Consider the following 70,499-nt stretch of genomic DNA (forward strand, 5'->3'; position numbering starts at 1 on the left):
ATGTTCTATTAATTTTATCGTCCGTTGCAACGCACAGGCATTTGTACATATATACCCCTCACCCCCACCCCTCGGTCGATCTCCTCTCCCCCATGATCTCCTCGCCGCCACCACCACCCACTCCGGCCGGTTTCGGTGAGCTTCGGCCGCGCGCAACACGCCCCCAAGCTCCTCAAGCTCTCTCTCCTCTCCATCCAGATCCGTGCCGTCAATGACCGGACCGTCCTCCCGCGCATAGATGCTCTAATAGTAGAGATTTGACACCTCCAACCAGACATACCTTTAGTCAACAAATGGTCCAGAAGGATTTAGTGTGACAATTAGTAATAGAATAGAGCACCGATCGATGAATATAAATTTATAAATTACAGATAGATAATTGAATGTATGGACGGATGAAAGAATGAATCAATAAAGCAACAAAACTTTATCTACAAACCTAATTTGACCCTCCGGATTAGGACCAGGCATATACTGAATGAGGCCCTGCTCACTCTTATACCAAAAAAGCCCGACGCCGCCGCGCTCTCGGACTACCGCCCGATCAGCTTGATCCACCTATTCGCCAAGGTGCTTTCTCTCCGCCTTGTGCCAAAGCTCTGTGACATGATCTCCACCAACCAGAGCGCGTTCATCGCGGGCCGATGCATCCACGACAACTTTTTGCTGGTCCAGCAGACCGCCCGGCAGCTCCACAACCTCAAGCAACCACGCGTCATGCTCAAGCTCGACATTGCCCGCGCGTTCGACTCCGTTTCGTGGGCTTTCCTCCTCGACACACTCCGCCACCTCGGCTTTGGCCGACGTTGGTGCGAATTGGTGTGCATCCTGCTCGGCACGGCTAGCACACACGTCCTCGTCAACGGCATCCCAGGCCCCCCATCCTTCATCGATGCGGCTTCCGCTAGGGCGACCCTCTGTCCCCCATGCTTTTCGTCATGGCCATCGACACCCTCAACAACCTGCTTTGTCGTGTCGTGGCCGACGGTGTGATTCAACGGCTCACCTCGCGACAGATGACTTCGAGCATCTCTCTCTACGCCGATGACGTCGTCATCTTCTGCCGGCCGGACCTCCAGGACCTGTCCGCCGTCCGCCGTTTTCTCGACATCTTTGGGGCGGCCTCGGGGATGTATACCAACTTCGCCAAGTGTGCAGCCTCGCCCATTCGATGCTCGCCAGACGACCGCGCCGCGATCACCTCCGGCTTTGCCTGCCCGTTAATAGAGTTTCCGACGACATACCTCGGATTGCCTCTGTCCATCCGCGAGACCAGCGCCAACGCCCTACAACCACTCCTCGACAAGCTCGAGCGCAGACTATCGCCATGGTGGGCGTCCATGATGTCACGTGGTGACCGGCTAGCCCTGTGCAGGCACGTGCTCTCTGCAATGCCAGTGCACATTCTGCTCATACTCGCCCTCAGCAGCTCCATCCTCAAGCAGGTTAATCGCCTACTCCGCAACTTCCTCTGGTACGGTCGCAAGGACGCAAGCAGCGACCATTGCCTCATCAGTTGGCATCGGGTCTGCCGGCCAATCTCCCTGGGCGTCTAGGCACTTCCCTCCGCACCAGATGGCTCTGGCTACAGAAGACAGACACCTCGCAACCCTGGCAGCACCTGCATCTCCCGCACTGCCCCGACGTCCAAGCCATCTTCAGGATTTCGACCTCCTGGACCATCGGCAACGGGCGGACCTGCAAATTTTGGGAGGACCACTGGCTTGATGGTCAGTCCATCGTCGAGATCGCGCCACTTGTCTATGCCAAGGTTCCTAAACGACGACACAAGATGACGCTCTCCATGCGCGACGGCCTTTTCAACCGTGCTTGGGTCACGGACATCCAGGGTGCCCTGGGCATTGAGATGGTGCTCTAGTACGTCTCCCTCTGGCGGCGCCTACGACGGGTCACCGTCTCCGACACTCCGGACACGCTATCCTGGCGATGGTCTAGCTCCGGCTGCTACAGCGCGCGGACTTGCTACCAAGCCATGTTCTCTGGATCCATCGAGGACCCCCACTGGCGCATCACTTGGCGATCATGGGCGCCGTTACGCATCAAATTCTTCATCTGGCTGGCCCTGCTCGGGCGGTGCTGGACAGCCGACCGCCTCGCGTGCCATGATCTACCCCACGAGCCCGCTTGTCGTCTCTGCGATCAGGAGCCAGAGACGATGCAGCACCTTCTCGCGGGCTGCTCCTTCTCCCGCCAGATATGGCATGAGGTGCTCTCCTGGTGTCGCTCCACCGCCTCCATCCCAGCCCAAGACGGCGAGTTCATCACCTGGTTGACCTCGGCCCTTGCTGCCACTCCTCGCAGCCTTCGACGCGGGCTCGCCTCCATCGCCATCCTCACGGCATGGTGGCTATGGAAGCACCGCAATGGATGTGTCTTCAACGGCGACCACCCCTTTGTGAACCGCGCCTTCAACGACATTCGTGAGGAAGCGAGACTCTGGGCACGCGCGGGCGCCTCAGGATTGGCGCTAATCCTGCCAGAGACGTAGCCTAGGTCCGTAGTGGTAGGCGCTAATCCTGCCACAGTGGGAGTAACTTCAGCAGTAACTTCAAGTCCAACTCAGCAAATTTGTCTACGTGGCAATGAGTTAATGAAGAGAGAGGTAGTTCTAGTAACTTAGCTAGTTACTGTAACATCACATGTCCCAATGCAGTATGAGTTTAGAATCTAATAAATGGAGTTTTGCATGACACCACACCTATGTTACTACCCACTATGAAGGTAGTAATATAGTCTAGGAATATGTGTATGTTACTAGTGTATGTTACTCTCCATTGTGGCTAGTTAGAGCATCAAGAACCTCGGACATCAAATCCGGGCACTCAAACGCCCGCGGGCGGGCCACGCCCGTGGACAATGGCCGGTCACATCTTAAATTTACTCATCTGCATCCAGATATCTCATATTTGAAATATTAAATTCATAAAAAACATGCAAATGAGGAAATCTACGTAGATCAACCTATACTACCCTAATCCTCGTCGGAGATGTCCACTATCTTGGTGCCCGGCTTCAGGTACATGGGCGGCAGCCGCAACTCCGGCTGCACCGCCTCGTCATCTAACTCCACTTCCATGTCAAGTTCGCCGAAAAGCGCGTCGGTCGATGCCCGTTCCTACCAGATGAACTGTCGATTGGCCTCGATATAGGGCTCGTCCAGAATGGACTCCAGGATGGCCTGCTGCTCCACCATCTTCGCTGTTTGGGCAACCGCGAATTCCACCATGGCCTCCTCCATGCTGAACCCTGCAGCCGGCGCCAGCTCATTCTCCGGCTGCTCTGCCTTGTCCTCCTCCGGATCTGCCACTTCCGTCAAAACTGAATGTTGCTCCGACTCTGGCGAGTCCGGAGGCAAGCCAGGTGCGATGAGGCAACGCGCCTCATCCAAATCTCTTCCTCGATCTGGAAGCGGCACTCCAGCGTTAGCATAGGGTAGGTGGTTTTCTTATGTCGGGCCATGTCAGATGGCGAGGAAAAGAGGAAGGTAGAGACGGAGAGAAATGTGCCCGGGCTGACAGTGCGAAAAGGAAGAGGTCGTGGATGGGGTTCGGGACGTCGGCCAGCTTAAATAGCCAGACTTTGGCCTCGGGCGGCAAGCCGGGGCAACGCCACGCGGCATTCGCAACCCCACCGGAGGAGACGCCCATCGGACACTATTGGGTCTCCAGACAATTCCGTGTAAGATCCCATCATCAGTCCGACGTGGTAGATGCGCCCAGACCTCCTTATGTTCGCCCCATATTTGGGTTAAATATGAGGGATACCGGTTAGCCCTGATTGGTCTGCAAACCCTAAAAAAATCATATTGGTCTACATATGTTGGTACAAGATCGTAAAATGGAACATGCAGGCCATCTTTTAATTGATCCCGAATCTATTTATTTTGAGGGGAGATCCCGAATTCTTAGTCGTGTGCATTCACGATTTGGACGAACTGAGTAGCCGCACACACACACGCATGCATGCATTTCTGTGCTTCAACTTTTGTCTTTTTTTTTTAGCATCAGTACAGACACAAGCGCTCATATACACGCGCATACACTCATCCCTATGAACGCACACACGCACACCCTATCCATATGACCACCTCCGAGAGACTGAACCGGCATATCATTTTGAGATTTACGAAGTCACCGTAAGCGCCTCGTCGTCGACGGGAACGTTTCCTCCCACTGAAAGCGCATCGCCGGAAATCCTGAAATAAATCCAGGAATAATGCGAGCACCAGGATTTGAATCCTGGTGGGTTGGGGATACCACTGTCCACCTAACCAACTCAACCACAGGTTGATTCGCGCTTCAACCTTTGTCTTTGTTTGTGTGATGTGGACGCATGTGTATGTGCATTTATTTAGGTTTTCAAATTTTTAAAAGGACATCTTTCAGGTCAAGCGCCGGAGTTCAGATCCGTTTTCACTGTTGGAATTGTCGCAATCAAAATTTTAAAACTAGATCCCGCATGGATATGATTCGATAAAAAAAAATTGATGCCAATTTTGATGCTATATAATGCAACTCTATTAAACATGGTGCAACTTTCAAAACCAATTTTGAAACCCATGCAACTTCCTACGAGGTTGCAACCTAGCAACCTTTACAACCAACTTTTTATGATGTGCAACTAGTCCGCCACCGCAGTCAACTACCAAGCAAAAGCCCGTGATTTGCAACGGGAGTATAGAAAAATATATATAATGCCGCAATATGGTTTTGTATGAAATGACAGGTGCGAAAAAATGTGCAAGACTAAGCTTCAGAGGCTCGCTGCTCTAAACTTATAAGGATGATGCTAACAAAATAATAAAAAAACGACACGCAACTTTTACTTAGGAACGACATTTTGATGACCTCGTCAAGGTAATGCCAAAGTTGGCAACATTTGATTCACGTGCACATATGCTACAGATTTGGTCTGTGGCCAACGAAACAATCAAATGGAAGACAATCTCTAGATTGTTGACGGTATCTAGATTAGCATATTGGTGTGAGTAATTGGAAAAAAAATTACCGAGCTCTACATAGGCTTGGGGCGGTCGGTATATATTGAATGACGAGATTCGTCATTCATATGATTTGCAATTTTCTTTCGTTGAATGGATTCTAATCATTACAGGTGCTTCGTATGGAGCAAATGTCACTTGCCATGAATAGTAGTTTGCCCGATCGAGAAACTGGATTGTAGGACATGGGACACTGAGACTTGGAATCAATATACCATCACATAATTGTGCAGTCACATAACAACAACATAATCCTCGCATCAGCATGACTTTTTTTTGCGGGAGAAAAGGAGATTCTCATTATTCACGGAGGCTTCTCAGCCAGTGCCAAGTTTACAACAAAATCTAATCCCGAACGTAACCATACTGCAGTACGGGGAGTGCTACGGCCATACGCGGCAAGTTCGTGACTAACTTTATTCTGCGACCGACAACGGCGAGTAAAAGAAATCTCCCTATCCTCAGTTGAGGCCAGATTCTAAATCTCCTTAACCAACATGCGATGTATCAATCGATCCTCGGAGTGTGCTGTGATCAGTGACACCGCCTCCGCGCTATCAAGCTCGACCAAAATGGGTAGCATCGTACGATGGAGGGCCAGCTCCAGCCCCTCCCGACACGCCACTAGCTCAGCGTCCAACGCGTTATCACATATACGGATTTCCCAACAAGCGCTATAGATGATATCACCATGTGCATCCCGTAGGATCATACCACCTCCTGCCATACCTGTGGACGGAATGAAGCTTCCACAGCAGCATGACTTGGAACCAAAAATATCTCATAGGTATTCGGCATTCGCAAGTCCCAGGAAAGACATGTGTACATTTAAGCATGCTGAACTATTTATACAACATAGAGAAAAGCATCACTTGATGTTCTACATCGATTGTTGGAAGAGAGTACATGACAGGAGCATAAATTCCAACCACAAGACAGCAGTAGCGCCGGACACAAAAGCAATTGAAGAGACTCTCAAACAAACGATTTAGAAGGACCCTGCAAACGTCCCATTCTCCCTCTGCTTGTTCCACTTATCAACCTGATTCGGTGAGACCAAAAAAAAGTTGATGATACTGAAGAAAACAAGGTAATGTTGCTACTGTTAACAGTAGAAGTTCCATGAACTTGCTTGCTTTTGAATCAAAGAGAGGTGATAGATATGGTGAATATATGTGTCCGGCTGAGAACAAAAAGAATGACTCGAACAAGCATAGTGAATATATGCGTCTCAGAAAACAAGGTTCAACATTGTTGTAGCTGTATAATAAATGAAGCCATTGCCAGTTTCCCAAATGGAAGCAATATAAAGATTTTGATGCGCCTTTTATTTTTTATTTTTGAGATTTACAAACTACATTCATTTCATTAGGTCAATTCATTGGCAAGGGAAGTAACATGTTTACGCTTGTTGAATCCTAATTATTCTACATTGTACTTGTACCAATTCAATAAACATACAACTAGAATCTAGAAAGCAATAAAATCATCATATCATTTCACGAAGAAACTTCCAGACCAAACAATTTTTTCGTGGAAGAGAAAAACTCATGACAAAGTCTAATGAGCAAACAATTTCTCACCACGGTTCTAAAATATAAAAGACAAACTCAAATGAATTAGCATTGAACCTAAAAAGGTTCCAGGTCAGTACTATTGTGAAATGATCCTGAAAAAATGGTTGACAAGAAACAAAACTGTCCATTGCTCCAATGGCTGAGAAGAAGCTATAGCTTAAATAATGGTTGACAAGAAACAACAGTTCAGCTAGAAAGGAATGGGCCATGGAAGAAACATGTATCATGCATTTTCTGAAAGATTGAATAAGGGTATAGTGTCCATCTTTCAAATTCTTAAGGACCTAGAGTCATAAGAGGATTACTGATCTGGAACAACAAACAATTTACTGACCTAGAGTCATACGTAGCTTACCTTAGATACGTTGAGGCAACTCAGCCATTTTGCTCCGAAGAAACACGGTAGCGTTCTCTTCATCTTCGGCGGCAGAATTGAGAAAAATCTCACTGTTCTCGGCACTTTTGAAGACTTTGTAGGCAGCGGCTCTTTCATCGCGTTGGATGCTTTCTCGCTTGTGCAGAACAACAATGCACTTGCTGATGGAGAACTCTTGGGCATTTGTTGACCCTGCCAACAGAGCAGACTCCTTCGCTTGCTTCCGTTTGATCTCCACATATCGTGCCATCACTTCCACCATTGGTTGTGTTGAACTTCTAGCAGGGTAGTCCTGAGCTCGGAGCACAAAGCATCGAAAGATGAACAAGAGTCATATGGAGATATGATCGACAAGTTTGCCTACCGATTGAAGTTCACATCATCAGTGATGTCCACGTCAATTGCTATGTTCACATCATCAGTGATGTCCACACCCTGGGAAATTATGTCTTCAAAATGGGCCTTGACAGGACTCAATTGACTGAGAAAACGACTAATAACAAGTCAAATTTGCACCAACTATTGGATGAGCATCGAAGGGCCTTCTTCTTCTTCCTCATGTTTCTCTTCTTCCTTTGTCCACCGTCGAAGCCAGCCCAAGCCGAACTGAACGCCTCCGTCGCCCACGGTGCTCCCGCTGCAGCCTTACCGCCCCAGCCTTCCCTCACTGCCACCCACCGCTGTGCTAACCCCACCCCTGTGCATCTCTCTAAACCCGTGCACCACCAGATTTCCCCAGCAAACCTGCACACACACACACCCCACCTCCCTTGGCGCAAACCCTGAAACGTCTGCTGACACGCCAGCGTCTACCACTCATTCCTGGATGAGGCCTTGTCGCCTGTTTTCTTCTCTCACACATTGACCGACACAAATTTAAAAATAAGGCAACTTACATCTAGCTAAACTGCTTCAAGTTTTGCTCTTTAAAAAAAATTGCACAGGATCCTAACTCAGTGGCACCTCGTTGCCGGCCCTTGCCTCCACAGGGTAGCAACAGCCGCAGCCAATACAATATGCTGCACTACCCATTCTGCATGCTAAGTGTCATCGTCCTGACATCAAACGGTGTACACCCTGTATAGCTGGGTGCCAAACTGCCGACGCACCGCTGAGCCGTGGGTTCGTCGGGTACGTGAATGGATCGTCCTGACGGTGAATCATGACTACGTTCCACGGGCCGAATTCTAGTCTCAAAGCTGCTTACCAAAGTACTCTCCGAATACATCCAGAGCACACAGAATCACAATGCTCCGACCAGGGCGCATTGTTTGGAGTACATAACCACAACCGTGTGTAATGGTTCACCACCAGATTTTGTACAGGAAAAACAACGCAGGGTATTCAACACCCCTTTGTTCGCAGCGCAACCTTTCAGCCAAAAAAGGGCACGGTAATGGGAGGTTTGGTTGGATCATCGCCTCGGAACTGGCACTTGACTCACCTATTTCCTAACATATACAAAAAAAATTGCAGCTCTCATTCGCTGCGCACCGAGTTGTACTTGTCGGCAAGTGAAGGGGTGGCTGTTATCTTGTTCATCAGATTCTTGAACTTCATGCTGTAGTCGCTGCCACTGCAGATCAAAGCCGAGACCAAACAAACTGGTTAGGTCATGCCTACTAAAGCAATGTTATTTTGACGAGCATAAAAGGAGGCTACGGCCACCAGTGGATTGGCTATACTGCAGTCTGCTTTAGTAACTATGAACAAGTAACAAAAAGGATGGCAGAGAGTTCAAAGCCTGATCTAAACCAGAATCAGCCGTCAGCTAGTAGGGCAGAATCAAGCCTTACCTGATGCGGCTTAGAGCAGCAATTGCTCGAAGAGCACTGCGGATCATGTCTTCGTTGCGATCAATCTCCTGCTTCACTGCATCACCCTTGGGTCTGTGGACGATTGTTTTCTCAAGAGGTTCAACTAATGAGTCCAAAACTGAAACAGTATCATAATAGTAAATGTTAGAAAAGGCAGTCACAACATATGAAACATCACTTTGAAGATCCTTTATTTATAGCAAACCTGCAAGAACAGCAGAAGGACACTTGTCTGCTAGCTTTGAGAGAATTAGATGGCAGGGCATTTTTACGTCATAATGATCTGCAATAAGCAGGACAGTACGAACAACTGGTTAGCATGTTCTACACAAAATACACATTCAACAAGATTATGATAATATAGGTGATATACCATCTTAGGATTCAGAAAGGAACAAAAAGAGAAACACGTAATAACAGATAATGTGGACAATTTATCCTGAAGAAAAACTGAAAGCCATGCTATAGATATAAAGTATCTTGTCAAAACAATAAAGGTACGTTCAGTATCACCGGTTCTATGCAGTCCAGGCCTATATCGCTACACAGATATTGAGACGAAGACTATGTTTGGCTGATGCCCCATACAGCCCTGTCAAACATGGGCAAAAATTGGCTTGCCATTTTCTGGCCAAGGAAACCTGGCCAATTATTTGGCAAGAATCTTTGAGAGGAATGGGTGAGGGCACTAAGGGCTGTTTGGATTGCTTCCCTCGGCTACCCGTCCAAAATATTGGTCATTGACCACGCTTGTGAGGCCATTTGGATGAGCGCCAATGTTTTGGTGCGCCCAGCCCACCTTAATTCTTCTAGTCTACATCTAAGCCAAATTGTTGTCGAGGCTCCGCGGCGAAATCGCCTGCCAATTATTTGGCGTGCCCTCAATTGGCAAGGATGGCTCTGGCAAAAACCAAACAGCCCCTCATAGCCAAAAAAATTGGCACCAAACCAAGCGAGAGGAAAAATATTAAGGTCTACCAATTTCTTGGCAGGCCTAATCCAGGCACCAACCAAACACACTAAAAATACCATGATGAAATATATAATGTCTTAAACTGTACTTACCACCTAAGCCAGATAAGAGGAAAGGAACGATGAAGGACGATGGATTCAATTGATCAAGACAACTATCCAGCAATGTGTCCACACATTCAAAGGCAGCTTTCCTAAGTTCAAGCCCATCATCAACGACGTGCTTGAAAGGCCCTAGATCAACTGTCCTGATCAATTCTTGCTGCAAAGAAGGAAACCGTTACTTCCTAGCTGTAAATTATATGTAACGTCCCCAGAGGCCAGACCATAAGTACTGATAAGAAATCAGCAAAAAAATAGGAAATGATACCTTCACAACAGTCTGGTCATACAAAAGAGGCAGTAATTCAGGAAGAAGACCTTTGATCAAATTTGGCTTGTTGTGGGCAGCAGTACTCAACGCCAGGACGGCTGCACGTCTCACATGCTGCAAAGTGCAAGCAACAAATGCAATTGTCATCTCCACATAATTATTTGCAAACATTAGTTTTAAGGATGTAAATACTATTTCAAGTAAAATTACCCTGTCACTGTCTTTAATTAGCATAAGGAAAGTAGAAATCTCAGAGTACATGATTGCATCTATCTTTCCAGGCCGTTCAACGATTGAATATTTTATAGCAATGGCAACTGTAGCCCTTGTGTTTGCTGCTGGGCTACATGTACGTTCCTACAAAATTATATGAAATGTCACATTAGATCTCATATCATAAAGTAAATGAAACATTGGGATGTAACTTTGCTGATGTCCACACTCCGCACCTTCAGAGCAGGGATTAATTTGTTAGGTTCAATCAGTGCAATTTTCCCTAAACACTCAGCAACCACATTCCGAACTCCTTCCTCCTCACTTTCGCAGTGATTAAAGAGCAACGCCAATATCTTCACAATGTTTGAGTCCTGCAGCTCACTCTGGCCAGTATGATCAACAGACTGCCGTGCAATTACCTGATAGATATTGCATAAGAGCACAAATTAAACAGCAGGCTTATGGGAGGTACTTTTTACAAAAATAATTCCATTATAAACCTACCTCTTTCAGTGAATGAAGCAAAAGATACTGCTTCTTCTGTTGATTGTCAATCTGATCCAAGATAAATGGCAAATACTTGGATAGATTGCCAACAGCAATGTTTCCAAGAGCATACGATGCTGCAGACTTTATCTCCTCAAAAGGTGACTGGAATGACTCAATGACAATGTTCTCAATTTGAACATGATTGCTGAGGTCCTTCCTTCTTCCAATTTCTCCCAAACATAACAAGGCCATGTGTTGTTTAGCCTGGAAAACACATTAGAATTAGAAGCAATTAAAAATGACCAAGAGAAGGGTAATAATATATCTTCGAGTCAAACATAAGTATGCAGTCAACCAATAGCAAATAATATTGATTTGCAGATGCCTACATGACAAAGCACTAACCCTACCATCAAGACATTACAATTTGCCTAATTACAGCTCAAAGTTTTAAGATGATTAGACTAGGGCACAAAGAGTAGCACACACGTAAACTATTAGAACAGTGGACCACATATGAAACAAACAGAGAACTTGTAGTATCCCAATTTCACAATGCTACAAGATAGACGATGTCCATGAATGCTGTGTTTTAGCTAACGTAAATGAATAAAGGCATGTTATGTCAAAGATCACAAGTATGACATGATATAAATGCGCAAATATGGTGAACAGAAGGCATGCATGGTCAGGAAAAGCCTTACAGAATTAGTTGAACTGTCATCATTTAGAATGCCTTTAAGCATTTCAACAGTTGATGCACATTTCTGATCACCAGCTGCTAAGCATAGCACAGCAACACACTGTGCAATAGAGGATAGTGCCTGCTTGGAAAGACTGCCTGACTGCGATGGCTTGGCAGTTGAAATAAGGGAGTCCAACAAAGTTTCAAAGCTTGTATTTGCAGACTGGACCAGTGAAGCAAAAAACTTCTGTAGTGCCTGCAATAGAAACGATGTCATCTGTCGGTAGGAAAATAAGAAGAAATCTGGTATTTATATTTAGATATGAAAATATATACCTGTAGTGCTTGTCCTTGCAACAGAGCACTCCTGATCAAAACAAGGGCCTGGGGCAAAACCTTATGTCTCACAGCTAAACCAACATTTTTAATGGATCTTCTGTCAACCATTATTGTGCAACACAGTTCCAATGCAAGAGCAGCCATATGCAAATCAATGTCACTGCCACAATAAATAATCCAACATCAGTCTTCCTGGTAGGCGGAAAATGGAGATTTGTTGAAGAAAGCTAAGCGAGGATAAAACCTTATGAGAGTAGAAAGTTCAGCTATTATCGTTTCATAAGAGGACGAGCCAATTTGACCACCATATGTGACAACCAAAGAATTTAGGGTCCCCAATGTTGCCTGCCTGAGGGCTCTGTTGGCCTGTTGAAAGGGGGCAGCAAAAGAAATTAGTCTTCAATCCTGATGCTCTGTTAAACATACATGTTTTTTCAAGTTTCAAAATCAAAACAAACAATGTGTATAATGCATATTTACCTTTCGAAGGAAAGCTGTGAGCTCAGAAACAACATGGTCCAGGACACATGACAGATCAATCCGAAGAGGTGAATTTGCAATCACCGCAAATGCCTGTAAAGGAATGAAAATTTTGAAAATGCAACAGAACCAAGAAAAGGAGTGAATCTGCGTACAATCAACTAGTACAGGAAAACAGAGAATAAACAAAACTGTCTGAAAACACCACCAGTGGGCATTAAGCAAATGATGACAGAGTGTACAACTACAACTGTAGACAAGACCCACACAAATAGATTGGTATACTATGGATAATGTACTAAAGCTATCTTTAAATCAATGAACCCACCACAAAAGCATCTCTATCCCAAGCAACTCAGCAAGATGCACTGATCAAAACATTTACATTTGTTTTTCTACCATTGACTAGAACACTGAAAGTTCAACTCAACATTTACCATCATGTCGCTATTAGTTTTGGTTCTGAAGGTGTGGTTGACTGCTTACCTTGACAGCTGTAAGTCGTGTTATTTCATTGCCCATCCTATCAACAAGTATGGGAAGGCATGACGGTAATTCACTCTGAAGACCATCACCAAAAGTAGCGATCACAAGGCTCATGCAAGATATGGCACACTCTTTAACTTCCTGGCAAAACAGAATCACATGAGAGAGAGAGAGAGAGAGAGAGGTAAGTAGAGAGTGATCTAAACCTGATCTTGATCTTGATTCACCAAGCGGCCCAATATAGCTTTATAGATTGGACTAATATATGGCCTGAAATCTATGGAACGTGCCTGTGTAACAGCAGAATGAGAATTTAAAATACCACCATACTGGGTGCTTATAACATCAGCACATGGAGTATAAGGCTGACCTCAAAGTTTGGACGGAGGACTCGGACGAGCTCCCCACACACCCGTAAAGCCTCAGCTGTGACTTTGTAATATCTATCTCCCATAGCAGATAATATTGGACCAGAAAGTGCCTGGAAATTTTATTTTGCATTCAGTAATGAGTAACAACACAAGAGTGGTTAAAATCAAAGATAGTAGCTATAATACCTGGATGTATGTATGAAACACAGAGGGCGAATGTGAGGCCATAACAATCCTAGTAAACGCAAGGGCTTCAATCTTCAGGTTGGAGGTAGAAGATTTGTCCTATACAACAAAATAGACAATGAGTTAAAACAAACATAAATCCTACACAAGAAGCTACACAGAAAATAAAACCCACTAACATTCAAAGCCTTCTCAATCCCAGGAACAAGTGACCCAAAATGATCAGCAAGGCAATCTGGTAATACAACAACAAGCTCCTTCAATACTGAGAATGCTCCAACCTGGAAATGCCAACAAAAAAAAATATTAAATCATGATGGTGAGCCATAGAGACGCTTTGCAAGACAGTTAAAGAACAAACCTTTGTCTTGATTGATTTTTCACGCAACTGCCTATTGATAGACTTGACAACTTTGGGTACTTCTTGCTTCAGCAACCATCTAGGGCTGCAAAGTAAAACGAATGACAATACAGGCTCAGTGCACAGAACTTGCAATCACAATAAACAAACACTTTCCCACAAAGCATAACAAGTCAACCAGATAATGATTTTTGTATCCAAATAAGAGCCATGCCATGTTTTAACCAACATAGGCTCAGTTAGGCTATTAATCCAACGAGAGAAACAGCTGCACATCTAGTACTTACCATAAATTCTATAAGAATCTGGTAAAAATGGGTAAAAAGGTAATAAAACAAATACTTTTTTTACCTAGACTCATCAATGTCGCCTTGTCCTTTTGTCACATTGCCAGTTTGGCGTAACAACTCAATAAATGTGTTGAAGATGTCCATCTAGGATCGAAGACAAGCTTCGTAAGATTGACATACAATGACAATTCAAATCTAATTTAGCAATGCAATGCCATGCGGTTACCTTTACATTCTCCTCTCTTTCCCTAAAGCGGTCAATTAACTTTGGACAAGCCTGCAACAACCAAATAAATTACACCAAGTTCCATAGAGCCAGGCACTTCATTGAGTAGTTAATTTTCAAAACAGGTAATAAATGGTTGGAATCGGCTCAAAAACAACACTGGCAATTATGGACAAAATGGAATCATGCTGTCAAGAAGAACGAGATTGTTAAAGCACAGTATGGTGGTTTTACTTGCTGCCATCAACATACCTCCTGATACATCTTAGACAACATTTGAGGACGAGATACTATAATTGCAGACAGGCACTTCGCTGATGCCCGGCGAACCTTCCAGCTTGCATCCTCGTCATCTGTGTATTCATTCGCACTCTCACTGGGAGAAAATGTTAAAAGATGGTTCAATTAGCTTAATAGGAAACACAATTTCAGTATTATAAGAATATAAGTAACATACTCATCATCTTCCTCATCCTGTACTTCATCATCAGTATCCTCCTCCATGCTATCGGTGTAATTAGGATCATAGCTTACATATTCCAAAGCAAGATTCAAAATACCATCACAATATGGGGAAATATCTCTTGGACATCTGAGCATAAAGCTCTCAAGGGCCTACAAGATGGGAGGTAATTTATAGCCACAGAGAAAGCAATGGTAAGAGTAATCAAAAGTATGAACTTTAACATAATTTTCACCTGCAAGCTGTATTCACGGAGCTCTTCATCATTTTCTGATGCACTTGTACAATAACTAATGAGCAAAGGAACAGCTTCGGCAAGGTGTGGTCCAAACCGGTATCCAACTGACCGACTGTAGGTCAAAATAAATTAAACTATGAGTTTGCAGTGATCAAATGAATTTAGCCTACCAAATCTCTTGTACTTCCCTCCATCCAAAAATAATTTATCCCTGGGTATTATATCATCCAGCCAGATTTTTTTTCTAGATATGTTATCAATGTTTGAACTAGCCAGTTTTGAATTTAGATAGTTCCTACAAGCTGTTATGAACAAATTTTTGCAGCAGTTGGAAGGTCAAAGCATATACCTGAGAGCACCAATCATCTGGATATTTGTTCGGGTTATTTCAGATTTTGCCCTTTTATTTTTCAGCAATTGGACAACCTCCGACGTTGCCTTGGCTAATAGATCATCCGACAAACATGGAGCAAGCGATGCTGCAACATAAAACGACACATTAGTCACTGTAAATTAACTAAGATTGTTCAATCATTTGCAAGCATTAACAATCAAAATAATTGCAATATTCATTCAGGCGTACCTATGCACGTAACTGACTTTTTTCTGACACTTGCTTGAGTGGAGCTCAGCTGGGTTAAAAGTGCAGTGAGCATAAACGCATGATCTTTTGTGATCACGTTGCCGAATCTATGAAGCACGTCACCTAATATGTCAAGACATTCACATTTAATTTCAGCACTCTTTCCCTGTCAACAAAAGAAGAAATGTATCAAGACAATTGCATTTAATTTTAAAAACAAACTGATGAGCCATGAAACAAGTAAAAACAAGTCCCAAACAAGTTGGGGTAGGCTTTATGTTACAAACCCTTGAGACCTAGAAATGTATTTACAAGTTTCATTTTCATAACCATATGGCAGTCTGTCGTACAATTATACTTCCAGATAAAGGAACAAGAGGCAACATATAAAGGTAAGAAGAAATGAATGTAAACCAAATGCTACCAAACAGCCCTAATTAAAGGATATATTAAACATTCACAAATAAATTCTGCAAACTGTGTACGTAATTTATTGCTAATTTTCCAGCTAATACTTAACTTAATATTGCATTACCTTTTCTGTGGAACATCTAAATAATAAAACTTAAGGGGCCTACAGATAACCCAAGGGAAATTCTGGCAAACACGAAACAGACTAAAAAACTTACACTGGTGACACCACTGATTAGCTGCGGGGAAAGAGAAACTAAAATCTTTTCAGAAAGTGATGCCGTAGTAACTTCCACAATGATTGTCTTCAGAGCTATACTGGCAATATCACGATGCTGCTCCTTTCCATTGAGTAATTTATCACAAAGCTTGTCAGTCATCTCCACTACTCTATCCTCGCTTACCTTCTTAACAAGTGGAGCCAAGCTAACCAACAAAAGAATAAGAGTAAATGTAGTGAACGGATGTAGGGGAAACAATCGGTAATCAAATTTCTCTGAAAAAAGTAACCCCGCAGATCCAATAATTGATGCATAAGAAAACAGAACAAACTTTAAAAATGAATAAGCAATCTTGAAGACAAAAGGAGGTATGATGCCATCTTAAAAGATAAAATAGCAGGCTAAACACATCTGACAGGTACAACAACATAGCGAGTAGCATAATCAGAATATTCCCAAATTCTAGCAGGACAGAGGGGATAATCAACAATAACAAGATCTTAACATGCAAAATCCTTACTTCCCCAATCCCACACCATGCAAGCATGGTAAGACATCAAGAACACAAACAATGGATTAAATAAGAAAGTATTTTAAAGGAAAGGTACCATTTCACAGCTAAACCAGAAACATCTCCTGAAGCATCTTCCAGTTGTTGAAGAACAATATTAGTCAACTTTGATTCAAGGTCTTGGTCTGCTTTGAAACTCTCTTTGTTCAACTCACTAAGCAGATCTGAGGTGGCCATATATCTGTAGTCTTTATCTTTCCCTGTCATCTGAAAGCACATACAAGGAACAAAAATGTTACCGAGCAAAAACTGAGGATTCCTTATCAACAAATGTAAATTGGTGCAATAGATACCTTCTCCAAGATGCCGGTTATGTTCATATTCGCCATTGCACCAAACCTGTGTTCAAGTCCTCTTCACGAAGATATTTGGTAGTCTAAGAAGCAAATTAAGCAATGAGAAATGTTCAACAGCCTAATAGCATATGTGTTGCTAAGTGCATAGATTTAAAAACTGTGCCAAACCAAACAGAATCGGTGGTGGATGCATTCTGGTGGGAGTAGGACAAGTACGCTAGATGGAGAAAAAACAAGCAGAAAAATATTTAAACAATCTAATGTGGAGATCGAACACCTGACGGCTTGCTTCACACCTATGTGCCTACCACATGCGCTACGTGTATGTTGTGTTATTAATGAAAATATATTAATTACTTATTCGCACTACTGTGGATAGAAGTCAAAATGTCTGCAAAATAGGCAAAGAGGGGATTCAAAACAAATGACATTTGTAGTTGCGTGCAGCCAAACTACAAATGTCATTCATAAGTACGATTTGATGTTCAGCTGGTGTAATGCATACAAGTAACAGATAAAAGTGGTAGGAGACCCTAAACCATGGCAAAATTGATTTCATTTTCCTATTGAGAAGAATGTTTTTAACTCCAGAGCCATGCTTGACAGAAAAGAAAGCATTCTACATCATGTTACTGTTTTCACCCGAAACAACTAACTAAACTAATTTGTAAACAAGATTAAAAAAAGGCATAAATCTATACTTCGAGCAATTTAATACTTTGAACAGGACAAATAAGAACGGCATTAACACTTGTTCATTTATATATACTTCTAACACCAGCAACAAGCCAAAATTAGCAAAATATGAACTCCCATGTGCAATTACAGACATCGCATACACCATATGCACATACTCCGTGCTAAACATGAGCACACAACACTGGCGTGATTAATATAGTACTCACACCTAAAGTTAGTACAAAGTCGAGTCACTTATTTTGGGACGGAGGAAGTAACAGATGAAACTTCAAACCAAAATCGCTCACACCAAGTGGTTTCCCCAACTCGATACATGACAAACAACCATAATAAAAGTTAAAGCCATTAGAGAGCAATGACGTGTCGCACAGGCCACGGTTCAGCATTAACCATGCCGATCCGTACCATCGGCCCCAACACCCAGACCACTTCAGCGTCGAACAGAGCAAAACACCAAGCCTAAGCTTAACCCAGTAATCCTGCGCCAAGCGCACCAGGAGACAGAACAGCAGCGGTTCAATTATGCACCTATTATATATAATTACATTCATATATAGGAACCAAGCCCGTTAAACACCATCATTTAAGATAAACATCACGTGAGTCTCTATAACAAACTAATAAAGAAAGGTATGGCCTCAGATTTAGTATCACATGATATATATAAACATCATTTGTGTCAGATTTAGCATGGTGTCAAATGTAGACATCATTTGCATCAATTTTAGCATGGCATCAATTAAATAGTCCAAGGTGTCACCAGATCACCCTTCCCCAGACCCTGCGCAAGCGGGAGCTACATGCACTGGGGCTGCCCTTTTTAAGGTGTCACCAGATCAACCCTATTAGCAGTTTCCAGATCATAATAACTTCAGAGTAAGAAAACCAAACCAAAAACAGTGCCCACGCAGGGGATTAGGATGTTGGGGAACGGGAGCTTGACCTCCACAGCCGGCAATGCTGTGCAGCTAACAGGGGAGGGGGTGGATAGGAGGAGGAGGAGGGGGAGGGCGACGGGAGAAGGATGGGGGGCAGGGCGGCAGAGCAGTCCCTGCTCTCCCGTGCGCAAGGGGAGGAGGCGCTGAACCTTCGCAGCGACGCTGAAGCGCGCCCGCGACGAGTCGGCGAGATCCACAGGGCGTCGAGCGTCGCACGAGAGAGAGCGAGGGGTGAGGGGAGCGGCGGAAGATGGGAGCGCGAAGCCGACAGGGAGGAGAACCCTACCTCTTCAGCGCAGGCACGGGAGCGCGGGCGGAGGACCCGGCCGATCTGCCGCCCGAGAGCTCCGATCGGAGCAAACCCTCGCCGGAAAAGGCTGGCGCTCGCCGGAGAGGTGGGGATTGGAAGCTGTAGCAGCAGCAGCAGGAGAAACCCTCGCTAAAGCCTGAAAGCCTTTTCCCTTTTATCCCGAGACGTGACTTCCCCCTACCAATTGCGGATGTGTAACGTAAAAAAAACAAAAGAAAGTGGGCCGAGCCTGGAAGTTTAGCTGCTTTCACCTTCACGGCCCAACAAGCACAACTGGAGAACAGCGGTGATATGTATCGCCTGACCGAGAGAGTGCTGGCTATCTCAGAGACGGGGGCCCTCGGATCTTCAAGATCTTTTTCGTCAACGTCTAACGATCATCATAATTTTGCAAGAATAAATTTTCTCTTGTTCTTTTGGCAGTGCCATTAGGTTAGAAAATTTTCTGTCCTCGTAGATCCAATTATTCGGATCTGATGAGTTTTATGTTGCCGTGTCAAGTTTTTTTGTTGGTCTGATTCTTTGTGGAGGTGAACCTTTGCATCGACACCATGGTGAATATATAGTGATTCGACGATCTGCACTTCTAGGGGATCATCCCGGCCCAAATACGTTCATCGATCAAGGCTTCCCATTATTTTTGGATGGGCGACTCAAGGCGCTTTCACAAATCATTATCGGAAATGTTCGTGTGGGTGAAAGAGTGATGAAATCGTTGCTCCAATCCAATTACAGCCTCTTTACCGAAGACTTTGGAGTATTTCTTCGAGCAGAGATTGATATCACGAAGAAGGTGTTTTCAAGAGATTTCATTGTAATTGTTAGTCATAGGAGTTATTTTCTAATTTTTTTATCTTAGGTCCAAATCAATGTACAGGTGTTTCTCAAAAAAATGTACCGGTTCGCTCACCCCTCAAAAAAACAATGCACCAGTTCGCTCACATGTAGTACAAGGCTACGTCAATTAATTCGGATCAAAAATAGTACTTTTTCTCACTTCAAAATAAGGGTTTTCTAGTTTCTATAAATTTTTCCTTTTTTATATACTCCATATTCCAGAAATTTGTATATATATGTAAAGGTTTAAAAACATTTGTTAAATTTAAAATATTCACTAATTTGAAAATGTTTTAAGAATTTTTTAAAAATAAGAATTTGATAAATATTTCCGAATTCAAACACATTGATAAATTTTAAACAATTCACAAACGTGAGAAATGTCATGCATCCGGGAAATGTTTGTGAACTTAAAAAAAGTTGATGAACTTAAAATTTACCCAAATTTTAAAAATGTTCACGAGTTGAAAAAATGCTCATGCATGTGAAAAATGTTCATGGATTATAAAAAAATGTTCATAAATTTGTAAAAAAATGTGTTAGGAATTTGAGAAAAATTGTAAAAAAATTTAAAAAATATTCACAAACTTGAAAAGACGTCCATAGATTTGAAAAATACTACATGATAACTGGCGCATTGCTACAATAATATTGTTAAAAAGAAATGCATAAATAGGTGTTACATAAACAACTAAAACTAATAAAAGTGAAATGTAAGAGTATTTCTTGATATATGCTTTAAAAACATTAACAAAGTTCGTATAACAAAAGCATGTATAAAAGAGAGAGAGAAAATAGATTGCAACTAAAAGAATGTCATTTAAAAAAAATGGAAGATCAACTATATACGTATCCCCCAAACACCCAACACATATATCGTGTCCATGAGAGCACAAAACTTAACTAATAACTTTCATGCATGAACATGTGGTATGACATAGCAGTGCCACATGCACATACTAATGCAAGAAAATGTAACGTATAACTTACATGCCTGGCTTATTGATATGGCATAACTGTATGTATGAAAAATAGATAGTGTTTGTAACTATTTAGCAATAGAGAAAGAGAGTATCACTTCTAGAAAAGTGAAGGATCAACTTCATATGTATGCTCCTAGCGACCAATGCATATACCATGCATATGAGAGCATAAAACCTAATGCAAAAAAATAACTAGTGACATACATGCATAAACTAATGATGTGGTAGTGTTGCATGGATATGCTAATGCAAAAAAAAAAATAACTTGCATGCATGACATGATGTGTGACATGGTTGCATGCTAGAAAAATATGTAGTGGTTTGTGTCACAATTAAATACTCCCTCCGTAAAGCAAATATAAGAGCATTTAGATCACTAAAGTAGTGATCCAAACACTCTTATATTTCTTTGCAGAGGAACTACATTGTAATTAAAACTCACTTATAATCCACTAATGCATGTTGCATGGTAGAGAATTCTCATGCATAGGTTGGACAGATGGTAGTAGATCTCGATAGTAAATCTAACAGCCATAGCAATTTTGATGATGTGGAAGCATGCATGTTAAGATAATTAGAAATAGTAGGGATCATTCTGTTAGGTATATATGATTCATGATTTTACAAAATGTTCGCAAGTTTAAAAAATATCCGCGAATTTATAAAATGTTCATGGATTGAAAAAATGGGTGTGAATTTAAACAATGTACACAAAGTTTAAAATATTGCAATTTTTTAGAAATGAGCACGGATTAAAAACGAAAAGATAAGACAAAAAAAGCAAATAGAAAATAAAAACCTGCAAGAAAACAAGAAAATAGCGAAAACACAAGAAAATGTGAAGAACAATAGAAAACTAGTGGGAAAACAACAAAAATAAAAACCGGATGGAACCTTCTTCAAACCGTTCGACAGGGAACGCCTCTGAGCACTTAGGTGCCTAAATGGGCCATCCACCTTTGTATGCTAGCAAGTGATCGCAAGGAATACGTATCACCACAAAACATATATATCGTGTGCGGAATGTGCTACAAAATCCATTGGCATCTTCAACGCCGACCTTTAAAATGGAGATTGTATTTTTCTACGAATGCGGGAGCCTACCATTCAACATGCCCTTTAGTGTTTGTCTTTGTTTCCTTTGTCAATAACACTCAAAATAAGTATACTCCCTCCATTCCCAAATATAAGTCTTTTTAGAGATTCCAACAAGTGACTACATACGGAGCAAAATGAGTGAATCTACACTCTAAAATATATTTACATGCATCCATATGTTATAGTTTATTTGAAATGTCTAAAAGGACTTATATTTAAGAACGGGGAGAGTAGAAAATAACACAACTAATCCATACATAACATGCAGATACTCCTAGTATAACAAAAGTTCAAATTTAAATATTACATCTTAGATAGCAGGATGGTCAACAAGTTTTTGGAGTTCATCGATTCCAAATTCAACCCTACTAGAGTCAAAATCGGCACATGTCGTTCCACGCATAATTCACCTTGAGCTTGATATAGCAATATATAAGCACAAATGGCATGTCATCGCTCATGTGGTGTGACACGACAGTGCGTCCAAGCTATACAACATGATGATTATCAAGTTGCAACATTGAGTGAATCAACGAATTGACCAACATGTAGAGCAACAAGAAGCAAAACTTACGATCTTCATGGTTGACGAGCCCGATGGCCACATTGCCTCCACTCGTGCAATGGCACCGCAGAACTTCATGAAGAGTTGGAGATGGTGTACCACCGATGCGTCAGCGACTTTGCAGTGCGTTCATGGACGACGTGCATGTTCTGCCAAAAGGTTGAACCCTTGCCATGCTTACACGTTCGTAGATACTATCAATCACGCATCACACAACAACTCATTCTCGACAAATCGAGTGACCCACCATCGTGCTTACTCTAGAAAACAACAAGACGTTCGATAAAAAAATCAATGTCACAAAACGAACACGTGTTGGGTGTGGTGTCCACCATGGACGACGTTGGCAGGGCGGAGGGTACCTGGCTGCAGAGGGATCCTGGGTGGACGGTGGCGTAGTCAAAGGTGGGCAGGCGCGTGAGCTGGGGTTGCGGGCGTCCGAGGATTCTTGGGCGGTCACCGGAGAGGTACAACGGCGGTGACAGGCGAGGAGGGGCGGATGAAAGTAAGGGACAGGCGTGGAGTGGAACAAAACTGGACCGGGAGAGGGGCTTGAGTGGGTCGGGGGTATCGGAGTCCTACGTGGTCCCGGCTTGGACCCCGCACCCCCCCCCCCTCCCTAGTTTGCTTTTCGGTTGCGAGAAAATGGACAACCTAACACGCCAGCGAACCAATGCAGGACTACGTTGAATGACAAAATACGTCCGGACAGCTCGTTCCGAACGGTTGTTGGCGCTTTGAGGGTCCTCATTGGAGATGCCCTTGCCTCTTTTCCTTCAAAGAGATATACAAAACTTACCAATAAATCACTATGTGAATGAATTGAGCCCAGGTTCTAAAAATGAATTGTATAATTTAACTAAACCAAAACAGCAGTATTTGGTATAATTTAACTAAACCAAAATAGTAGTATTCATCTCCAATCGCCAAGCTGGACCATGGGGCGAAGGGGGGAGATTCTCGTATCTCGTCAAGTGTGTATAAAGATTTGGTGTAGCGGAGGCATCACATTGTGATGAAGGTGTTTTCTTGGATAGAATTCATTCGGATTAAAGCTCGTCTTGGTGACGCCTCCTCCGGCGTTGCCAAAGAGCTTAGGTTATTATGTCTCTGCCAGTCTTCATGGAGAATGACTTGGTTTTGTTGTTGACCATTAGTGGGGCTCCATTGATATCGTCTTCTTAAAGGATCCTTTCTTTTGAGTCTATGCGAGTAAACTCATATACCCAGTATGGCTATACTATTGTAGTGATTCAATGAGGTCCGGTCATCTACATGTCTTTGCATGTACTTCAATTGAACTTTTTTGGGTGCTGTCCATCACTCGTAAAGAGCTATGGTAGAACGACGATGACAAGCTTGGCTACGGCTTGGGCCCTCTGAGCCCCCTATGTTCTTTATTGTATTTTTCCTCTTTATTTAGGATCATTTCCATGCCCATGGATTTGGTTATCTTTTTTTTGATAAAAGGTCCATAATTTTATATATAAAAGGCACATAAATATACAAAAATGGTAGTGTTGGGAAGGTAATGTACTGTCCATGACTAATGTAATTAAATATGTGACAAAGAAAGTAATCACACTATATATTGCAATTTTTTGTCTGATAAGTACATTGCAGTGGTTTTGTAGGGCCATGTACAGGACAAAATTAATACTAGACGTTTAAGCACCGATCCTGGCATGCAGCACCACTCGATCCAAGTAGATGCTCCATACATATGGGGCTCCCATACATATGGCCTCCTTTCCAGGAGCCTGTCTGGTCCACTGTCTGCCTCAGGGCCCATGAAGGAGCTTGACATCCAGACCATGACCAATCTTTCCCACACAGCACAACAACACCCTAACCACCAAGAAGATCAGCACCCAAGCAAAATGAAATATATTGCAAAATCAAAGGTGTCTCCATTAGCCGGGTGCTCTTCTCTTTGGCATGCATTTTTGGTGCCTCCCTGGCCTCATCACATAAAATGCAGTACTTTATTATCATTTTGGAAGCTCGCACGATAATTGGAGCCGAGGAGACAGTCCACCAAACAAAACACACTCACAATTAGTGGCAGGGACATGGAGAATTAACACAATTGATTAACTTGCATCCAGGAAAATAATGGAGCCAGCAGTACTAAAAGACCACCAAGTTGTGCTTCCAAAAACTGGTGGCAAACAACTAAAGAAAAACTGGTGCAGAAAATGATTAGTACGTTGACCAGCATTTAGAGGGACAGGACTAGGCCGGGGTGTGACCCATGAGTACATGCTAGTACTATATATTGTTTGTACATACACATCATGGACAAGTATGTCTACTTAATTATTTGTGTATCCCCACTGGAAAAGGAGATAACAAAGAAAATGCATCAACGGGGATTTGCTCGCCCCCATGATGTAGACAAGATAGTGATTGATGCCATATCTGCGTACCCTAAACAATAAAATCATGGAAATCAACTCATTACCCAAATGATTAGCCATGATTCTAGATGGGAATTAAGCAACAAAATGATTGAGCTGCCTGCCTAATTTTTTTATTATATCAATCAAGCCCGTGTAGCCTTGATTTTATTCGCCTCCACATACATACACACGCTGAATTAAACTACTAGGAAAACAGAATAGGAACGTGGCACCGATAGAAGAATCAGAGAAAGCCAGAAGTTTTTTTTTCACAAAATGGCCTTCATGGCTGATTGTATTAACTCAAATCACAGTTACATCGTCTGCTAAAAACTTATGAACAGAATTAGGGGGTGTATCTGACCATACAGTCACTGAATTACACGTCCTAAAACTAGCTAGCTCATGGGCAACCAGGTTTGCATCTCTCATACAATGTTCAATGATGACATTCCCGAACTCTTGCAGTAAACTACGCTAATCATTAAAATTTGGTGTTGCCACCGGTGCGTGCCCTTCATTCTTATTTATTGCCTCCACGACAATCAGATTGTATTTGAATGAGAAGAAGCACTTTAAGTATCGACCAAACGTCCAGGGTCAAGTCAATTGCAGCGCAAATGGTACTCCTTCCATATTAAAATAAATTTTTAATATTTGTATTGCGCAGCAAAATGATTGAGATGCATGTATACAAAACAACAATTAGCAATCACGCATGTGCAACCTTGGTTTAATTTTGCCTCTATAGTCTATATAGCTATATATGTAAATACATTACAATGAAAAACCGAAAGCAACACCAGCATCGATAGAATATTCAAAGAAGTCCAGAAAATTTTGATTTTTTTCTCAAAAACGAACACTATGTCGATCATTATGGGCAATTTTCAATCTTTTTTGTCAAACCGATGAAAAGTTACAAGGAAAATACCAACTTAGCCTCTAGTTGACATGCCCAGTCAGCGTTCAGTTAGCATTGACTTCGGTCAAAACCGGTTGACTTGGTCCAAACCGAGACCAGGGTTGTTTTCTTAATCTCGTGGTAAGTTGAAGGTGTATTTTGAATGCTCTCGTAGTTGAGGGTTGTAAATCGAATCGAATGGTTAGTTGAAGATTGAAATCTGGACTTTTCTCTAGTTAGATAGCTCGTTCTGACGACACACTGGTTGTTTAGGGGGTCTTGGAACCTTAATATAATTTTTATTATGTTCGAGATGCTTTATATTTCCGCTGAACTTTGATAATAAATTTATACCATTTTCCTGAAAAAAAAGACACTAGACTATTACTAGCGGGGTTTCTGTACTTACGTCGTGCACCGATAGACAATGCACCGTGGTGAAGTGCCACCGCCGGACCTGCTCAGCCGCTCTTGCTCTTTGGCCACCGCATGCACACACGTATGCACGCATTGCGCGACAAAAGAAAAGGACGACGGAGCCTCGTCACTATATACCAGTATAACATAAATATACGACCTACCGCACTAAAAGCAGACAATAAGTATGTACATGGCCAAGTGTCACCGTCTAGATGCCCTTGTAATCGAGTACTACCAGGTGGAGTAGCTAGCATGTACGCGTATGTACCACCAGCACAAGCTCCAGACAATGGATGGATCAACCCCACGTACGTACATACACTCAACAGATGGTGACAGTAAGAGGGGTCCGGAGAGGGAACAAAGCGCACGACGATTAAATCCAAATTGTTTATCTATCCGCACTTTGATCATGCGTTGGTTGCCAACGATTTTCAGTTTGCTTGATCGTTGTTTATTGTTGCGACTTTGATCATACATGCCTTTGACAACAAGGTAGCTATGTCCGGATCATGTACGCTTGCATGCTCTTTATTGGTTTAAACTCAAAAGTTGTTCAGTGTGGATCATGCTTTTTTTTTGACAAAGTATAGGGTATTTATTTCATAGTCACAGGATTACAATCGGAAGAGACAAGTTTCGCAGCACAAGTAGAGGGGTTGGTTAAGCTAGCACACAATGCTATCCCCGCTATGCCTAAAGTTTGCTAAACAATCTGCAATCCTATTATGTTCACGAGCAATCTTAACATGAGTAAACACCCTATGTTCCATTGAGAGTTTGATGTCATAATTCAAATGACCATACACTAGCTTGTCCAAAGAACTGTCCATAATCGCCGATAAAGCATTGGAGCAGTCAAACTGGATTAAAACCGATAGGGGAGTCCGATGTATCGCCTAGTCAATGTCTTCCCTGATTGCATGTAACTTGGACTCCAGAGTATCGTTAAAATAGAAGAGACGTTTGTATGCAGTGAAGATCACAGAGCCCTTCTCGTCTCTCAGCCCGCCGAACTGTCCGCTCGACAACAGGATCCGTCCACTGACAATGCCGTTGAGCCAGGTGGTGGGAATGGCCACAACAACGGTGGTGGCTTCTGCCTGCATTTTTGTGGCTTGTGTGGATCATGGTTGCTCTTTCCCCCCTTCGATTAGGTCTTGCATGGCTTTGCCGCTTGCCGATATGATACTTTATGTGTGCTGATGTTGACTGTGTGCATCCTAGTTGTCCAGAGGCCGGGTGTGCTCTCGTTGTATTTCTATCCGTTGATACTACATTTTGAGTCAACAAAAAGTCATTTATCAAAAAAATAGCTATCTACAACCCTTCTCTTTCTCCACACAACATTGCAAAACTAGAAGTATAAGGCACTAGCTGAATTTATTCTAGCATTCTTAAAAAGATATGAATTTATTCTAGCACGCCCTCCTGCTCGCACATTCATAACAAAATTCCATGCAAAACATAGAATTAGCAAAACCATATATTAAGCAAAGAACGATTACTCTGCCCGTAGAAAAATATTAAAGAATAAATAAAGAACTACTAAATCGTTTTTTTACTATACATATTAGTTTTTTCTCTTTTTTGCAGAAATGATTCAAATGTATTGTAAAGGTGCAGCAGTAGTACTATAAAGCATCTCAAACATCAATAAAAATTACATAAGGACATGGATCATCGAACAACAACTACCGCCACTAGAATGAGCAGTTGACGTGCCGCTGTCGCTGCTCCCCTAGCAGTGCCAATCTGACCTTGTTGATAATAGTTGGGAAGTCTTCGTACATGTGCCCTTGAGGACCAACGCCACAGAGTCACAGTCATCATCATTGAATGCTTAAATCGATTCGAACCGCCTGACATCAAATCTCATCATTCTATAAGCGCTACATAAACCCTAACCTCGCCGCCATGAGGAGACAACATGAATCTATGACGAAGGTCCATCAACTCTGCCCCAAAGGGTGAACTCAAAGACGACTGGAGCCCGAAGGACCAACTCAAAGATGAAACAATGCCATCCGCCCAAGCGCCGTCTCTACGATAGAAAAAACCTAGGCTAAATCCAAAATATTATATCCCCGCACTTTGATCATGCGGTGGTTGCCAACGATTTTCAGTTTGCTTGATCGTTGTTTATTGTTGCGACTTTGTACATACACGCCTTTGACAACAAGGTAGCTATGTCCGGATCATGTACGTTTGCATCGTCTTCATTGGTATAAAGTTGTTCAGTGTGGATCATGTTTTGTGTGTGAGGAAATATAGGGTATTTATTCCATACTCATAGGATTACTATCGAAAGCGACAAGTTTCACAGCACAAGTAGGGGTTTGGTTAAGCCAACACATAGTGCTATCCCTGCTATGCCCAAAGTTCGCTAAACAATCTGAAATCCTATTATGTTCACGAGCAATCTTAACATGAGTAAACACCGTATATTCCATTGAGAGTTTGATCTCATAATTCAAATGGCCATAGACTAGCTTGTCTAAAGATCCGTCCATAAACGCCGATAAAGCACTGGAGCAGTAAAACTGGACTAAAACCGATAGGGGAGTCCGATGTATCGCCAAGTCAATGTCTTCCCTGATTGCATGTAAGTTGTACTCCAGAGCATCGCTACAATAGAGGAGACGTTTGTATGCTGCAATCATAGAGCCCTTCTTGTCTCTCAGAATCATGCCAAACCCCGTCGAACTGTTCGCTTGAGACGTTTGTATGCTGTGAAGATCACAGAGCCTTTCTCGTCTCTCAAAATCATGCTAGAGCCCGCCGAACTGTCCGTTTGACAATAGGAGCCGTCCACTGACAATGTCGCCGAGCCAGGTGGTGGGAATGGCCATGGCTGCGGCGGTGGCTTCAGCCTGGATTTTTGTGGCTTGTGTGGATCATGGTTGCTCTTTTCCCCCTTCAATTAGGTCTTGCATGGCTTTGCTGCTTGCTGACATGATACTTTACGTGTATTGATGTTGATTGTGTGCATCCTGATTGTCCAGAGGCCGGGTATGCTCTCATTATATTTCTATCCATTAATACTACATTTTGAGTCGACAAAAAGTGATTTATCAAAAATTTAGATATCTACAACCCTTCTCTTCCTAAACGAAACTGACATTGCAAAAGTAGAAGTATAAGGCACTAGCTGAATTTATTCTAGCATTCTAAAAAAATTGAATTTAGTCTAGCGCGCCCTCCAGCTCGCACATTCATAACAAAATTCCATGCAAAACATAGAATTAGTTGAACCATATATTAAGCAAAAAACAAATACTACATGCAGAAACATATTTTAAAAAATAAAGAACTACTAAATTGTTTTTTTACTTTACATGTTAGTTTTTCCCTTTTTGCAAAAAATGATCCAAATATATTATAAAAGGTGCAGCAGTAGTATAAAGCATCTCAAACATCAATAAAATTACATTAAGGACCCTGGATCATCGAACAACAACTTCTGCCACTAGAATGAGCGGTTGACGTGCCACTGTCGTCGCTCCCCTAGCAGTGCCAGACTGACCTTGTTGATAATAGCCTGGAAGCCTTCGTGCATGTGCCCCTAAGGACCAACGACGCAGAATCGCGGTCATCACCATTGAACGCTTGAATCAATTTGAACCACTTGACATCAAATCTCATCGTTCTATACGCGCTACAAAAACCCTAACCTCGTTGCCATGAGGAGACAACATGAATCTATGCCGGAGGTCCATCAACTCCGCCCCAAAGGGTGAACTCAAAGAGGACTGGAGCCCGGGAGACCAACTCAAAGATGAAACACTGCCATCCACCCAAAGCGTCGTCTCCGCGATAGAAAAAACCTAGGCTAAACTACTAGACGGAGCCGAGGCACCGGGATCCCATCCCCTCCACCAGGTGCTATAATGGCTGACAGAGGGAGGTCGAGTCCAAATGTCTGTGGGCGCGCCCGGTTAGTGTCCAGACGTGTCCGTTTTGTGCCCCTATTTGTCGATGCATGCAGTCATGCTTCTCTCTTTTTTTATACGTCCCATCACCCGCATGTGATTGATGAAGATGAAGAGAAAGAAAGAAAAGAAAGAGAAAATGTGGTACGGGTGGGCCGCATCCTACATGATGGACTGACCAGGCACGTCCGCGAGCCCTCGTATTGCTACATTTGGTCTCCATATGAGCCTTCGCGGACAGTCCGAATATATAGGGATGATATGAGAGGTATGGTTGGGTCACTTTTTTCCTTCTCTCTCATGCTCGGTCACTGGTCGAGCGTGCGTGTCATCGGACGTTGAAGAGGATTTGAAGAGGAAGGCTGTAGATGCTATAATGATATTTGATTTGGTATTGTGAATGTTAATTTCTTTTCCTTTACAACGGGCTGTAGATGCTATAATGATATTTGATTTGGTATTGTGAATGTTAATTTCTTTTCCTTTACAACGTTCGCCAAACTTCAATATTTTTTACTTACAATACTACGATAAAAGTAAGAAGAAACAGACAAAGTATTACAATAGATATGCTCTAATTATTGCACATCTAAATGACTCAATCAAACTATAAAAAAATAAAAAAATAAAAGAAAAAAATCTGCATGAATATTTACATAAAATCAATGAAACAGAATTTAGATATGCAATATTTTTTTTGAAGGACCAGCGAAGGCTAATGTTTCATTGAACTTAAGCAGGGAGCAGATGACAAAGCGATAAAGGTGGAGATCCGAAGATCAAGGAGACTAAGGAAGAAGAAGATCAGAGAAAAACAAAAGTGCCACCAGGCACAGGCCGCTAGCCTACTCTCCCGGCGGGTCCCTGAAGGGGCGCTGAATTGACTTGATGTCGGCTTGTTACCAGAGGCCTAGCCCTCTCCTGGTCTCGTTGAGGATGTCTTCCACCTTGGCCTCTTTTGCCCTAAAAATTCAGTGATTCCTCTCTTGCCAGATGTGCCATAGGGCAAGCAATGCAAGTGACTTGATCGCTTTCCTGTGAGATGGCGGTGTTGCATCTGACATAGCTCTGAACTTGTCCAGAGAGGTTACGTTGCCAATCCAGGATTCCTGGCCTAGTGCGCGGCAACACTTCCATGTAGCAATGGCATTCCAGGTTGCCGTCGCGAGGGGGCAAAGCCAGAACAAGTGCTCAGAGCTTTCCAGGTTGCGGAGGCATAACGGGCAGAAGTAGCTGTTAGGCCATCCTCGCCGCTGCAACCTATCATTGCACCAGAGTCGGTTCTGGTGGAGCGGCCAGGCGAAGATTTTCAGCTTTGCAGGCGCTCGGGTGGTCCAGATCAGCTCGCGGAACTAAGTCTGCACAGAACCCTGGAACTAGGCGCGGTAGGCTGAATGTGTAGTGTACTGTCCGGATGCTTCAATCTTCCAAGCGATCCGGTCTTGGCTGGCTTCCTGAAGGTGGTACGATTGCAGCCGGCGGTGCAAAATGAGCACCTCATGTGCAATAGAACCAGTGTCACCGTGCGCCAGGTCAGAAACCCAGCGGTCTTCGTGTAGGGCCTGCGCCACCGATCTGTTCTTTTCTCTGGAGTGTTTGAAGAGGTTGGGGTGGAGGAGCTTCAGCGGAGACGCATCGATCCAAGCCGAGTGCCAGAAACTAGCTGTTTTGCCATTGCCAATAGTCACCTTTGTGGCCGCACTAAAAAGGGCGTGATCGGAGGCATCGCATGGCAGCTCTGTTCCTACCCATGGGCGCTCCGGGCTTTTCCAGGCGTGCCAGAGCCAGCGAAGGCGGAGAGCACGAGTGAACTTGTACAGGTCGAGGATGCCAAGGCCACCATGCTCGATAGGGGAGCAGACCCGTGCCCAATTCACTTTGCAGCTGCCGCTGGTGAGCTCTTGATCATGGCCCCAAAGGAAGCAACGTCTACATTTGTCTATTTCTTTCAGCAGCTTCACTGGGATTTTGAGGGCTGTGAAGGCAAACGTTGGCATGGCGGTGAGGACGCATCTGGCGAGGACCCTGCGCCCGGCCATAGAGAGCATTTTCCCTTTCCAGCCCGCTAGTCTAGCCCGCAATCTATCCAGGATGAACTGAAGATGTACTAGCCTAAGTCGGCCAGTTGTGAGTGGAAGCCCCATGTATCTGATCGGGAATTGCGCGATCGGTCCCCCAAAAGACTGAAGCACCGTGGTGAGGTCGATGTTGTGGCAGCAAATCGGCGTTGCCGTGGACTTGGCGTTGTTTATCTTCAGGCCCGTAGCGTCGCCGAAGCTCTCAAGCATATCCATGAGATAGTCGATCTCTTCTCTAATGGGGTTTGCAAAGATGATGGCGTCGTCCGCATATAAGCTAACCCTAAACTTGATCTCCCTGCCTGGCACCGGCGTAATGTGGAGCTCTTCTTCAGCCGCTTTAAGAAGGCGATGGATGGGATCGATCGCAAGGATGAACAGAAGCGGGGACATGGGGTCACACTGCCATAGGCCACGCCGATGCATGATGGTTTGGCCGGGGACGCCATTGAGGAGGAAGGTTGACGATGAGGTGGCCAGCAGCATGGTGATCCAGTCCCGCCATCTCGCACTGAAACCAAGGTTCACCAAGAGCTTGAGCAGATATTCCCACGAAACATTATCGAAGGCCCTCGAGATGTCTAACTTAAGAAGAACCGTCGGCGTCTTTTTCCGGTGCAGAGCTTTAACACAATTTTGAACATAGACAAAACTGTCATGAAGGCATCTTGTTTTCAGAAAAGCTGTCTGGGCCGGCGATATGATGCGTTGGATGATCCGGGCGAGCCTAATCGAGAGCACTTTGGAGACTAGCTTGGCGATGGAGTGTATCAGGCTAATCGGCCGGTAATCATTTATGCTGTTCGGGCCGTCTTTCTTGGGGATTAGGGCTACGATTGCTGAATTTAGCAACCCAAAATTGCTACCTGCCAGGTTGTAGAATTGGTTGAAGGCATGCATGACATCTTCTTTGATTATCTGCCAGCACGATCGGAAGAATGTGCCGTTGAAGCCGTCCGGCCCGGGGGACTTCTCTGCCGGAGATGCCTGAATCGCCGCCAACACCTCTTCCTCAGAAAAGGGGTTATCCAGCCTACCACCTTGGATTATGGGAATGTGTAGTTGCCCCCAGTTTATTGTAGACGATCGCTGCTGTGTAGCCCCAAGGATGATGTCAAAGTGGTTGTGGATTGCTGCTTCTTTGTCGCTGTGTGCCGCAGCTACTGTATCATTGACCTTCAGAGATTGTATGTAGTTGTTTCTCTTCTGCGAGCAGATTTTTGCCATGAAAAACTTTGTTGGGGCGTCGCCGGAGCGCAGCTAGGTGAGCCTGGAGGCCTGCCTCTTCCTGCATCTCTCGATCGCTGCCAGCCCCAGCAATCTGAGCTTGAGGCTCCTGCGCAGGTCGCGTTCGGACGGAGAAAGCTGGCGCCGTTCCTGAGCCTCGTCGAGGCGCAAGATGACCTCACAGGCCATATGGAATTGCAGCCTTGCATCACCGAAGAGGCCCTGGCTCCAAATGCATAGGTCTTTGGCCGTACGAGCAAGCTTGACGTGGAGGCGGGTGAATGCGCAGGAGGCAGCCACCGGCCTCGCCCAGGCCGCGTTCACCGTGTCCGCAAAGCGCGGGAAGCGCGACTAGAAGGACTCGAACTTGAAGCACCTGCGCCGGCGGGGCCCCGCCGCATCGGACAGCACCAGCGGGCAATGGTCGGAGCAGGTAGTGGAGGCGGCCATGAGCATGGTCAGTGAAAAAAGGGTTTCCCATGACACGTTGCAGAAGAATTTATCGATGCCCACTAGGATTGGGTTGTCGCGCTCGTTGCTCCAGGTGTACTTACGGTTGCTGCATTTGAGCTGACGAAGACCCGCTCTGTCAATGGTCGTCCTGAAGCGGCCCATTAGCCTCCTATTGAGGTTGAGGTTGTTCTTCTCCCTTGCTTCGTAGATTTGGTTGAAATCACCGCAGATTATCCAAGGTTCAGACATGGGCGGGGCCGTGCTCGAGATCTCAGCGAGAAAAGCCTCTTTGCTCGCGTCGTCGTTTGGTCCGTAGACCGTGGTTAGCCAGAAGGATGTGTGGCATCTAGCTACGGTGACCCTGATCGTGACTGCAAATTGGCTGACAGCGTGGGTGACGATGTCTACGAGTTCTTTGTTCCACAGGATGGCAATGGCACTGCGGGTGCCGATTGCAGGCATGACGGCGCAACCCTGCAGTGTATTGCCACCGATTTCGCGGACGAGGGCTGACGACCAAACATCTATCTTGGTCTCTTGCATGCATAGAATGGCGGCCCGATGGGCAGCAACTACTTCTCTAACCGCTTCTCTCTTCACTGGCGAGTTCAGTCCACGTACGTTCCAGCTCATTATCGGGGGGGGAGTGGAGGTCGTCATTCATCTGGACACTGATGGTTTCTCCGGCGACTACAACGAGTAAAGGCGAACAGGTACACCATCCAGCTCTCCGGGGGACGCCTCGACCACCAATAGGCCCCAAATCACGACGGCGCCGGACCGGCCTCAGCCATGCACTGATACATGATTGAAGCAAACCTAACTCCGACCAGCCGAGTGCTGGCCATCGCCGGAAACTAGAACTACAGCTACAACACAGGTTGGTTCCTAACATGACTAAACCATGGCCTCTTCGGCGACTCCTTCCGGCCCGTTGAGGCCAGCAGCGATGCATAGAGCGTCCTTGCCCAGCCTGGTGAGCTTGGCGATGACGGCGATATCTTCGTTGGATAGGGGCTCATCGAACCTACACACGAGCGCCTCCGCAGCCTTCTTCGTCATCTTCTCCTTCGGGCCAAGGAGGCCCAGCCCCTGGACCAGACGGAGCGAGCCGCGCTGCGCCACCGGCACCTTGTAGTTTTGGGCCGCCTGACGCGCTCTCTGACGCGGCGGGGGAACTGATGTAGCACGGACCTTGGGTGGAGCAGAGCTGCGCTTGGACGGTGGCAGGCCAAGCAGGGGGGCTGGCTTGTCGCAGAAGAGGCGTCGTGGGGCGGCAGAGGATTCTGCAATCTCTAGGTGTTGAACTTGCTGCGTCACCTCTCCTAGCTGGACGGCAACCGTGGTCACGGCCGTCGGTGTCTGGCAGCTGAGGAGAGCCGGGTTGTGGCACGCTCCAGAGAGCGTGGGGCTGAATGCGTCCGGCATCTCCACTGCCGCCATGCCCCTCCTCTTGCTTGCACCCTCGTCGAAGTCAAGGGACATGGCCGTTGATGCCACGATCATCTCGTCGAGCTGGGCCGCGATGACGTCTCCGGAGAGCAGGGGCGGGGATGGCCTTGTCAGTCGTGGCGAAAAACTCGTCGACCCCGTCGAGGGCCGGCACACGTGCGGGAGGGGGAGGTGTGGGCATGTGCACCTGACTTGCCAGCCGCTAGCTGCCGCTCTTCTTCTTGCTTGGGTACGCCTTGCCGGACGATCGGTCACGGCCACCATGCTGGCCGCGATTTCTTGAGCTTCTAGAGCGGCGGGGGGAGGGGAGCGGCTGCGCTGGCGCACCCTGCTGGTGGCCCCGTCCACTCCTGGCGAGGCGTTGGAGCCACGCCCGCGCCCAAGCAGCGTGTCCTTCCAGGAGTGTCGGCCACCGCCGCCGCCGCCCCCCTCCCCTCATCGTTGCGGCGGGGGCCGCCACGAGGAAGGCCGCGGCAGCCCGTGTCCACCATCGGCGCGCGCTGCAGACGGCGGTGGCGCTCCTCCATCTGGCCGTCCTCCACATGCATGACCCAGGTGCCCGTGTAGGTGCGCGGCAAGCTGTCGTCGTGGTCGGAGTCGGAGGAGGGTAGGCCGCTCTGAGCTGAGTGGGATGAGTGCGAAGAGCAAGGGGACCAGTCCTCCACCCTGTCGACATGGATGAGGAGGTCGTAGCGCTCGGCACCGGGCGGCAGGGTGACACGCTGATCGGGCGACGAGTGACCCTCCATCTCCTCGACACGTCCGGCGCCCCGAGGGAGCTTCCAGTAGGTGTGCCGGGTGGGAATGAACGCCATGTCCTAGACCCACACCCAGCAAGCGAAGGTTTTGGTGTGGTCGCGCTCCAGCGTGCGGCTGTCGAGCCGGTCGATGCGCACCTTGTCGCCGAACACCTCGTGGACACCCTCCAGGGTCCAGTACTGTTGAGGCAGGTGCTCGATGACACAGCGGACGTGGAGGTGGAAGATGCCGTGGCCAGCGTGGTCGTTTTCACCCTAGGGCGCGATGTTGAAGTTGACACCGTCGACGCGCAGGGTGCCGCGGCGCACCGCGTTGTCGTGGTGGGCAGGCTGGGTGAAGGCGACGAAGAAATCCTCCAAGTTGTGCGCTGTCACCCGCAGGTGGTGTGGTGGATGCACAGCTGCGCCTCAAAAGCGCGGCCCACCGCCATGGGCGAGGTGGCGCAGATTCCGTCGGCCGCGCGCAGCGTGACGGCGTGGCGTCGAAGGAAGAAGAGGCTCTGCTTGATGGCCGAGGTGGACTCGCCGACCTTGTGGCTTGCGCGGGGGCGCCTGGCCGGGTCGACCAAGCTGAGCTCAGCCATGTCAGCAGTCGTCGGGGATGGAGGGGCCAGCGGTGGCGTGGGCGGGGGTGGGGAAACGGAGGCGAGTGTGGACAGAGGAGCGAGGGGGGAGCAGACCTATCCTACTGGAGGCAGGGCCGCCATGGCCGTTTCGTGGATTTTGCGGGCACTCCCTGGCAAAGTGGCCGCAGAGCTCGCAGATCACGCAGCAGAGAGGGTCGCGGCAGTCCTTTCTACGGTGGTGCTTGCTGAGGCAGCGAAAGCAGCGGCCGTAGAAGCGGCTTAAGAAAGCTTCCCGGCCACCCATCGCATTGAAGCTCGGCCGCCGGTCCGAGCGCGGAGCCGCGCTCTTCTTTGAAGGAACCGACAGATCCAGGGCTGCCTTACGGCTTTTGCGCGAGGAGACCTCGGTCCAGTCACCGTCCATTTCAGAAGGGGAATGATCGACCGCTGGGGATGGGACAACGATGATGGATTGAATGCATCGGGCCGGGGGAGGGCTGAGATCCGCCGGGTCTTCCGAGGTAGGCGCCTTAGAGCAGCCCCCACGCAGCAGCAGGCGCGGCGGGGCCGCCGAATCCGGCCTTGAAGACGCGCCAGGGCCCGGGATCTCGGCCGAGGATGGAGCGGGGGGCGCCGAGGAGACCCGCGGATCAGAGCCAGGAGCGGGGCGGCCATGCGGATCCGAGGCTGAAGCAGGGCGGCCATGCGGGTCCGAGGCGGAAGCAGGGCGATGGGGCGGCGCGCCCATGCTGGGCGCGGGGGCGGTGACCGCTGCGGCCGGAGCGGCCAGCAGCGCAGGAAGGGAGGGGTGGCTACCTACAGGAGCAGTCACTATGTTGATTTTCCGACAGGGAGCTGTTGAATATATGCAATATTTTTGGACAGATGTGCTTTAACAAAACTGATTACTCCGGCACCAAAGACGCATGCATCGTCAGACTAGCCACGTAGAGTGCATCATGATTAGCGCCGGGTTACCCGTCTACCCGGCTAAAACAACAGTGCATGTCGGTGGCGTAGTGTCACGGGTGATTGATTTACTATATACTAGTAAATATGCCCGTGCGTTGCACCGGGAGAAAGAACTTAACATGTCATTCATCATGTTAGAAGCTACCGGGTCGAGCAAAGTAGGATTTTTAGGGAGGGAAGCGCAAGACGTATATGATTAACCTAAGGCTGCGAAACATGTAATCAATGGACCCTGTGCCATGTGAAGATGTATCATACGAAGGGCAACCACATTTCCTCATACAAAAACAATAAATCCACGTCGGCTCGTTGATAAAGCCGTACAGGGAGCCGACGAGAAAAATAGAGGGGGCCAAGATGTCGTCGACCTGCTCAACACGAGCCGCCGTCCTACTACACATGTGCAGATCCAATGCCAATCATTGTCATCCGCAACCGTACATTGTCACTCTTATGCGCGTCGTTCCAAAGAAAGAGACCGAGAAAGAGAGGAAAGGGTACAACCCCCCTCAAAAACGTATAAAAGAGCATAAGAGTTTCCTACACTCCTACATCCATCCCTCGTCAGAATTTCCTATTTGCTTGCATCGGCAGCAGTCAGTGAATGATATGTGTTGTCTATGCTGAGTTGCGTTATTGTGTCTATCACACCACACACAGCCGCTACCAACCACGTTGTTGGCACCAGTCATCGCGATGCAACCACACATGCTGCCATGACCGAACAACCGACAACCGAGCACACGCGCTGCCTTAGATCGAGCCTGAATGTAGTCGGTGCTAGGACACATAGCATCCAGCCAAGGTTTTGTGTTTCGTTTGTAAATTTGCCGCCCTTGAATGAAATGGGTGAACTTTGAAATTTTGGATTTTTTTTAGAAATCTCGGACAAAAAGGACAATCCAAAATTTAATTTATTTGGACGAAACATGAACAAAAAATGACTAAAATTGCACAGTTTTTTTGAATCCTCCAGCAATGGAATAAAGCAGAGTCAAACTGAACAACACCGATCCCTTGATTGATATACACCCATGAATAGCTAAGAACAATTCGATTTAGCGGACTACCATAAATCCCATAATTCAATCAGCAAGATTACCATAGTACTTAGTACTCATCTTTGTATGATTAGTACTGCATCAATCATGCTGCCAAGCACACGCATCTGCACCGGTCCCTTTCGAGTCACCCGGCACGTCTGAATCCAGCAGCTTTCAGTCGGTACAGTTGATTAAAAAAAGCAACATGCACCGCCCACTGCGTATCCCTTATCCACAACAACACATCGCCATTCCCCATCACAGACACTCCGCCTCCATCTTCCTCCTCGTCCTACCTCACCCACCCAACGCTGCTCATCCTCCTCTTCTCCATCCATCTCACCACCCAAGCGTTGCTCACCTCTTCGTGCTGCCTCCCTGTCTCCTCCACCCGCACCTAGAGTGGAGCTCCTCTCTGCCACGAGCCACCCCAGCTGCCGCCGCCCCTCTCCTCCTCTCTCTCAGCTTTTTCCTTATCCTCTCGAGGGAAGGGAGTCGCCAAAGAACAACCCGCAGCAGTCCGGCTACCTTGGAGATCGCCCCGCCGCCGGGCCGGCCACCTCTTCGTCGGCCTCGTGCTCCTCCGCGTCGATCCGAACAACCAGGCAGCACCCCCGCTGCCTTGGAGCTCTGACCGCCTCCGGCTGGCCACCTCTCGGTCGGCCTCGTGCTCCTCCGCCTCGATCTGTCCGCCCCGTCGCCGGATCCACGCCGGAGCAGCCGGATCTGCCGCCCCGTGCATGTCCTGCCGTCGGGAGGAGGACGCTCGAGAGGAGCGCCCATTCGTCCGGGACATGGGCCACGCAGCTTGCTCCACCCCTGCCGCAGGTCTTCAAACAACCTCGCTCTCTTTCTATCAACTCTCTCATCCTCCATGCTGTAGACAACTCAAATCCATGTCGGGCACTCCATTGCTTGGCGGCGGACAGGTCACAATCCGGCAGCGAGCTCGCGGAGGCATGGAGGTCCGACGGCCATGGCTTCCTGCGAAGGAGAGAGAGGGAGGTGACAGAAAGAACCGGAGTGAGGGGAGGGAACAAGAAGAGGAGTACGGCGGCGCTACTCCGGTGGCCGGCCGGCGCGGGGCAGCGGGGAGGCACAAGCGTGAGGCCACGCGTTGAGGCGCTGCGTGAGGTCGGCTGCGGTGGCACTGGACGCCGGCGTGAGGAGCAGGCCGAGGTGCTTGGGACCTGCTGGTCCGGATCGAGCGAGGGGGCTCGGGGAGGAGCAGAGCACGGGGCGGCAGCGTACGGGCCAGATCGGGAGGCAGTTTTTTTTCTTTTCTCTCGCTCATATCGGTTCGGTTGACTTAAGTTGAGGACTGCGGGTTGAATACACATACATGGAGGGACTTTTTTGCAAAATCGCCGACGACGTACGGGCAGAAGCATTAGCTGCTTTATTAGTTTACTATATACTAGTAAATATGCCTGTGCGTTGCAACGGGGTAACCAAATTGCTTAGGTTGTGTCTTCTTCGATTTCAACCACCGTCCAACCAGAACCCGATGTGGCATAACAGCATTTGGATTGTACCGCTATGTGCAGTAGTGGCATGGCATGGCATGTAGATTGTGTCTAGCATAAGCCGGAAGCAAGTATCTCAATGTATTTTTCCATCCTCATCTAAAGCAGGGCAGCTCGCAGACATGTCAAAATGGCCTCTATTAGCATTCCCCGATATAAATTGTTAACATAAAAGATTAATTCATTTCCTTTACAACGAACACGGCTGTCCCCCCATTAGCAAAAAATGCTGATAGTACATCAAGGCTTTCATCTACAACGTCCGAGGCCAAAGAATCTGAGCATGTACCTTCGGAAGTAAGCACGCTATACGAAACAGAGAAGCAAACAAAAATAGAGTACCCTTCTACTTTGGGAGCTCCAACACCAACAAAAGCTTGCCACAACTGTTATCACAAAAGCTACTGAATGAGCCAAGCAAAAAAATAGAAAGGTTATAGGAAACAGTCTGTACGTCTCCCTCAAAGCCAACAACGATCCTCCATGGACAAGACACTTCATGGTGGATTAACCTTATGTGGAACACAGAACTCATCATGTGAGTCCACGTCGCCTGAATGCCCCTCTTGGCTAGGGTCAACCTTCTCTGGATCATAGAACTCATCATGTGAGTCCGCTAGCACCTTGCTCTCTTACAACAAAGGGAACCTGTTTATAAGAACCCGGATAACCCAAGTACTCCAAAAGTTGTCCTAATTTTTGCATGACAATGGTTTTAAAGTCTGACTACTTATTGGTTGCATGGCAGCATGGACTACTCGTTCTTATAACACACATCTAATATATATTTTCCTTTATTCTGTCAATTTTTTCAGTGAGATTCTATCACACTAACATACAAATCAACACTCGTGGGTCATGCTGAATTAGCTTCCAGATACATACAAAATGTAAGTCGTAAAGACAATGGACATATCAGAATCTATGGAAGTGCATAGAGAAATCTGGGAGATGAGTTTCAGTTTTGTCAAGTTTGTTACTTTGTTTGGTGTTAACAGAGTCGATGGACATGCCAGAAGAAAAAAACAAATAGATACAGCAGGTTGATTTCCTACCAACTTGACAATGGTGTGTCATTTTTTCTGCAGTAGATTAACTCGTGAACAATGCCATCCTTGTAATCGGGGAATAATTGAAGAGAATAGTAAGCAAAGTATTCTGCCATCTCGCATGAATAGTAAGAAAAGTAGTTTAACTCCTGAACATTTTTTTCGTACAGTTTGGAAAATGCTTACTAACCGATATTCCCTCTATTCCTAAATATAAGTCTTTCTACAGATTCCACTACATACATACGGAGCAAAATGAGTGAACCTACACTCTAACATAGTCTATATACATCCGTATGTAGTTTGTATTGAAATCCCTAGAACGACTTATATTTAGAAACAGAGGGAGTAGAAGAGAAATCAATATTCTCACATTGAAGATATGAGGCAAGCACCCACCTACAATCTGTCCATCACCCCATTGGAAGCCAAGCTCCCCTTTTGCTCGGTTCCTCACTGCTGCACGTACCGATTAGTGGGGACATATTTTTTTTGTCCTATCTACTTTGGAAAAGAAGAGGTAAGGACCTACAGTACTGCAAATCTTCATATTTAAACATATTAACAATCCCTTGTTTTTCTTTCAGAAAAGCAATCCCTGGTTTTATTATAATTATAGATTATCTTAAAATCGATTTCTACTTTGTGATTTGTCAAAGCATAAAGAACTGTGTAGAATAAGAGGTCGTATTTCAATGATTTGGATGTTGCATTGACATCAGATAATTACCTACTGCATGTAATAGCTAGTGATCGATGGATGCAAGTTGGTATAACTTTAATGTCAAATGTATAGAAAAATATCCAAAGTCTACTCCTGGTGTTGCTGCAAGGATTAGATGCTGGCATGCTGTGACTGGAACCAGCAGAAATTATACAAAATGCACAATTTTAAAATTTATGAACTAATTGAGCATGTTTTTCTCTTCGTGTTGCAGGTAAACAAAAACATATAGATCAAATAAGTTAGATGAACCAGCAGATATTTTATTAGTGAGCTCTATAGATGCAGCAATCAGTAACAGACCATCTCCATGAGCTTTGACTCCATGAATAGTACTTAATACAGGAAAAAGGGAAGGCCAATATTGCTCAATTGTTACTGAAATTTTAAAGGAAATCAAGTGGCACTACAACATCAGGACATATGTGTAGAACGAAATGCCCATTGATTGCAGTAGAAGACAATTCACTTCATATCCTTTCAGAATAACACATTAACTCTTGGAGCATGTACAACAGAAATGGAACATAAAGCTAACCAAGAATACATATCCATGTGCGCCACTTTCAGAATATATGACATAGTACCTCTGAGATATCTAACTTGTTGTTTCCATGCATTCAAGAAGCACTTAATTACTTTCAGGGATCTTATTACAAATTTAATTTGTTTGATTCAAACTTATGTAGTAGCATGGCATTTTTCTGAGACATCCAAAAAAATATGTTTACATATCAAATAGGCAACACCAGTAATTATTGGTCCAAATAAGGCATGGACAGGTTTGCATCTGCTAAAGAACATTATATTGTTTCTCCTATTCCACAACCTATGACCACATTTAAGCATGGACAGATTCGTGTATATGATAACAGAACAACATGCTCCATGTCATAAATCACAGGCTAGGAGGAAGCGATGCAGATGAGGGTGGATTAGCATACTTGTTAGCAGTTGTGCTTGTCAGCCTAGTGGAGGATGTAGAGGTAGGTGACAGAGCTTCTTCACCTCGGGTGACTGCACCGCCATGTTCTTACATAACATAGTATTCCTACAAATATGCAATTCAGAATAGAAAGGTACAATTATCAGGCTCAGTACCCTATTCAGAACAGAAAAACAAATCTTATTAATTGAAAGGTACCTTGTGCAGATATATAAAAGTTCAGTACCCTGTTCCTCCTTTCCAAATCTACCAGACTGCTTAATTTACAAACAAAGAAACCTGTGCTGCTTGCCATGGAAGAGATGGAGGCGGGAAAACAAAACCTTAGAAAACATGATGGTTGTATAACCCCAGAAATGTCAAGGATTTGGCATGAGTGTCACAGGCGGCCAAGCAAATCTGCTACTTATCAACACACACACGCATGCACAGTACATATTGTCAACCAAAGTAACAACAAATCAGAGACATGTGCCTCATGTTGTCCCCACAGTTCAATGGAATGGATTGTATCTAATCAGGACATCCAATCAGTGGTTTCATCATCACAAAGAACTCACGAACATGTACAACAATGGAGCAGGTACCTTTGTCTGCTTGGAGCTCCTTGTGCGGGTCATGTTGTGGATGCCCTCCATGGAAGGAAGGACCTGCTGCTGCTGCTCCAGCCCGAATCAAATCAAGGTGGTTAGACCCTACAATCCATCCATATACAATCAGGTATTTGCACTGAAGATGCAAATAGTCCACTGTAGACACTGCAGCAGAGAAGAGAGGGAGCTTCACCAATAGAGCAGAAAAATCAAATGGAATCCAACAGAGAGAAGAGAAGAAGGAAGACCTGCAGATGGTGGAGCCCTTAAGGATGATGACCTGCAGATGGTGAGGGAACCCCATCACCATCTGGAAGAAGACGGCTTGAGCTACTGGTCCATGGCGATGTTGGATGTGTGCCTGCGTGAGGGAGAGAAGAGCATCAGGGAAGGGGAGGGAAGAAGGGCAGAACCATGGCATCGACACTCACCAGGGTGGAACATTGACGAGCAGCTCCATGGCGTGGGTCTCCTTGACGAGCAGGTCCGATCCAGGCGCGGATCTTTCCGCCGCCATGGATCTCCCACTCCTCTCCTCTCCTCTCGGGATTCAAGCGGTCGTCGACGGATAAGAGGAGGGGCGGAGCGGATTTTATCCATCGTCGAGGTAGCCACCACCGTCATCATCGCCGTCGGTCACCATGGCCCAGCGGCTAGGTCTTCCAGTGCGAGGAGTGAGGGAGGGAGGGAGGGCGGATCTGACCGCTGCCTGAGCTGTCGCGGGGGGAGGGGCGCCGCGGCCATGAAGGCCCGCCTCCAACTACAAGGAGTGCGCGCCGCCGCGCCGGATCCTTCTGTCTCCCGCGCCCGTCCATCGTCACCCGGCTCCGGCGAGCTCCTGCGTGGGTCGCCGCACCGCCCCACTTTTCTCCCTTCTTCTCAACCTCACCACCCAGTCTCTTCTCTGCCATGGATCCGCCCGGGAAGCCGCGCTCCGGCCTTCCTCGCCCCCCGCGTCGCCGCCCACCTCCGGATCCGCCTCCAAGCCCCCGCCGTGCGCGGATCCGCCCCCTGCAAGCTCCAGTCGCGCCGCCCATGTAAAAAGGACCGCGTTTTGAATATACCAAAACATAGGGTCCTTTGTGCAAAATTAAAGCGTTTTTCCAGATCCACTTAAACAGGGACTGCGGGTTGAATTCGAATAAACTGAAGGACTTTTATGCAAAATCGATAGCGACGACGGACGACCAGAAGCACTCCGTGCTTTATTAGTAGGGAAAGATAGAGAGAGACCCCGAGCTATCTATAAACTAACTAATTAACTAAACAAGCTTCTATAAGGAGACGCCAAAGCCAGCCAAGAAGTTGATGAGATAATTTAGCTTAGCTGGACCAACTAATCATGATTGGACAAGCATACACACAGGGCCGGCCAATCTTTTTGTGTGCACGTACGTGCCGGCCTGTATAACGTGCGTGTGAAACATGCACGATGCACGCGTCAACCACTCTAATCGTCGTCGCCTTAGTTGCTTTTTATGCTATAGTTCGATCTCTAATTACGTATACACTAATTGAGGCCAATAATTTTTTTGAAGCTTGAGTACTTTACGCCCGGTTGGAGTTAGGGTGTGCAAAGCAAAACTTCCCTAGTGTTAACTACTCAAACGTAAGTACGTCCATGGAATCTGATTTTGTAGTGTAAGATTGTTTTTATGGACTAGATAATTGTCTGTACATTGCAACCGAGGCATTAATATTCTAGTAGAGTAGCCTGTTATTTACTGCCTTCCGCATATTAGTTTTGGTCAAAGTCAAGCTTTACAAACTTTGACAAAGTTTATAGACAAAAATATTAACATATACAATAACAAATCAATACCATTATATTCGTTGTTGAATGTACTTCCACATCATATAGATTTGTTATGCTAAGTATTTATATTTTTTTCTATAAATTTGCTCAAACTTTACAAAGTTTGACTTCAGTCAACTCTAATATGAAGTAAATAAAAACGAAAGGAGTATGTACTCAAATAATTAATGTGATTGTATAAAATAAACTAATTTTACTTGATAAACACTACTTTGATAAGTATTTATTGGTTTATCTAAATGTGAGGTAGTTGAAGCAACTTTTAAGAAACCCGGTGAAAAAACAAAGATGGGAGGTAAAAGTTTTAAAATGCAGGGGGGTGAAGGAGAGACATATGGGTGGACCACATAACCTTACGTCCTTTTAAACTACGATAAGTAGGAGGATGTGAGGAAACATGTTCATTGGTGGTCAAAGTATCATGTAAAAAACTATTTTAATATTAAAAAACTTCCATTTAAATCATAAAATAGCATTACTGACATCTTATTGCAATGCAAAATATATGCATCCCGCCAAAATAAACTGGTTTGCAAAGATATACTTGTCTCTGAGAAGAACGAGACACACACGTAATATACACATATAGCTAATGTGTAGAAATATGGCAACATAAAATTTACTAAAGGTGCACTCAATTAAAAACACAAAATAAATTATGATGCAGAATGGCACTAAGTCGCTAACATACAAGTTATTGAGTATGTTGTGCAACAATTGCATATTTTGTGTCTTTTTGACAAATTGCAAGTTGTCGGATAACTTTTGATAGAGAATAAGTTACAAATATAAGAATCCATCTATTTTTGTTAACCTTTTAATACAATACTGCTTGACTAACTAAAAAGATCATCCATGACTCCAGTTAAACAAATTGTTAAATAAGTTTGATAAGTTTGACTGTCTATATAAGTTTGAGTGTACCTAAGAAAAACTCAAGTTGGAAATATTGAATTTGTTTTTCTAACACGGTACACACACAGACGGTCATACATACGTCCACATACTCACCCCCTGTGAACGCACACACGCACACCTTACCTCTATGAGCACATCTAAGAATTGAGCTAGCACATCGGCTTGATTGACAAAGTCGTCATAGATGCCTTCGTAGTTGACGAGAACGTGGTCTGAAAGAAATCTAGAAAAATGCGAGCACCAATGTCAAATCTAGGACTCGTACTCTGGTAGGCTGGGGTTACCACTGTCCTTCTAATGATTCAATCATAGGTTGGTTCGCAAATATTGAATTTGTTAATTATGTCCCGCAATAATCATGTGATATTTTTTTCTTGATTGCAAATTTTTGTTGGTAGTTTACCAAGCTGACCACTAGGTTGCAATAATGATGTGTGTACAATAATCAGCTAATTTTTTTAAAATGATACATTTTTTTAGTAATTTGCACAAATATTACGCCCAAAAAATTATTTTCAAAAATAATACACAGTCGGCCAGCAGCTGGCCGACTGGTCCTAGTCAGCTAGCAGCAGGCCGACTGGACCTTATCGGCCAACTGCTAGCCGACAGGTGGCTTCTCGGCCACGCGGAGGCCGACTATTGGCCAGGCCACGTCGGGCGCTGGCTGTCGGCGCAGGCTGGGTCACGGGCGACCCAGTCAGCCAGCTGCCGACCGATCGGCCAGCTGCTGGCCGACAGGGAGCCGGCCCCGCAGCGCACGCCCCTTTTGTAACGCGCTCGATGCGGCTATATCTCCCACGCGTCGAAGCACGACTTAGAGGCATAATCGCATTGAAAGCAATGTCGCAAGTGAGGTAATCTTCACACAACCCATGTAATACATAAGGGAAAGATACATAGTTGACTTACAATCGCCACTTCACACAATTACATGAATAAAGCATTACATCATCCAAATACACTCAAGGTCCGACTACGGAACCAAAATAAAAGAAGAACCCCAAATGCGACAAAGGTCCCCGATCGACCCCAACTGGGCTCCACTACTGACCAACTAGAACGAAACAACACAAAGGACAAGATCTTCATCGAGCTCCTCCTTGAGCTTGGTTGCGTCATCTGCACGGACTTATCGGCACCTGCAAGCTGGTTTTGGAAGTATCTGTGAGTCACGGGGACTCAGCAATCTCGCACCCTCGCGATCAAGACTATTTAAGCTTATGGGTAAGGTAAAGGTATGAGGTGGAGCTGCAGCAAGCGACTAGCATATATGGTGGCTAACATACGCAAATGAGAGCGAGAAGAGAAGGCAAAGCACGGTCGATAAAAGTATGATCAAGAAGTGATCCTATAACAACCTACGTCAAACATAACTCCAACACCGTGTTCACTTCCCGGACTCCGCCGAGAAGAGACCATCACGGTAACTCACACAGTTGATGCATTTTAATTAAGGTCAACTTCAGGTTTTCTACAACCGGACGTTAACAAATTCCCATCTGCCCATAACCGCGGTTACGACTTTCGAAAGTTCAAATCCCTGCAGGGGTGTCCCAACTTAGCCCATGACAAGCTCTCACGGTCAACGAAGGAATAGACCTCCTCCCGAGACATTCCGATCAGACTCGGTATCCCGGTACAACAAGACACTTTGACAAGTTAAAACAAATCCAGCAACACCGCCCGAATGTGCCGACAAATCCCGATAGAAGCTGCACATATCTCTTTCTCAGGGCACACTCAGATTGTCTTAGGTACGGGTAGGCCAGCCCAGAGTTGCCCCTGGTGGCCACCGGCAGCTGACAGGTCGACCAACACTCAGAGGAGCATTGGCCCCGGGGGGGGGGGGGGTTAAAATAATGATGACCCTTGAGTCCGCGAAACCCAAGGGAAAAAGAGGCTAGGTGGCGAATGGTAAAACCAATGTTGGGCATTGCTGGAAGAGTTTTATTCAAGGCGAACTGTCAAGGGGTTCCCATTATTACCCAACCGCGTAAAGAACGCAAAATCCGGGAACATAACACCGATATGATGGAAACTAGGGCGGCAAGAGTGGAACAAAACACCAGGCATAAGGCCGAGCCTTCCACCCTTTACCAAGTATATAGATGCATTAAATTAAATAAGATATATTGTGATATCCCAACAAGTAAACAATGTCCCAACAAGGAACAACATCTCCATGTTCCAACCAGGAACAAACTTCAATCTTCACCTGCAACTAACAACGCTATAAGAGGAGCTGAGCAAAACGGTAACATAGCCAATGAACGGTTTGCTAGGACAAGGTGGGTTAGAGGCTTGACATGGCAATTTGGGAGGCTTGAAAGCAAGTGGTAGGCATCATAGGATTGGCATAGCAAAAGAGCGAGCATCTAGCAAAGCAAAGATAGTAGTGATCTCGAGGGTATGGTCATCTTGCCTGAAATCCCACAAGGAAGAAGAACGAGTCCATGAAGAAGGCAAACGGACGTAGTCGAACGAATCCTCACAAACGCGACGTTATCGGAACCAACCCGAAGAAGCAACACCGGAAAGAAAGCAAACAACATAGTAAACAACCACAACATGAACATGGCATGATGCACAATCAAGTATGATGCATGTCCGATTTAATGAAGCATGGCATGGCAAAATGCACAAATAATCCTGCAAATTAAGTGGAGCTCAACATGCAACTCCGTTGCATATTGAAGAAAACACCACATGACTTATTTAGTTCTCTCTCGTTATGTACCCAACAATATTAAATGTTGTTAAACATGGCAAGAGGGTGAAGCAAAGAAAACTACCTATCTAGGCAAGTTTAAATGAGGCCGGAAACAACGAACAACAATTCCGGTAAATCCCCATATGCATATTTTGGTTATGGTACTGTTCTACCCTAAACACACTTTTAGGGTTGTTAAACATGCAAAACAAGTACACCATGTTAAACTAGGCATTTTTCTACCCGATTTACATATAAAGATTATTTAATTTGGAGCTACGGTTATTTAGTTATGAATTAAATCATTTTAGCATGGCATTAGGAGCAAATTTAAACAAACAACATTTTAGACATTTTAAACATAGATGAAAACGACATATTATGATACTAGACAAAATTCTAAGCAAGTTTCATATATAATTTATTTAGATCCGATGCACGGTTGTGAAGTTATTAAATGCATGAAACTAGGGGGTTTTCTATAAAACTGCAATTCCCTGGAAATTAGCTAAATTCACAGAGACTGAAAAAAAAACATCCATGGGCTGAAACTGGTGCAAGTCTAGGCCAACAGAGAGAGAGAGAAAAAAGGATGGGGCGCTGGGGTCAGCTCACCCAGTGGGCCTTGGCCCGTCTGGAGGAGAGGTAGGCCGGCCTTGGTGGAGCTGGGCTTGGAGGCAGTTGAGGCCTCGATGGATCCACGCGAGAGAAGTCAACGCGGGCGGGTGCTCGTTCCCGAGCAAACAGAGGCAGAGGCGGCGCTGCGGCTCCAGTGGGGCAGGACGCCGGCGAGGGACTTGGGGCTTCGGCGAGCTGAGAAGTCCGGCAACGACGGGGATGGTCGGGACCCGACGGATCCAGTGCGAAGGAGGTCGAGGAGGCCGAGGTGAAGCGCTGGCGTTCTCCTCTGCTCGATATAGAGCAAACAGAGGCCGGTGGAACCAGTTTCAGGCGCAGGGGAGGAGCAGGGGACTCCATGGCGAGGGAAACCAAGGGCGACGGCTCGATGGCACGGGACTTGGCGCGGCTGCGTTACCTCAAGCGACGGACGGGCGACGAGGAGGTCGTCCATGGCGACGGGAACCTGCAGGGGTCTCTGTTACAACGAGACATGGAGATAGAGGGAAAAACAGGAGGAGAGGAACGGGATGAGGAAGGAGAAGAAGACAGAGAGGAGCAGGACAAGGCCGGTCCTGGTCGTGGTCGCCGGCAGCGGGGTCGCCGGAGGGCGCGGCCTGCTGGGTCCTGAGGCGAGCTGGGTCTGGGGGGTTGAGCAGAGGAGCTCGGTGGGGGTGGATCGATGGGTGGATCGGGAAGGCACAGGAGACTGCCATTTGGGTGGATGGGGAAAAAACTAGGTGGATCTGGCAATGATCCCGAGAGGATTTGAAGTGGCGGCAGGAAGGAGGATGGAAGGGACAAGTGGCCTAAAAGCTAGGGTTCGGTCTGATTATATAGGTAGCGGGTTAGAAGAGGCAAGCTTTGGACCCTCCGATCGTAATCGGATGGACAAGAATAAAATAGTTAGGGAGTCCAAATGAGAAAACGGTGATGTTTTGTAGATGTTTGGGGATGATCCGGACTCGGCGACTGCCCGGGTCGGGTTCAGAACAACTGCCGGATGCGCGCGTGAGGGGTTCGATGCATTGATGCAAGGGGGGGGCTCAGGAGGGGTTGGTTGTGACTGTGTAGAAGGGCTTGGACTGAGAGGAGAGAAGAGAGAACGGCCCGGCAACAGTTTTCAGAGACCGAAAACGTCCGACGTTTTGACCGGCTATAATGCCGCTATAGTTTAACGTTGGGCTATCAAACGAACTTCGAATGCGATGAAACTTGACAGGCGGTCTATCTACACTATAATAAGACCACATGTCAACTCTCATCCCATTCCGAGAACATTTTCCGGCCACTTAGAAAATAATATTATGGATGTGCCGCGGGCACGTGCAAGTGTGTTTGGGCTCAGAACGGACAACAGACGAAACTGGGGAAACCCGGACGAATGCAAGTTTTGAAAACATGATGATGCAATGCATATGATGACATGATGAAATGCAACACATAAGCAAATGACATGGCAACGACGACGAATAACTGGACGACAACTGGCACATCGGTCTCGGGGCGTTACAACACTCCACCACTACGAGAGGATCTCGTCCCGAGATCTAGAATGGCACCGGAGGGAAAACGGAAGAGAAAGAGAAGAGGTAAAACTAAGTTGCTTCTTTGACAAACGAGTGAAACCAAAGAACCTTGAGAGGTTGAACAAATTGGAAGAAATAAAACAACGAAGAAGAACAAAGTTGAAAACACTCTGTTAAGAAAGAAGAAAGAAAGAACCGATCCGGGTAGCACTTCGGTTGAGAAGGGATGCAGACTTGATAGGATGAAAAGGACTTGAGCAGAGGACACAACGCTCCGGTTAAAACAAGATAGATAGGGAAAAGTCTGGTATAATTTGGGCAGCACTTTGACTGAAAATGGAAGGAACTGAACATGATCTTGACAAACAAGATGATGGGTTGAAAAGAGCAACATCACAATGCCTCCGGAACAAAATTAAGAACGGAATCAAAAGAACGGAGGAGAAAACAACATCTTCTACCTCAAAAGAGCTTGAAAAAGCATATTTAGGAGAAGGTTCGAATGGAATTGTTGAAAAAACCAACAACGAAAAGAATAAGCTTTAAATGGTCTTATGGGATACATCTCAAATTATGAGGTGACAACCTGCCACTCACGGGAAAAGAATTGGATTGGTATGACCAAGGAGACGAGAACGTATTTCACCGGGAGGATAAAGAAGAACTTGGGTCCTTTATAAGCACCATAAATAGCAACAATCCTTAGGGAATGTTTAAGGTGAAATATAACCCAAGATAACTCCAATGACGAGTTTAATGGATTTAAAATATCTCATTCTTAATAACATGTGAATCATGAAACATGAACTCAAATTATCAAGAATGACATAATACCACCTCCAATGATATGGAAGAAAGAATTGCACTCCGGATTACAATAAGAAGAATGCTTGAACTCCACTGAAAAGAATGTTGATGAACGCTTCGAGAAGGAAATGAAACCTCGATGAACCATCATGTAGGACATCCATGAGGAACTCCGGTAAACAAGATGACGATAAAAGCAAAAGAAGTTGAAAACACAAGGTGAAACCTTGTAATGATTTAGAAGGATCTTTGCGACGAGATAAAGTGGAATCTTGGAACTCCAGAAAAGAAAGATGATACCAGTGAAACCGAGAGTTTGAAGAGCCTCCGGAATAAGGAATTGAATTTACTCGATGAAACAAGAATAAGAATTACATTATGCTTATCCTTCACCAATTTAAATTGATGACAAACAATGGATTTGGCATAAAACTTATTCTCGTAGAAAGGATTAAGATAGATATAGCGTAAACTTGAGAAGGACTTCAACGAATCACCGGTAGAATTTGAAAGAACGGAAGTATGATAACGTAAGAAGAGGAATCTTGAACAAACCACTGTAAGAATTGAAAATGAACGAAGAAGAAAAATAAAGAAGCATCGGGAAGAATTATAAAATGAACGAAGATTGAGAGGATTTAGATACATGAGAACGAAGAGATCAAGAACTGATTAGAGGATATTTGATTGATGCACCGGTAAGATTTGGAGAATGTGAGCTGCCAGCTGAAATGAATAATATTTGAAAAGATGGCCTTCGGAGGAAAGAAATGGAAAACAACTCAAGAAATGCTTCGGATGGGTGAAAAGAATTCTCACGATCAAAACAATTATGAAAGGATGGTCTCGAATTAGAACCACGAATCTATGAGAGAACGGCTAAGATATAGAGGTAAAACTCTTCTTCAGTCTTCAATATCTGTGAATGGCGATGAGAAACACCACCAAATTGTTGAGATACTCCAGAATGAAAAATGGAAAGGTTGAACCAACGATGAAAGAATTTGAAAGATCAAGAAGAAGGCATTTGGCTGATGATAACTCATTCTTACGTCAAACTTGGAAAAGAATTTGAGAGTAACGCCGGGAAAATAAGAAGAGTCAGGTAAGATCCTCGGAAAAGACCTGTGGGTTAGGGCCCACTTAAAAGAAACACCGTAGAACAATTTGAAGGAGAGATTACACCGGTTGAATTAAATGACTTAAATGATATAACATCCTCAAAAGAGTTTGAAGGAAAGCAGAGTGGTAACATGAATCTTCGAAATATCTTGAGCACTCCGGAGCAATTAAATAACGAGAAGTGGATGATTATGAGGTGCACCGGCATGAGAAAAGCATTAGAAACGAGGGAAAAGGGATATGATCCACAAAGTTTGAATTGAATCCATCAGAGAAGAAAAGGAGTGAAGAGTGACGAACTTGAAGCTCCGTTAGAATCTTCATGAGAATCACCGGATAAGAACATTAACGGAAAAGGAATGGAGAGGCTTTACAACAATAAAATGATACTTGAATAAGAAATCTGGTTCCTTGAAGAAAAAGGGTGGGTGGGCGGGAAAACAAAGGCAGCTTGGGACGAATGGAACAAACACCGTTGAGAAGACCTGATAAGATCTTGCTGATAGGGAGAAAGATGGGATCATCTTGAAGAGAAGCGCACCGGGTGGAAAAAGGATTGACATGACAATCTCAATAGACGAGAAGGATTAGTATTCACATCGGAGTATGAGAACACCATTTGGGGAAGGTATGGAATCAACATTTGACTTCGAAGCAACTCGAATACCACAACTCAAAACAAACAAAGGATTGGCTTGCAGAATAAGCCGGAACAAACATATGATAGAGATTTCGTCTGAAGTTTTCGTTGTGGGGCCTACATGGGCTCGATCGTACAACACCATCATGTACAAGGCAGTGCACATGACATACGAAGCGTCCCCGAGTTGGCATAGCCAAGGACTCTTTAAGACACAACGAGACCACTATAAAACCAACCGTGAATAAGCGGACCACTAGACGTCGAACTCCAATTTCATATCATACATCTGTCGGAAAGATATCCTAAGAGCTACTTGAATTCCCACTTATGAAACTCCCGAAACTTTCCGGTTATGAAATCAGGTGTTGGGGATACAGGGGAAGCATAATATCTCACCCAAAACTAACAAATCCTACATCCAGTTGTATCCATCCTTCAACACATAACCAAGAAATCTTCAGAAATCATCTACCTCAACCTTCGAAAAGCATTCGTTATACAAGTTATGGCAATACTCCCGAACTCCCGCCCCAGTACTGGGTGGCGTCGAGGTTATCTCACCAACGAACTGCATAAAAGAGATTTTCGATGTCGGCGTACTAAACTCAGGTATTCCAGAACTGCAACGATAAAATTATGACGACAACACCTCAGAGCTCAACTCCCCGGGACACTTCCACAAAACCCCTGACAGGAGGCACCAAGACAATGTTCTCGTCATAAAACCATCGGAACGATTCCAAGATACCCGCGTGATCCTAAAATTTTTTTAGTGAAATTTGAGAAGAGAAGAGTCAAAACTCTACGTCGAGATGCCTTACCAGAGCGATGAAGAGACTGAGAAGTAAAAAGAATTCCTAAACTCTCCGATATATAATTCCTAAAAGACTCAAAACATTTTTCTAGACTCAACAACGGCTGCTAAAAACGATCAAGCAGTGGGGGCTCCTAAGGTCGGGGAATGCTCTGATACCAACTTGTAACACCCTCGATGCGGTTATATCTCCCACGTGTCGAAGCACGACTTAGAGGCATAACCGCATTGAAAGCAATGTCGCAAGTGAGGTAATCTTCACACAACCCATGTAATACATAAGGGAAAGATACATAGTTGGCTTACAATCGCCACTTTACACTCAAGGTCCGACTACGGAACCAAAATAAAAGAAGAACCCCAAATGCGACAAAGGTCCCCGATCGACCCCAACTGGGCTCCACTACTAATTAACTAGAACGAAACAACACAAAGGACAAGATCTTCATCGAGCTCCTCCTTGAGCTTGGTTGCGTCATCTGCACGGACTCATCGGCACCTGCAAGCTGGTTTTGGAAGTATCTGTGAGTCACGAGGACTCAGCAATCTCGCACCCTCGCGATCAAGACTATTTAAGCTTATGGGTAAGGTAAAAGTATGAGGTGGAGCTGCAACAAGCGACTAGCATATATGGTGGCTAACATACACAAATGAGAGCGAGAAGAGAAGGCAAAGCACGGTCGATAAAAGTATGATCAAGAAGTGATCCTATAACAACCTACATCAAACATAACTCCAACACCGTGTTCACTTCCTGGACTCCGCCGAGAAGAGACCATCACGGTAACTCACACAGTTGATGCATTTTAATTAAGGTCAACTTCAGGTTTTCTACAACCGGACGTTAACAAATTCCCATCTGCCCATAACCGCAGGCACGGCTTTCGAAAGTTCAAATCCCTGGAGGGGTGTCCCAACTTAGCCCATGACAAGCTCTCACGGTCAACGAAGGAATAGACCTCCTCCCGAGACATTCCGATCAGACTCGGTATCCCGGTACAACAAGACACTTCGACAAGTTAAAACAAATCCAGCAACACCGCCTGAATGTGCCGACAAATCCCGATAGGAGCTGCACATATCTCTTTCTCAGGGCACACTCAGATTGTCTTAGGTACGGGTAGGCCAGCCCAGAGTTGCCCCTGGTGGCCATCGGCAGCTGACAGGTGGACCAACACTCAGAGGAGCACTGGCCCCCGGGGGGGGGGTTAAAATAATGATGACCCTTGAGTCCGCGAAACCCAAGGGAAAAAGAGGCTAGGTGGCGAATGGTAAAACCAATGTTGGGCATTGCTGGAAGAGTTTTATTCAAGGCGAACTGTCAAGGGGTTCCCATTATTACCCAACCACGTAAGGAACGCAAAATCCGGGAACATAACACCGATATGACGGAAACTAGGGCGGCAAGAGTGGAACAAAACACCAGGCATAAGGCCGAGCCTTCCACCCTTTACCAAGTATATAGATGCATTAAATTAAATAAGATATATTGTGATATCCCAACAAGTAAACAATGTCCCAACAAGGAACAACATCTCCATGTTCCAACCAGGAACAAACTTCAATCTTCACCTGCAACTAACAACGCTATAAGAGGGGCTGAGCAAAACGGTAACATAGCCAATCAACGGTTTGCTAGGACAAGGTGGGTTAGAGGCTTGACATGGCAATTTGGGAGGCTTGAAAGCAAGTGGTAGGCATCGTAGCATTGGCATAGCAAAAGAGCGAGCATCTAGCAAAGCAAAGATAGTAGTGATCTCGAGGGTATGGTCATCTCGCCTGAAATCCCACAAGGAAGAAGAACGAGTCCATGAAGAAGGCAAACGGACGTAGTCGAACGAATCCTCACAAATGCGACGTTATCGGAACCAACTCGAAGAAGCAACACCGGAAAGAAAGCAAACAACATAGTAAACAACCACGACATGAACATGGCATGATGCACAATCAAGTATGATGCATGTCCAGTTTAATGAAGCATGGCATGGCAAAATGCACAAACAATCCTGCAAATTAAGTGGAGCTCAACATGCGACTCCATTGCATATTGAAGAAAACACCACATGACTTATTTAGTTCTCTCTCGTTATGTACCCAACAATATTAAATGTTGTTAAACATGGCAAGAGGGTGAAGCAAAGAAAAGTACCTATCTAGGCAAGTTTAAATGAGGCCGGAAACAACGAACAACAATTTCGATAAATCCCCATATGCATATTTTGGTTATGGTACTGTTCTGCCCTAAACACACTTTTAGGGTTGTTAAACATGCAAAACAAGTACACAATGTTAAACTAGGCATTTTTCTACCCCATTTACATATAAAGATTATTTAATTCGGAGCTACGGTTATTTAGTTATGAATTAAATCATTTTAGCATGGCATTAGGAGCAAATTTAAACAAACAGCATTTTAGACATTTTAAATATAGATGAAAATGACATATTATGATACTAGACAAAATTCTAAGCAAGTTTCATATATAATTTATTTAGATCCGATGCACGGTTGTGAAGTTATTAAATGCATGAAACTAGGGGGTTTTCTATAAAACTGCAATTCCCTGGAAATTAGCTAAATTCACAGAGACTGGAAAAAAAACATCCACGGGCTGAAACTGGTGCAAGTCTGGGCCAACAGAGAGAGAGAAAAAAAGGGTGGAGCGCTGGGGTCAGCTCACCCAGTGGGCCTTGGCCCGTCTGGAGGAGAGGTAGGCCGGCCTTGGTGGAGCTGGGCTTGGAGGCAGTTGAGGCCTTGATGGATCCACGCGAGAGAAGTCAACACGGGCGGGTGCTCGTTCCCGAGCAAACAGAGGCAGAGGCGGCGTAGTGAGCATTTTATTTCCCGGTTCCGGTGTGCGATTATTGTTATTTGCTCCGGTAGTAACGTAAATATATTTAGGTGCTCGTGGTGAGCATTTTATTTCCCGGTACCGGTGTGCCATTATTGTTATTTGCTCTGGTAGTAACGTAAATATATTTAGGTGGTCGTAGTGAGCATTTTATTTCCCGGTTCCGGTGTGCGATTATTGTTATTTGCTCCGGTAGTAACGTAAATATATTTAGGTGGTCGTGATGAGCATTTTATTTCCCGGTACCGGTGTGCCATTATTGTTATTTGCTCCGGTAGTAACGTAAATATATTTAGGTGGTCATGGTGAGCACTTTATTTCCCGGTACCGGTGTGCAATTATTGTTATTTGCTCCGGTAGTAACGTAAATATATTTAGGTGGTCGTGGTGAGCATTTTATTTCCCGGTACCGGTGTGCAATTATTGTTATTTGCTCCGGTAGTAACGTAAATATATTTAGGTGGTCGTGGTGAGCATTTTATTTCCCGGTTCCGGTGTGCGATTATTGTTATTTGCTCCGGTAGTAAACATAAATATATTTAGGTGTGTCAGTAATTGGAGTTGCTCCAGTAGTAAACGTAAATATTTAGGTGTTTTTGGTGAGCATTTTAAGTTGTTGCTTAATACTTGTATTAGTTGCTCCATTAATATTCTGTAATATATAGCTAGCTAATATATAGACATGTCTAATATTTCTTAGTGGGGGTATATTAAGTTGTTGCTTAATACATGTATTTCGTTGTTGAAAAAAATAGGTGAGCCGAGATGTCTGGTGTAGTGAACTTCAGATTTTGCTATGGTCCTGGTACTGTCCAAACAACTGAGATGGGAGCAGATCTGGGTGAATTTACTCATATAAATGTGCCAATGAGCGCACCTCAAACATGGTCTGTCAGTCAGTTGAAAGAATGGATTGCGGCAAGTTTAGATCTTGATACTGAAACACACACCGTCGGTGTTCATGCATTGTGGACACGATCAAGTTCAATAATTGACTTTTATTTGAGGCCGATAGAGCGAGACTCCGAATGGGTGCGGTGGTTACAAGGTTGTGAACGAAGGGGATGCAATCCTGTTGCTTTAGTTCTTCCCGTCGTGAAGGAGGTCACTGCACATGAAGGCGAGGGTGGCTACGATCCTGGTCATAGCAGTGTAGGGAGGCAGTTATCTATGTCAAATGCTGGAGATGATTGTTACGAACAAGGACAGAGCAGTCAGGTAGAAGGAGGAAATGCTTATGGTTATGAACCAGGGCAGAGTAGTCAGGTAGAAGGAGGAAATGCCGATGGTGATTACAATGGCGAGGTGGACGCTGACGAGGTAGATGGGCACATGCAGGACCATATGAAGAAGAAGACACCGATGTTGAAAGGGGTCATGCCGATGATTCTGACGAGTCAGATGAAGAAGAAAATGCAGAGGAGGCCCCGAATCCTGCATCGTGAAATCATGACTTCTCATTTGTAATGACCGTGAATGATGGACATGATTCAGCCTGGCAATATCACCAGAACAATATTGCGACGGGTGCTATGTATTCAAACAAGCAAGCCCTGAAAGATGCAATAATTAACTGGGCAATGTCCACACAAAGGGTTTTCACAGCTCAGGTGTCCAGTCAGAAATTCCTGACAATGGTATGCAAGAACGCAGATTGTCCCGCCAGGGTGCACGGATTTCTCCCTAAGTATGGCACAAGTTGGGTGATAAGTGACTTAGTTAATCACACTTGTCTTATTCCCTGCATCCCTCAGGATCATGCCAACCTTTCATCTATGCTTATTGCTCGGTTGTTTTACGATAAGATAGTGCAGGGCAAAGCTATGGAAGTGAAGGCAGTCCAGACAAAAGTCTTCGCCAGGTTTAAGTACAGAATTTCTTATGGCAAGGCTTGGAGGGCTAAGCATGCGGCGCTTGAAAGGAGATTTGGTTCTTATTTTGATGCATATGACTCTGTTGTCCAGCTCCTCCACACCCTGCAGCAGCGGAATCCAGGCACCTATATCGATATCCAAGACATGTTCATGCCAGAGTTCCCAACTGTGAGGGTGCTGCATCGTCTCTTCTTCTCTTTCGGTGTATGCATCGAAGCTTTCAGGCATTGCCGACCGGTGATATGTGTTGACGGTACTTTTCTAGCACATCCACGTCCTGACCAACCTGGCCACCCCGTCCTGACCAACTTGGTAGTTCAACGTGGCAGCAACCACAACAATATGGTCCCACGTCGAGCTTCGTGTTTTCTCCATAGCCACAGCAACACGGTCCCTCGTCGAGCTTCGTGTTTTCTCCACAGCCACAGCAGCACGGTCCCTCGTCGAGCTTCGTGTTTGAGCCAGAGCAGCCGTCACAACTAGCACGTAAGTGTCTTCATTTTTATTGTTTTCAATATTAATTGAGGCGACCTCATTCTTCATGACTAAACGTTCCATCGTGTAGGAGACTACGGATATCATGCGTCTATGTCAGCATCACATGATACGTGGGGGAGTGATCAACATCCCGAGGAGAACATACATGCTCAGATGTCGCAGCACACCCAATGGATGAACATGTATTCGACTCCTCCACCAGGCCCCACACAGGATACACAGCATGACCAGGGAGAGTCTGAAATTCCTCCTCGTAACATTAGGCCACCTAACAGGTTCGGATGGTCGCCGCTTCCAGATCCGCCTCCCCGCCAGGCCAGACGTCGTCACTGACGCTTCCATCTATCAGTAGAGACATGACCATCTACTTATGTATGAGACTTATGTCTATTCTGTTGGAAATATGCCCTAGAGGCAATAATAAAAGTATTATTATTATATTTCCTTGTTCATGATAATTGTCTTTTATTCATGCTATAACTGTATTATCCGGAAATCGTAATACACGTGTGAATACATAGACCACAATATGTCCCTAGTGAGCCTCTAGTTGACTAGCTCGTTGTGATCAACAGATAGTCATGGTTTCCTGGCTATGGACATTGGATGTCGTTGATAACGGGATCACATCATTAGGAGAATGATGTGATGGACAAGACCCAATCCTAAGCATAGCACAAAGATCGTGTAGTTCGTTTGCTAGAGCTTTGCCAATGTCAAGTATCTCTTCCTTTGACCATGAGATCGTGTAACTCCTGGATACCGTAGGAGTGCTTTGGGTGTATCAAACGTCACAACGTAACTGGGTGACTATAAAGGTGCACTACAGGTATCTCCGAAAGTATCTATTGTTTTATGCGGATCGAGACTGGGATTTGTCACTCCGTGTAAACGGAGAGGTATCTCTGGGCCCACTCGGTAGGACATCATCATATGCGCAATGTGACCAAGGAGTTGATCACGGGATGATGTATTACGGAACGAGTAAAGTGACTTGCCGGTAACGAGATTGAACAAGGTATTGGATACCGACGATCGAATCTCGGGCAAGTAACATACCGATAGACAAAGGGAATTGAATACGGGATCGATTGAGTCCTTGACATCGTGGTTCATCCGATAAGATCATCGTGGAACATGTGGGAGCCAACATGGGTATCCAGATCCCGCTGTTGGTTATTGACCGGAGAACGTCTCGGTCATATCTGCATGTCTCCCGAACCCGTAGGGTCTACACACTTAAGGTTCGATGACGCTAGGGTTATAAAGGAAGCTTGTATGTGGTTACCGAATGTTGTTCGGAGTCCCGGATGAGATCTCGGACGTCACGAGGAGTTCCGGAATGGTCCGGAGGTAAAGATTTATATATAGGAAGTCCTGTTTCGGCCATCGGGACAAGTTTCGGGGTCATCGGTATTGTACCGGGACCACCGGAAGGGTCCCGGGGGCCTACCGGGTGGGGCCACCTGCCCCGGGGGGCCACATGGACTGTAGGGGGTGCGCCTTGGCCTACATGGGCCAAGGGCACCAGCCCCAAGAGGCCCATGCGCCTGGGGAAACCCTAAAGGAAGAGTCCCAGCAGGGGAAGGCACCTCCTAGGTGCCTTGGGGGGGGGAGGACTCCTCCCCTGGCCGCCGCCCCCTTGGAGATTGGATCTCCTAGGGGCTGGCGCACCCCCCCCTTGGGATCCCTATATATAGTGGGGTAGGAGGGCCTCCCAAACACACCTTATGCCTTTGGTGCAGCCCCTCCCTCTCTCCCAAGTTCTTCTCCTCTCCCGTGGTGCTTGGCGAAGCCCTGCGGGATTGCCACGCTCCTCCACCACCACCACGCCGTTGTGCTGCTGTTGGATGGAGTCTTCCTCAACCTCTCCCTCTCTCCTTGCTGGATCAAGGCGTGGGAGACGTCACCGGGCTGTACGTGTGTTGAACGCGGAGGTGCCGTCCGTTCGGCACTTGATCATCGGTGATTTGAATCACGACGAGTACGACTCCATCAACCCCGTTCACTTGAACGCTTCCGCTTAGCGATCTACAAGGGTATGTAGATGCACTCTCCTTCTACTCGTAGCTGGTTTCTCCATAGATAGATCTTGGTGACGCGTAGGAAAATTTTGAATTTCTGCTACGTTCCCCAACAGTGGCATCATGAGCTAGGTCTATTGCGTAGATTCTTTGCACGAGTAGAACACAAAGTAGTTGTGGGCGTTGATGTTGTTCAATATGCTTACCGTTACTAGTCCAATCTTGTTTCGACGGTATTGTGGGATGAAGCGGCCCGGACCGACCTTACACGTACTCTTACGTGAGACAGGTTCCACCGATTGACATGCACTTGGTGCATAAGGTGGCTAGCGGGTGCCAGTCTCTCCCACTTTAGTCGGAACGGATTCGATGAAAAGGGTCCTTATGAAGGGTAAATAGCAATTGGCATATCACGTTGTGGTTTTGCGTAGGTAAGAAACGTTCTTGCTAGAAACCCATAGCAGCCACGTAAAACATGCAAACAACAATTAGAGGACGTCTAACTTGTTTTTGCAGGGTATGCTATGTGATGTGATATGGCCAGGAAGAATGTGATGAATGATATGTGATGTATGAAATTGATCATGTTCTTGTAATAGGATTCACGACTTGCATGTCGATGAGTATGACAACCGGCAGGAGCCATAGGAGTTGTCTTTATTTTTTGTATGACCTGCGTGTCATTGAAGAACGCCATGTAAACTACTTTACTTTATTGCTAAACGCGTTAGTCATAGAAGTAGAAGTAGTCGTTGGCGTGACAACTTCATGAAGACACGATGATGGAGATCATGATGATGGAGATCATGGTGTCATGCCGGTGACGATGATGATCATGGAGCCCCGAAGATGGAGATCAAAAGGAGCAAAATGATATTGGCCATATCATGTCACTATTTGATTGCATGTGATGTTTATCATGTTTATGCATCTTGTTTACTTAGGACGACGGTAGTAAATAAGATGATCCCTTACAAAATTTCAAGAAGTGTTCTCCCCTAACTGTGCACCGTTGCTACAGTTCGTCGCTTCTAAGCACCACGTGATGATCGGGTGTGATGGATTCTTACGTTCACATACAACGGGTGTAAGACAGTTTTACACAGCGAAAACACTTAGGGTTAACTTGACGAGCCTAGCATGTGCAGACATGGCCTCGGAACACGGAGACCGAAAGGTCGAGCATGAGTCGTATAGTAGATACGATCAACATGAAGATGTTCACCGATGATGACTAGTCCGTCTCACGTGATGATCGGACACGGCCTAGTTGACTCGGATCATGTGATCACTTAGATGACCAGAGGGATGTCTATCTGAGTGGGAGTTCATAAGATGAACTTAATTATCCTGAACATAGTCAAAAGAATTTTGCAAATTATGTCGTAGCTCGCGCTTTAGTTCTACTGTTTTAGATATGTTCCTAGAGAAAATATAGTTGAAAGTTGACAGTAGCGATTATGCGGACAGTAGAAAGCTTATGTCCTTAATGCACCGCTCAGTGTGCTGAACCCCAAACGTCGTCTGTGGATGTTGCGAACATCGGACATACACGTTTTGATAGCTACGTGATAGTTCAGTTAAACGGTTTAGAGTTGAGGCACCAAAGACATTTTCGAAACGTCGCGGAACATATGAGATGTTTCGAGGGCTGAAATTGGGATTTCAGGCTCGTGCCCACGTCAAGAGGTATGAGACCTCCGATGATTTTCTTAGCCTGCAAACTAAGGGAGAAAAGCTCAATCGTTGAGCTTGTGCTCAGATTGTCTGAGTGCAACAATCACTTGAATCGAGTGGGAGTTGATCTTCCAGATGAGATAGTGATGTTACCCCAAAGTCATTGCCACCAAGCTGCTAGAGCTTCGTGATGAACTATAACATATCAGGGATAGATATGATGATCCTTGAAATATTCGTGATGTTTGACACCGCGAAAGTAGAAATCAAGAAGGAGCATCAATTGTTGATGGTTGGTGAAACCACTAGTTTCAAGAAGGGCAAGGGCAAGAAGGGATACTTCATGAAACGGCAAATCAGCTGCTGCACCAATGAAGAAACCCGAGGTTGAACCCAAACCCGAGACTAAGTGCTTCTGTAATAAGGGGAACAACCACTGGAGCAGGATTACCCTAGATACTTGGTAGATGAGAAGGCTGGCAAGGTCGATAGAAGTATATTGGATATACATTATGTTAATGTGTACTTTACTAGTACTCCTAGTAGCACCAGGGTATTAGATACCGGTTCGGTTGCTAAGTGTTAGTAACTCAAAATAAAAGCTACGGAATAAACAGAGACTAGCTAAAGGTGAGTTGACGATATGTGTTGGAAGTTTTTTCCAAGCTAGATGTGATCAAGCATCGCACGCTCCCTCTACCATCAAGATTAGTATTAAACCTGAATGGTTTATTGAATCTCGATCGTAGTGATACACATTTTCATGCCAAAAGATATAAGATAGTAATGATAGTACCACTTACTTGTGGCACTGCCATGTAAGTCATAATGGTATAAAACGCATGAAGAAGCTCCATGTTGATGGATCTTTGGACTCACTCGTTTTTGAAAAGTTTGAGACATGCGAACCATGTCTGTTGGTGTATATGCATGAAGAAACTCCATGCAAATGGATCGTTCGGACTCACTTGATTTTGAATCACTTGAGATATGCAAATCATACCACATGGGCAAGATGACTGAAAAGCCTCATTTTCAGTAAGATGGAACAAGATAGCAACTTGTTGGAAGTAACACATTTTGATGTGTGCAGTCGAATGAGTGCTGAGGCATGCAGTGAATATCATTATGTTCTTACTTCACAGATGATTCGAGTAAATGTTGAGTATATTTACTTGATGAAACACAAGTCTGAATTATTGAATGGTTCAAGTAATTTCAGAGTGAAGTAGCAGATCATTGTGACAAGAGGATAAAATGTCTATGATATGATCATAGAGATGAATATCTGAGTTACGAGTTTTGGCACACAATTAAGACATTGTGGAAATTGTTTCGCAATTAATACCGCCTGGAACACCATAATGTGATGGTGTGTCCGAACATCATAGTTGCACCCTATTGGATATGGTGCGTACCATGATGTCTCTTATCGAATTACCACTATCGTTCATGGGTTAGGCATTAGAGACAACCACATTCACTTTAAATAGGGCACCACGTAATTCCGATGAGATGACACCGTATGAATTATAGTTTAGAGAAACCTAAGTTGTCGTTTCTTAAAAGTTTGGGGCTGCGACGCTTATATGGAAAAGTTTCAGGTTGATAAGCTCGAACCCAAAGCGGATAAAATGCATCTTCATAGGAGACCCAAAACAGTTGGGTATACCTCCTAATTCAGATCCGAAAGCAATATGGATTGTTTCTTGAATCGGGTCCTTTCTCGAGGAAAAGTTTCTCTCGAAAGAATTGAGTGGGAGGATGGTGGAAACTTGATGAGGTTATTGAACCGTCTCTTCAACTAGTGTGTGGCAGGGCACAGAAGTTGTTCCTGTGGCACCTACACCAATTGAAGTGGAAGCTTATGATATTGATCATGAAACTTCGGATCAAGTCACTACCAAACCTCGTAGGACAACAAGGACACGTACTACTTCGGAGTGGTAAGGTGATCCTGTCTTGAAGGTCATGTTGCTAGACAACAATGAACCTACGAGCTATGGAGAAGCGATGGTGGGCCCGAATTCCGACAAATGGCTTGAGGCCATAAAATCCGAGAGAGGATCCATATATGAAAACAAAGTGTATACTTTGGCAGAACGGCTCGATGGTCGTAAGGCTAATGAGTACAAATGGATTTCAAAAAGAAGACGGACAATGATGGTAAATGTCACCATTAAGAAAGCTCGACTTCTCGTTAAGATGTTTTCCGACAAGTTCAAGGAGTTGACTACGATGAGATTTTCTCACTCGTAGCGATGCTAAGAGTCTGTTGGAATTATATTAGCGATTACTGCATTATTTATGAAATCTTGCAGATAGGATGTCAAAACATTGTTTCCTCGACGATTTTAATGAGGAAAGGTTGTATGTGATACAACCGGAAGGTTTTGTCAATCCCGAAAGATGCTAATAAGTATGCAAAGCTCCAGCAATCCTTCTAAGGACTGGAGTGAGCATCTCGGAGTTGGAATGTGTGCTTTGATGATGATCAAAGATTTTGGGTTTGTACAAAGTTTATGAGAAACTTGTATTTCCAAAGAAGTGAGTGGGAGCACTATAGAATTTCTGATGAGTATATGTTGTTGACATATTGATGATCAGAGATGATGTAGAATTTCTAGAAAGCATATAGGGTTATTTTGAAAGTGTTTTTCAATGGAAAGCCCGGATTAAGCTGCTTGAACATTGAGCATCAAGATCTATAAGGATAGATCAAAATGCTTAATAATCCTTTCAAATGAGCACATACCTTGACATGATCTTGAAGGTGTTCAAGATGGACCAGTCAAAGAAGGAGTTCTTGCCTGAGTTGTAAGGTACGAAGTTAAGACTTAAAGCTCGACCACGGCAGAATAGAGAGAAAGGACGAAGGTCGTCCCCTATGCTTAAGACGTAGGCTCTTCAGTATGCTATGCTGTGTACCGCACCTGAAGTGTGCCTTGCCATGAGTCAGTCAAGGGGTACAAGAGTGATCCAAGAATGGCTCACAGGACAGCGGTCAAAGTTATCCTTAGTAACTAGTGGACTAAGGAATTTTCTCGATTATGGAGGTGGTAAAAGAGTTCGTCATAAAGGTTACGACGATGCAAGCTTGACACCTATCCGGATAGCTCTGAGTAGAGAGACCGGATACATATAATGGAGCAATAATTTAGAATAGCTCCAAGTAGAACAGTTGTTTGGAATAGCTCCAAATAGAGCGTGGTAGCTGCATCTAGGAGATGACATAGAGATTTGTAAAGCACACACGGATCTGAAAGGTTCAGACCCGTTGACTAAAACCTCTCTCACAAGCAACATGATCAAACATAAAACTCATTGAGTGTTAATCACATAGTGATGTGAACTAGACTACTGACTCTAGAAAACTCTTGGGTATTAGTCACATGGCGATGTGACCTGTGAGTGTTAATCACATGGCGATGTGAACTAGATATTGACTCTAGTGCAAGTGGGAGACTGTTGGAAATATGCCCTAGAGGCAATAATAAAAGTATTATTATTATATTTCCTTGTTCATGATAATTGTCTTTTATTCATGCTATAACTGTATTATCCTGAAATCGTAATGCACGTGTGAATACATAGACCACAATATGTCCCTAGTGAGCCTCTAGTTGACTAGCTCGTTGTGATCAACAGATAGTCATGGTTTCCTGGCTATGGACATTGGATGTCGTTGATAACGGGATCACATCATTAGGAGAATGATGTGATGGACAAGACCCAATCCTAAGCATAGCGCAAAGATCGTGTAGTTCGTTTGCTAGAGCTTTGCCAATGTCAAGTATCTCTTCCTTTGACCATGAGATCGTGTAACTCCTGGATACCGTAGGAGTGCTTTGGGTGTATCAAACGTCACAACGTAACTGGGTGACTATAAAGGTGCACTACAGGTATCTCCGAAAGTATCTATTGTTTTATGCGGATCGAGACTGGGATTTGTCACTCCGTGTAAACGGAGAGGTATCTCTGGGCCCACTCGGTAGGACATCATCATATGCGCAATGTGACCAAGGAGTTGATCACGGGATGATGTGTTACGGAACGAGTAAAGTGACTTGCCGGTAACGAGATTGAACAAGGTATTGGATACCGACGATCGAATCTCGGGCAAGTAACATACCGATAGACAAAGGGAATTGAATACGGGATCGATTGAGTCCTTGACATCATGGTTCATCCGATGAGATCATCGTGGAACATGTGGGAGCCAACATGGGTATCCAGATCCCGCTGTTGGTTATTGACCGGAGAACGTCTCGGTCATGTCTGCATGTCTCCCGAACCCGTAGGGTCTACACACTTAAGGTTCGATGACGCTAGGGTTATAAAGGAAGCTTGTATGTGGTTACCGAATGTTGTTCGGAGTCCCGGATGAGATCCCGGACGTCACGAGGAGTTCCGGAATGGTCCGGAGGTAAAGATTTATATATAGGAAGTCCTGTTTCGGCCATCGGGACAAGTTTCGGGGTCATCGGTATTGTACCGGGACCACCGGAAGGGTCCCGGGGGCCCACCGGGTGGGGCCACCTGCCCCGGGGGGCCACATGGACTGTAGGGGGTGTGCCTTGGCCTACATGGGCCAAGGGCACCAGCCCCAAGAGGCCCATGCGCCTGGGGAAACCCTAAAGGAAGAGTCCCAGCAGGGGAAGGCACCTCCTAGGTGCCTTGGGGGGGGAGGACTCCTCCCCTGGCCGCCGCCCCCTTGGAGATTGGATCTCCTAGGGGCTGGCGCACCCCCCCTTGGGATCCCTATATATAGTGGGGTAGGAGGGCCTCCCAAACACACCTTATGCCTTTGGTGCAGCCCCTCCCTCTCTCCCAAGTTCTTCTCCTCTCCCATGGTGCTTGGCGAAGCCCTGCGGGATTGCCACGCTCCTCCACCACCACCACGCCGTTGTGCTGCTGTTGGATGGAGTCTTCCTCAACCTCTCCCTCTCTCCTTGCTGGATCAAGGCGTGGGAGACGTCACCGGGTTGTACGTGTGTTGAACGCGGAGGTGCCGTCCGTTCGTCACTTGATCATCGGTGATTTGAATCACGACGAGTACGACTCCATCAACCCCGTTCACTTGAACGCTTCCGCTTAGCGATCTACAAGGGTATGTAGATGCACTCTCCTTCTACTCGTAGCTGGTTTCTCCATAGATAGATCTTGGTGACGCGTAGGAAAATTTTGAATTTCTGCTACGTTCCCCAACATATTCTATGTATGAGACAAATGACTATGTACTTATGTATGAGACATATGCCTACTCTATTTTAGTACTCTGTTATCCGAACTACAACATCATATTTAGATAGAACATAATGCTCGTACAACAAGATAGTATAAACAACTAGATAGAACTACATCTAAATTAACGGTACATACGACTAAACTTACAACATACATCATAAAAACTACATGAAGTCATCATCGTCATGCTCCGTCGATGCAGAACTCTTGCCCTTCGAGGATGCAGAACTCTTACCCTTGGACGATGCAGAACTCTTGCCCTTCGAGGATGCAGTACTCTTGCCCTTGGACGATGCAAAACTCTTGCTCTTTGACAATGCAGAACCCGGAAGCGGCGGCATGAAGATATCATCTTCGTCCTCGCTCTCCTCAGTCCATAAAAATTGATGCTTTTCTGCAGTCCTTCTGAAAGTTTCACTCTCCGGCTCCACTACCTTCTTCCACCTTGCATGCAACCTAAAAAGTTCTATACGTACCTCCTCATAGGTCCTTTCAGGCCACCCAGACATACGTAATTCGTGAGCCAACTCATTCATTATAGTGTCACTACCGGTGAGTTCGTCCCATGGAACAATCAGAAGAGTCCTGCTCATCTCAGGGTGAAAACTACGATCAAAAGGATAATGAGACATCTCAACTACACTACACTGGAATGCTTATCCTCCTCTGTCTAAAGGGGGTTTTATAGGTAGGGATGAGAAAATGGCGGGAAAGAACGACTGCGGTATTGGCGGGAAACGGGTGGCGGGAAAGAGCTGGCGCGAACATATGGCGGGAAACGGGTTGCGGGAAAGAGTTGGCGCGAACATATGGCGGGAAAGAGTTGGCGCGAACATATGGCGGGAAAATATTACGGGCAAAGAGTTGCACGAAATACGTCGTAGTTTATAAAAAAAATCCTGGGAGAGTTCGGGAAAAAAAATGGTGGCATGCACCAGTCGGCCCACAGCAGGCCAATTAGTCCCTGTCGGCCCGCAGCTGGCCAATTAGTCGCTGTCGGCCCACGGCAGGCCAATTAGGCTCTGTCGGCCACTACTGGCCGACTGGACCTGAACTGGTGGCCGACAGGCCAATCGGCCAGCAGCTAGCCGATAGGGTCTCAGTCGGCCTGCTGTGGGCCGACTAGGTCCAGTCGGCCTGCTGTGGGCCGACTAGGTCCAGTCGGCCTGCTGCGGGCCGATGGTGTATTATTTTCAAAAATTATGTTTTGAGCGTAATATTTGTGCAAATTAATAAAAAATGTATCATTTTAAAAAAATTAGCCAATAATCATGTGTGTACGTGTAAACACGGGTACAGTAAATGGATGACAAATCCCACAATAATCGTAGTCGTTTTCGTCGCCACCACCGTCGTCATTTTGGCACCGCCGGACCGCTCAACCGCTCTTGTGCGTTTGCCTGCTCGTAGGTGCATGCGCACGCGCCCACTCGGCGACTACATGTCCACATACGACCTACCAAAAGCAAGCGATAAGTATGCACACACTTGCATTGCCAAGCGTCACCGTCCCGATACCTTGTAGTCTAGCTTGCTAGCTTGTACACGTACCACCGCCAGCACAAGGTCCGAACAGTATGATGTATTCAATCATAGATGGTGGCAACATTAAGACAAGATCGACAATGGAAAAGACAAAGCACACGTCAATTAAAGCCAATCTATCCGCCACACCGATCGATCATGCGGATGCGGTGCTCTCCAATGCCTTTCGTTTTAGTTTGTTTCTTCTTCTTAATTTTGCGACGTACCTACACGTACATGTACCTAACCTAGGAGCCTAGCTAGTCACCGACATGGCAAGAGTAGACCTAAATAAGGAGTA

At 45.4% G+C, this 70,499-nt stretch overlaps 1 protein-coding gene and 1 long non-coding RNA gene across 4 annotated transcripts; both read right to left on the bottom strand.

Moving 5' to 3' along the window:
• Nucleotides 1–8,161: 8,161 nt before the first annotated feature.
• On the bottom strand, nt 8,162–19,157 carry LOC123102213 (cullin-associated NEDD8-dissociated protein 1). Its single transcript, XM_044523515.1, has 29 exons — nt 18,971–19,157; nt 17,045–17,127; nt 16,789–16,958; nt 16,178–16,385; nt 15,549–15,714; nt 15,315–15,444; nt 14,963–15,077; nt 14,722–14,879; nt 14,517–14,640; nt 14,265–14,315; nt 14,100–14,182; nt 13,749–13,833; nt 13,567–13,668; nt 13,388–13,486; nt 13,201–13,311; nt 13,037–13,120; nt 12,831–12,971; nt 12,345–12,437; nt 12,109–12,230; nt 11,862–12,024; nt 11,545–11,781; nt 10,856–11,104; nt 10,585–10,770; nt 10,346–10,492; nt 10,133–10,249; nt 9,856–10,024; nt 8,996–9,073; nt 8,770–8,908; nt 8,162–8,549 (listed from the first exon to the last, which is right to left on the bottom strand). The coding sequence occupies exons 2-29, from the start codon at nt 17,078–17,080 to the stop codon at nt 8,453–8,455; spliced, it is 3,660 nt and encodes a 1,219-aa protein (XP_044379450.1). The 5' UTR covers nt 17,081–17,127; nt 18,971–19,157; the 3' UTR covers nt 8,162–8,452.
• Nucleotides 19,158–41,381: 22,224 nt separating this feature from the next.
• On the bottom strand, nt 41,382–44,720 carry LOC123102214 (uncharacterized). 3 transcript variants are annotated; one of them, XR_006448831.1, is made up of 5 exons: nt 43,954–44,720; nt 43,771–43,883; nt 43,517–43,687; nt 43,128–43,213; nt 41,382–43,034 (listed from the first exon to the last, which is right to left on the bottom strand). It is a non-coding gene; the product is annotated as an uncharacterized lncRNA (long non-coding RNA). The 3 variants fall into 3 exon arrangements; XR_006448829.1 differs by having other exon boundaries at nt 43,128–43,687; XR_006448830.1 differs by having other exon boundaries at nt 41,382–43,687.
• Nucleotides 44,721–70,499: the final 25,779 nt, after the last annotated feature.

Source organism: Triticum aestivum, chromosome 5A (genome assembly GCF_018294505.1).
Source record: "Triticum aestivum cultivar Chinese Spring chromosome 5A, IWGSC CS RefSeq v2.1, whole genome shotgun sequence".
Classification (NCBI taxonomy): Eukaryota; Viridiplantae; Streptophyta; class Magnoliopsida; order Poales; family Poaceae; genus Triticum; species Triticum aestivum.

What these genes read in the sequence shown, in the direction of transcription:
- LOC123102213 (XM_044523515.1), bottom strand. Translation starts at nt 17,080, where the DNA reads ATGGCGAATATGAACATAACCGGCATCTTGGAGAAG. An exon ending in TGTTTCATACATACATCCAG is followed by an intron (nt 13,312 to 13,387) that starts GTATTATAGCTA and finishes TAAAATTTCCAG; the next exon opens with GCACTTTCTGGTCCAATATT. An exon ending in TGCAAGGACAAGCACTACAG is followed by an intron (nt 11,782 to 11,861) that starts GTATATATTTTC and finishes TTTCTATTGCAG; the next exon opens with GCACTACAGAAGTTTTTTGC.